General features: G+C 46.0%; 3 protein-coding genes across 4 annotated transcripts; all 3 read right to left on the reverse strand.

The window, feature by feature from the left end:
- Window positions 1-10,775: 10,775 nt before the first annotated feature.
- On the reverse strand, window positions 10,776-11,267 carry LOC142581854 (RING finger protein 151-like). The gene has a single exon (XM_075691299.1). It carries the CDS (start codon window positions 11,233-11,235, stop codon window positions 10,795-10,797), a length of 441 nt encoding a protein of 146 aa, XP_075547414.1. The 5' UTR covers window positions 11,236-11,267; the 3' UTR covers window positions 10,776-10,794.
- Window positions 11,268-24,021: 12,754 nt separating this feature from the next.
- On the reverse strand, window positions 24,022-27,732 carry LOC142581855 (uncharacterized). Its single transcript, XM_075691300.1, has 2 exons — window positions 27,177-27,732; window positions 24,022-24,540 (listed from the first exon to the last, which is right to left on the reverse strand). The coding sequence occupies exon 2, from the start codon at window positions 24,532-24,534 to the stop codon at window positions 24,214-24,216; it is 321 nt and encodes a 106-aa protein (XP_075547415.1). The 5' UTR covers window positions 24,535-24,540; window positions 27,177-27,732; the 3' UTR covers window positions 24,022-24,213.
- Window positions 27,733-30,935: 3,203 nt separating this feature from the next.
- On the reverse strand, window positions 30,936-57,899 carry LOC142582557 (cytochrome P450 3A11-like). 2 transcript variants are annotated; one of them, XM_075692409.1, is made up of 14 exons: window positions 57,051-57,897; window positions 52,849-52,945; window positions 51,289-51,341; window positions 50,042-50,138; window positions 49,448-49,564; window positions 47,638-47,726; window positions 44,923-45,068; window positions 43,344-43,459; window positions 39,549-39,693; window positions 37,167-37,327; window positions 36,468-36,559; window positions 34,366-34,509; window positions 33,644-33,806; window positions 30,940-32,252 (listed from the first exon to the last, which is right to left on the reverse strand). In XM_075692409.1, exons 1-14 carry the CDS (start codon window positions 57,116-57,118, stop codon window positions 32,175-32,177), a joined length of 1,566 nt encoding a protein of 521 aa, XP_075548524.1. In that variant the 5' UTR covers window positions 57,119-57,897; the 3' UTR covers window positions 30,940-32,174. The 2 variants fall into 2 exon arrangements, with proteins under 2 accessions (XP_075548525.1, XP_075548524.1); XM_075692410.1 differs by lacking the exon at window positions 50,042-50,138 and having other exon boundaries at window positions 30,936-32,252; window positions 57,051-57,899.
- Window positions 57,900-64,987: the final 7,088 nt, after the last annotated feature.

Genomic DNA, 64,987 nt, shown 5'->3' on the forward strand with positions numbered 1-64,987 from the left:
GGGCTGATATCTTCCTGTGCGCTGTTTTCACCGCTTAGTTCGAGTTGAAGCGAGAGACAGCACGAACGTCAACTCACTCGCTTCTACTGCCACGCTCCCTCACTACAGCGTTCTGAAAGCGAGTTTAAACGGTCATGCTTCATGAGCATGGTGTTCATGGGATGTGTGTCCATGCTTCTTAATTTACTCAGCGAACGTTTACAAGTTTATACGGCTGATAAAACTATTATCTTTACTTTGTATAGCAGTCTAGTATTTTGCTATCCCAATCGATGCTTTCGGGTGAAAGGGACTTTTTCTGCATTCCTCCCTATTCGTAATGCCTGCAAGGCCGGGCCACTGGGCCCAGTATGGGTCCCCGCCAGCAGTGGCATAGCCAAAAATTTTGTTCGGTGGGGCTCACGTTTCAGCTCGACCTCCTCCGTATAAAATTTGTCGAGGGATCAAATATGTGAATAATAACTGCATTCTCATTGCCAAAGATGCTACAAATGAATTCTTGAACGCTAGGCACTGTCAAGACAAGTAAGATATGTATTTTTTTCATGAAAGAACATAATCGTATGTCCCAAAAATTGTGCCCGAAATAACCGATATCAATGCTTCCATGTTTTTGTCTATTTAATAAATGAAGAAAATATCACAGGAACTTTGGAACCATATCAGTTAGAAACCAGCAAGGCAGTGCATGCCGCTGATATAAAAATGTAAAAGCCATGAAATGAACAAGTTGAGGAGAAGTATTTTAATGAAACTGTCATTGAAGACCCTTGTTTACATTTGTGTAGATATGCAACGACCAGGGAAAAATCTCCATGACGCTGTTGTTTGTTACAATGTATTGCGCAGGAGCAGCTCACACCGGTCATGTAGTGAGTATATGCACCAAAATTATAGTCGCAACAGAGAGCACATATAAAAAGAAGGAATACTGCAAAGTATACGAGGACGAGTGAAATTATAGTGAGCCAATGCGAATATATGTCAAACGGGGTATTTTAATTAAAAGTAGTGCCCATGAGCGTTAAGACATTTGTCCCACCGTCTAACGAGTCGCGTGATTCCCGCCTCATCAGACTCTTTGGCTTACTGCTTCAAAAAGTATGTAACTGACTCTTTCACGGCATCGTCCGAAACGAATCTGGTTCCCTTGAGCTGTTCTTTTTTCAAATGCGCCAAAATGTGGAACTCGCTGGGCGACAGGTCTGGCCTGTATGGCGGATGTTGCAGCGTTTCTCACTTAAACTTTGCGAGTTCTGTATAGACCACGTCAGCGACGTGCGGACTGGCATTGTCCTGAAGCAAGATGAGCCCGTTCGTCAATTTTCTACATCGTTCGTTCTTGATTGCGACACGTAGCCAATCCGGCGCTTCACAATATCGAAAACGATTGATAGTTTCTCCATGTTTAGTAAATTCAATCATTGATGGCCCCTGACGATCGAAAAAAAAAAAGTCAACAGCACTTTTCCGGCAGAAATGACGGCCTTTGCTTTCTTTGGGGGCGGTGAATTCAGATGTTTCCACTGTAAGCTTTGCCGTCGTGTTTCAGGATCGTAGTAGTGGCATCATAATCCGTCCCCGGTCCCAATTGCAGACAACAGTCGCCACCATCGTTGTGATGCTGGATTAGATTAGTCAAGGCGGCGCCGAACCACTCCGTCTTCTGGCGGTAGTTCAAAACCTTGGGCATCCATTATTGCGCTCACAAGAGCCGATAACCGAGATGTTCATGAATTATGGTGTGACCCGAACCGTGACTGATGGTCACACGGCCTTCCACTTCGTCGATACTTTTCCTCCGTTCTTGTCTAATCAGCTCATCAGACTTTGCAATTGTGTCGGAGGTGATTGCATGGTGGCTTCAGCCCGTTGTTGGATCTTCTTTGCAAATTTCACGTCGTTCTTTGAACCGTTTGCTCCAGCGCTTTACAGTGGTCAATGAAATGCAATGTTCAACGTACACGGCAGCCATAGGGCGACTAATTTCTTTTTGACAAACAGCTTCAGCTGTCAACAACCTCACGACACCCTGCTGTTCAATTTTTGGGTGTCCACTATGTCACGCAACCATGTTCAACTGAGTTGAACATGGTTGCGTGACATAATGGACACCCAAATATGAGAGCTTTAAAGAACCTTTATAACAACCTTTGTAGGAGGTGGTGGTAAACAATATTGAAAGGGGGAAGGGGAAAGGGGGAGGTGGCCGAGGGATCGGGCTCAAGTAAGGCCCTGGGCCTGCTTGGCCTTCTCCGCCCAGTCCACCAGTTCAAGCTGTCGGTCGACGTCCCCGGACCTGAGCCAGGCTGTCCAGTCAGTCTCGCTGTTGACGGGGGGATGAGAAAACGGGAGCGAGGTGCATTCCCATATTATGTGTGTGAGTGTCGCTGTTTGTAAACAGAGCCTACATAGGTCGCTTTCCTTGCCCCCTGTGATTTTGTTAATGTACTTTGGGTGTGGATATGTGTTTGTCTGGAGTCGCCTAAACGCGACCGCTTGCGTCTTATCGGGTTGTTTGGCCGGTGGTGGGAGCGCGCGACGCCTCAAGCGATGCCTATGGGCTATTTCATGACGAGTCTCACAGGGTTCCTCGTGTATCTCCTCCTCTATCACGCCGTCCGCATACGAGTACGAGGCTCGGCACGCGAAATCTCGAGCCAAACTGTGAGCCGACGCGTTGCCGGGCACAGCAGCGAGAGCGGGCGTCCACACGAGGGTTTTCCAGCCGCTCCGCGTGAGAACACTGTACGCCTGTTAGGAAGTTCTACCGCGGAAGAAATTGCCGATGGCCTGCTTGCTATCGCTGTAAATGAGATGCCTGTGTGCTACGCGCATGCCTCGCATATAACGAACCGAACCATTATTGCGTGGGGTGGGTTGGCTGACTTCCATTCGACTCGCCCTTTTACATTTGAAATGCGAAGATACAATGGAATATACAAATAAAGTACGAAAATACAGCTTGATAAAGGGCAAAAACGTGTCATTGGAAACAAAGGTCGCTGGACTTTGTTTGATTCCGATACACAAAACGTTGCAACAAGATATTTAAATATACGTGTAGGTCTCCAATAAATCTAGGTATCTAAGAAAAAGTCACTGTATACAATGCGTCAAACAAGGCAAATGAACATGTTGTGCAACCACAGATTCACACATTCACACAGCCCCAGAACAGATCACAGCCCCCCCCCCCTCCCTCCACTCCCCATGATGTATCGCGCGCACCAGAATGCGGTGCGCTTCCTCTGCGCTTCCTCTGCGCTTTTCTCCCTTGCGCACACAAGACGGAGCCACCACCGTCAGCTCCCCCATGTCACCGCCCCCCTCCCCACTATGCTTTCACTCGCAGCATGCGGCACGCAGTCACGATGTTATCACCCTTCGACTTTATACGGAACATTAGGCCGACGGCGATGGCAGGAATGCGCCTGGAGTGTCCATAATTGCTATTGCAATATTATACTAGGAGCATCCGGCCACTGAAGCGTCCTGTGGCACAATACTTTCCGCAAAAGAAGAAAAAGTAACAAAGTCGAACTTTTACCATGCGATAATTGGCTGCGCCGCAACAATGTCTTTCTTTTTTTCTTTTATGAGGTTGGGGGCACGGAAATGAAAAAAAAAACGCAAAGGAAAGCATGTTGGGCACAACCGAATGCCTACTTTGGGCACCTAATGTGGCTGCCAAAGGAATATCGAAGAAAACGTGAAACGCTTGGTCTACAAAGAACCATACGCATACTGCTCCGTATCCTACAGTGGCAAGACAAAATTTTCCGGAGAGGCAGCGCTCAAGCGAGCCCTTTGCGATCCGTCGAGTCGCCGCAGTGATGTAGGCGAGTGAGCATGCATTGTTTCTTTTTCTCGTCTTCTAGCCAGAAAGGGTCCAAAACTATGCCAGACGAAAATCCACTCGGCCAGAGAAAAACGAACGCGCATCGAAGTGCGCCGCGCAGTAGTCGGGGCAACACGAGAAAAACGCATGCGCTCTGGCTGGCTCCAGAAGTCCGGGTAGCGAGAACAAAAGAAAATGAAGAGGTTCAATGTGTCTTCGCGAATAAAAGTCAAAGTAGAAAAGTAAACGAGAACGTAGTTACCTTTGCTGGCTTTAGTGTATTAATGTGGATGCTATGGTACAGGTGAAAAAAAATCTTGATGTTATTTTCTGTGACATGACGGCAAAATAACCACAAACGCTTTGTCTCATCGGACCTCACTGCGTGCTTTGTCAACTTCGCTAATAGTGTGTTGATTTGGCTTCTCTCGTTGTATGGCCCGATGTACGACTTGAAAAAAAGTCAATGCACCTTTGGCGTCAAATGTATAGAACAACATTAAACCCACAAAATTCCGGAATTCAAATTCTAAAGCACGACTTCGCACATAGTCAGTGCACCTTTTGCATAAAAGTTTATGAGAACGTTGTACCCATAAAGTTTCGGAATTGGAAGCCATGCGCTCCGTGGATTCCGCGGCCTCCGCGAGATGCTGCGACGAGTCCGCTCCCCATCAAAACGCCCTTGAAACTGTGCTCGGATGGGGCTCCTTGCATTATGTGACTCCCGGTGCATGGGCGTTTCCGCGAAATCCCGCTCGATTTTGCAATGTTCGCGCTGAAGTGTATTTTCCAGCATGAAAAGGGCATATTCTAGACAAAATACAGAATGATTTCCGGCGCCGAGGTTTCTTTTTTTTTTTTTTTTGGTCAGCGGTGCACGGAAAAATTTCGAGGGGCGGGGCTGAAGCCCCATAAGCGCACCCCCCCGCCCCCTTGGCTGTGCCCCTGCCCGCCAGTGATGGCGCCACCGTAAAAAATTGCGTTTCACGCTGACCGCTAGGAGCGCTATTTTCTTTAAAGACCTACCCTTCTCCCGATTGTTGGCTCGGATTTGGAATAAAAAGAAACTAGAATTAGCGCTTTATAACTATGGGAATTGCTATATACAGCGGCGATTGCGCGCAGAAACAATCCTAGCCCGTAATCGAGACAGTTGTGGTTGTGTTCTCACCGTATGCTGCTTCACGCACCTTTTTTTCATCGCTGTGTGAATCAGACATGCCTTCAGTGCGTCTTGAGAAGGCATGTGAAGCAAGACTAGCAGCCACGCTAGCGTATGCTACACTGAATACCGAGAACATCTCGAGATAAGATAAGATGTTGCTCGCTTGAAGCTTGAGATTCACTTCCTGCAGGCTCCGGTATACAATTTATATTCTTTCAGTAGCTACGCCGCTGTTGCATACAAAATAAATTGTGCTAAACGTTAATAAGCAATTTCGATAGGCCAATGCCTCTTAGAATGTTTTTTAACGACGGTAATTATGTCCTTTTTCATTGTGTAAGAAAAAGTAAAAAACTGTTCCCGATACATCCAGCGCAAGGCAAGTTTGCGGGTGATCTAGCCTCAACACAGCGATCGACATGCAAAAAGCTCTCACGTCAGATAGAACATACGAATGCGCTATAGGTGAGTGGTATATTGCAGTTGTCTAATTAATCTGGGGTTGCTGAACGTGCTGATGATGTTTCCGGCGCTTGTTGCGTGTCACTAACGACATTTGCAGATCGCAAACAATTTGCAATTACAACTCTGCAGATACGAACTGTGGGAATTGTTGCTATGAGAAACCTATTGCTGGCATGCTTGCTGTCGAACATCATATGAGGCTCTGCACAGCGTTGCTAATGAACAAAAATGTTTGTGAAGCGAGTAATGTTTGTGTCACACGATCATGTACACTTCAGCAAGGCCACATTAAGAGTGTAACCTCGTGAGACTATGCCAAGGGCATAATAGTTTTCTAATTCGGCTTTTATTACCTGCTTGTTTGTTACGAACATGAAAATCCATTTTCCTTAACTTCCGTGGTTAGATGCCAAAAGGAGCATCTCCATGTACGAGAACAAGTTAGCTGTCTCATAGCTGTTAAGGTAAAAACGGCTTTTCTTCGCCTAAACTTCTGCCACATTCGGCTGGCCATTTTCGAGCACTCGAGAGTGCCCTGGAAGCGTGCATTTTATTCGGGTGATTAAAATCGAGTGCTCAGAACAACATTCGGCTGGTTCTTTCAGCGCACCGCGCTCCCGCTCTGAGCACTTATAGGCGCTCTCCCACCTTCGACCGAGATCTAGCGGAGTTCCGGAGTGGGGCCTCTGCATCTTGCGTTGGTGGCGTGTGTGGCGTAGGCCGCGGCAGTGTGTCGGCGCCTGCGCACCTTGCTTGTTTAAAACAGAAGCCGCGCTGACGAGGTTTACTCTTTCGGCCTCGGAGTGCTCTGGCGAGCGGCTGCACGTCCGGCTCGGTCACGTGTCATCTCCCTCCGATCAAAAGCGCACTCCGCATCGTTGTATAATCCGAGCCAGAACGCGCTATCGACCAGCCGAATGCACAGTTGAAGAGGAAACTGCAGCGTCGTGTGGTAGGTTGCCACGTTGGTGCTGCGTCCTGAATTTCCATGTCGTTTGTTCTGACGGCACAACAGTTTAGATTAAATTAGTGCCAGTTTTCTCGAAGCCTGACTTAAATTTTCTTAAACTATTTCTATACACTTTCACGTGCATATAACTGCATGTCCTGGATGAATATTGCATTTGATTACTCACTAGCTAAGAATAATAACAAAATGATTGAAAGCAGTGCCCCATGAAAGTGTAGGAGGGGTCACATGAGGTTATGAAAACGTCGGCGATGGCTTGACCACTGCTTTATTGAACTCCGACGAAGAGACGTTACAAAGCGCTCCGTCACAATTTTGATACTCATATGATAGACGGTACGGCATGGAAAAAAACGTGCGTGCCTTCGCATTTTGCAAGCAGTTTCTTGCTATGCGGAGTGATGCACGCGCATGACAGTAGTAGATTTTGTCATTTAATCGCTCGTTCCACTGGTGCCCGGGCGGCGCGCTCTCGCTTTTCAAAGTGACTCGCACGCCGATCATTTCAAAGTACTAGTTGCCGTTGGCATGAGAGAAGTAGGCGACTCTCTGTGGCCTAATGGGCAGAGCATGGAATTTGTGTGCTGGGAACCGCGTCTCTATCCCACGATCATTCACTTTCCTTTTTAATTGAAAAAGGCCCGAAACGGAACACGAATCTACCTGCACATTTATCTACCGACCTACCGCAAGGTGCCTGGTACCAGGCAAGGAACGCTTCTCATTAAAGCCGTCTTTCGCATCATGAGCTATGGTAAGAAAAAAAAACTGTGTTGATCGAACGCACATGCTGGAATGAGAATTGATGAGAAGCAAACTTTACTGTATTGAAATTATAATTAACGCTGCACAACTACGTGAGTGCGATGAGTACTACTTTGTCTACTTTTATCCTATACGACTCATGATTTCATGCAATGTTTAATGTTTATGCACCACTCGTATCAGAATTGCAAACTCGTTGAATGTTTGTCTGTTGAGGGCACCGTTCACAAGCTCTGGCGAAACGCAAACGCCAAGTCCGGCTTAAGCACGCCGTCAGGCATCAACACAGCAATGTCACTAGTACTAAGGCACGAATAATGGTGAGAGAAGCATGCTAATTTAGATAAGTGCGGCACATATGTAAATCACTGTATACCCTTATACTAACTCTGGAGGACTGGCTATGAATGGGCGCATACTCAATTTTATTATTGTAATCAAGTAGAGCAGTTATCCAAGTAGACCTAGGCTGCACAGCCTCGTAACAATAGTCAAGGCTTGCCATATTCTGTGCATTCACTAATGTCACCCCACAGTAATGCAGGGCAATTATATGCTTACCGGTTTCTTACGCCTCTTTTATTGACCAATTTTGATCCCTCTGTGTTTTGACAGGGGCTATTGTTTGAGCCTCCCTGAGATCTACGCAGCACGCTTCAATTGCTGCGTATTTCATGATATTGTGCGTCTTTGCGAGGTACAGCATAATTTTGCAACCCGGTATATTTTTTGTTATTTGTTTGCAAGGTACTACCCCATTCTATTTTTCAAAAAATTTTTATACAATCCGTTATCTTTATTGCACCATCTTCCGTCGTTTTGTATGCTCAATTTTAGAATACCCCAATGTCGGCAATTTCTTACGATTTCCAGAAGTTAATTACCCTGCCTCTATGATAGCTTCGCCTGCTTATATGCGTTGTCACCCGTATTCCTGCAGTGCCTCTTAAGCAATCGAGGACATTTCACTATAGCGAAGCTGTTTATGGCTATGGTTCCGCGCATTTTCTCATGTCCGTCCAAGGAGGTTCTTGTGTCCGTAAACAAATATCTGTGAGCAGAAACTATCATCATCAGCAATGACTCGTGTCACTGCTCGCACGTTCGTCTTCTTCCACGGCTGGCATAATACTCCAAATAATGCAGAATACACTTAATGGCCTCCACACAAGAGCATTGCATAGTCTATGTATTCACAAAACCGCCATTAACGTTGAAAATTTTATTCCCCCAGACGTGGTGTTTATTGCGGCAGGTGCATGCGGACATCGGCGGCGGCGAAGTAGGGGTCAACATTTCAGAGACGATTGGCGCACGCCGCCGTATAACTGTGGACGGTTTCGCGGGTGGCTTGTGAGGGGCAGCATAAGATTAACTCATCATCATTGCTAGTTCTGATTCCGATTTCATACCGAACGAAAGTCAAGGCGGCGGCAGACCATTGCGGAGACAGGTGTTCGGTGTCAGAAGCGACATCGTAAAACGAATGAATCCTGTTCCGTCGACGCCATTGCTTGCTGACAGCGTTGAAATTTTCAAGTACATGGCTCGCAGCACGATCCGGCGGTGTCGTGTAGACGAGGCTGTTGGCCGTGGAGACGCGACGAAATGCACACCTGCTTACCACGTCTTCAGGCAAATCGCGAAACTGACGGAAGCGGCACGTACGCGCGCGTAATATTGGGATATTTTTGGAACAACGTTTCCCGTACCAATACAGGATTACGCAATTTGTATTCGCTTGCGTCCCCCTAAATGATGTGCCCGTGCGCAGGAGCCGTCGCCAGCCTGGCAGTAAGGTCTTCGACCTGGTGCTGCAGGCGTTGCACGTTCAGCTGGGTGTGGTCCCTCTGGCGCTCCAGCGAGACGATGTAGTTTCGCATTTCCTGTACGCAGCTGTGGTCGCGCAGTCGGTCGGCGCTCAGGCTTAAGCCGCAGTCGCGGGTGCAGCGAACCATGCGCTTGGAGCAGCGCTCGCGCCGGTGCACCATCAGCTCCGAAGGACGTATCTGGGAGCCGCAGTCTGGGCATGGCGCTCTGCGGAACTGGCACGACCCCAGGTGGCTGTTCAGGGTCTCCATGGTCACCTGGTAAGACCGCGCAGGCTGCGTTTGTTGCTTGAAACGTGACTCCACCTAACCACTGAAGTCGCGAACTCTAGCGGAGTGTGGGTAAATGCCTCAAGCTTGCCTAATTCTGTGTCGTAGTGGCGCAGACCCTAGAGCAATAGATTCAACATGTCGGAATTATCAATTAGTATAAGCAATAAGCAGGCATGTGCGATATGTAGCGAGTCCATCTAATTACAATGTAGTGAAACCTCGATTTGATATAACGTCTGTCCTTCTGCATTTTTTTGCGATGGGAACTGAATCATTGACTCAAAACACATGCGCCAGGTTATTGCTGCAGGCATTATAGGAAAGGAAAAATGATATCTTATCCCAATGCTGATAGAACGCTCCAGGTTGACGTTCTTGCCGTATAACACAGTAATTAAATAAACTGAAGTAGCACAACTTGTGTGTGTACACGAACGCACCGAAGTAAAATGACGCAGCTTTATGTAATCGAATGTCCTTCATATTTCTTTGTCGCTATTTCGCGGAAGTGGCAACAGCGACTTGCACACACAAACGAAGTGCCTAACTTCGCGGCCATGGACCTTGCTTTATGATTTTGATTAGTATAGGTATGGCTATCGCTTCTCTTCTTTTAATGAGGTCGCATCATACAACTTGAAACACGTAGTCCGGTTAAATAGGAAGGTACGTGTTCGACAGTTAACTGAGTGACAATATGGGGAGAGAGCCAGAACGCGGAGTGGTGCGAGTATAAAGACTTGCATGACAGGAGGAGAGGCGGCGGTTGCGCCAGTGTGTGGCGGGCAGCCTGTCTAGAGTAATGCGGACAGCCGCAGTTCGACCCACCTTCCGCATACCGCGCCATGAAGCATGTTAACACAGTGCAGCACGCCACCATTTGCGGGAGTTTCATCCGTCACCGTGCGATATATTACCCGAGCACTGTTTTGCTCTGCTTTCTTCACAGTTTTGCTCGAGTCATTAGAGGTGCTGCCGTCTAATCCTGTTCCCCATCGTTATAATGGCTTCACCGCATCTTTAACGCCGATCCAAATCGGCAGCGCAGGCTTGCCGTAATCCCGAGACCACTTGTGGCCGGACAGGCTATAGTGTATGCGGGTTACAAAACGTCGTTGGAGGCAGAAATCCCTGGGATACGGTACGCTCGCCAAGGTGATGAGAAGACAAGAAATCGGCGACGCAAAGCGATGTTAGAGAAAGAAAAGGTCTTGAACCATTGATGTAAAACGACCGATGCGGTAGCTACACAGCAGTATAGGTAGACAGTATATAGCTGTGAATCGTAACTCACAGGTGGCAGTGAGGTATAAGTCGCGCAATTCACGTAAGGATGCACATTTCAGTGGGATGCATGCACATCGCATGAATTATCAGGGTCGCACCTTCACAGTGGAAGCGCCTTTATAGGCCTTTGTTCGTGAAGAACGAAACATTTGACAGGGTCGCACCTTTACAATGGAAGCGTCTTTAGAGGCCTTTGTTAGTTCCTGAAGAACGAAACATCTGATAGGGGACGCACCTTTGCTGTGCAGCCTGCGTCTCGGTTCGGGCAGCGCACGGTGAGCCGCGCGATCATGTTGCTCACGAGCGGCAGCACAGGCACCAGCTGAAACGCGGCGACCCCTCGGCGACACACGGGACAACTTGCGCCACCGAAGCCGTTGCTGTTCGCCAGCCAGCCGTTGATGCAGTCCGAGCAGAACACGTGGCGGCAGGGGCACTCGACGGGGTTCCGGTACACGCCCAGGCACACGGTGCAAACCAGTTCCTGGGGTGGCCTGGGCTCGAAGTTCTCAACCGAGTACAGGGCCGGGTCTGTCGGCCACTCCGCGCGCCACGTGGTGGCGCTCCGGCTAGCGCTCGCCGCGGCCGTCGGGTGAGGGGGAAAGGCGCCGAACATTTCCCACACAAAGGAGCCCATTCCGCCGGTGCTGCGAACGAAGACACATGCGCAGAAAGTCCATCAGCTAATTTCAGAATCGAATCAGCTAGATAAGACTTATGCTTACATAAAGAGTGAACAGTTGCTGTTAGTTTATGATGTTTATGGAGGTGGCCGGTTTGGTGAGCGTGGCCACCTTTATGAGAGAAGAGTCGGTGGAGCAGCGGCCCTGGCAAACAAGCTGCCCTCAACGCCGGCTGTTCGCTAAACTGGCGGCCATGGCTCTGGTGGTGACTCGGACGTCGTCATGTGCTCGAGCGCTTTTATACTGGAAATGTTGGCTTTAATACAGTTCAGTTGGAGGCTAACCCCCGTAACAAACAGTGTACTTACATCCCTTAGACGAATCGGGGAAGTGACGGCGAGCCTGCAGTCGCAGCGTCTTGGAGAACGACAGCATTGTCAGTGAGTGAACTTGATTTGTAACATAGCCTCCAAGATATACTGCTCGTCGCCCGTTATCGGATGCCATGTTTGTAGTGATGGTGCCATATGTAGTGCCTACAGTCGCGAAGGGCCGTCTGTAGGCCTATAGAGTAAAAGCCAATGCAGTGTCAGACGGTGCAGCGCAAGGTCACAACGACAGGAGCTACCGGAGCTCATGGGGACCAAGTAACGTCATCGTCTTTATTATTTCAGAAAGCTCAGTCTCCGCTGTCCCGAGTTTGCCGCTTGCATGGTTTCATAGAATTGCTACCAAATTCGGTTGCACTGTATGGTATGAAGAACTCCACTTAGGTCCTGAGGGATCAGTCTGGGACTGATGCGAGCCGCTCTCACGTCGGTACAGAGAGGCCGAGCCCCTCTGCCGTTACACGGGCCCTCTGACCAGCCCTGAGTTGGTCTGTGACTCTAGGCAGTTATGTAGCTTGAAGACGCATATATTTAAGCCCCATAAGTTATATTTACCACAGGGCATACAACGAAGACGAACGGGATACACGACACGACACAACCATACGTTTCGTGTCTCCTCTTCGTTTTTGTTGTTTGCGCTGTAGCAATTATGAAACCGTACCAACTAGCCCAATTCACAGTTCTCCCGTGAGTCAACAGCGAACAAAAAAGACATCAATGCACTTATTATTTTCAAATTATATTATGGGGTATTACGTGCCCAAACCACTCTCTGATTATGAGGCACGCCGTAGTGGAGGACTCTGGAAATTTTGACCCCCTGGGGTTCTTTAACGTGTACCTAAATATAAGCACACGGGTGTTTTCGCCCCCATCGAAATACAGCCGCCGTTGCTGGGATTCCATCCCGCGACCTCGTGCGCAGCAGCCCAATACCATAGCCACTGAGCAACCATGGCGGCTTTGTTATTTTCTGTTCAAGGCTCATCGTTTATACAAGGTTTAAAAGCGAAGCTTTTCTTTGCGAACCTCGCCTAGTCTTCGTGACCGTGAGTGCTGCGTGGCTGTTCTCTAGCTGAATAGGCCAACCCATCACAGTGGAGGACGCGCGCGTCACCGCCGCTGGTTTTCTTGCCCCGCCCAAGGATCGCGCTCGCCTCCGCAAATCTGGCGATAATAGCGATAATAGAGTGCTGCTAAGATGGTCAAGCAACTAAGGTTAAATACAAGGAGTGTGAAGCGTTGGTGGAAACAGGGAAGGAAACACGGCTCGAATCTTTAGAGGTGGCCCAAGGCGCGTATTTTATGTGCAAATGCTGCCTTTTAAGTGCATGCCTGGACAGGGCTGACGAAGCGAACACCAGCCTTGCGTTACGTATGGATGCTCTAGAAAAGGAGCTACAGGTAGAGAGGGCAGAAAAGTGCAAACCCTAAGAGCAGCTTAGTGAATTGTTGGACGAAAAAATGGTTGACACCGCCATGCGAAATCACATTGGCGGACTTTCCAGCGCCAGCCACGTGGATGTGGCCTGCAGTGGCATAGACAGCGATAAGAAAGTCAGGCAGGTTCAGACAGGAATAGCTACGCACACGTGGCAACTAGGAAGTCAAGAGGCGATGGAGAGGAGGGGAACAAGCTAACCACAAGGAATCAGGTCACAGTCAATGATAAGAGGCCGCATAATCTGGAAGTTAGGAGGGAGGAATGGAATACCCTAGTGTTTATCGGTGGTGACTCAAATATGAGTAGGTGCAAAAGAACTATAATGGAGCGTGTAAAGGGTGATAAGCGGGTAGCAGTCGGGGCATTCCCAGGCAGGACAATGCACGCAGTACTGAGAGACACAAAAAGCGAACTTTCTAAGAACGTTGCAGAGCGCAATTTGGTAGTGGTAGCGGCGGGGCTAAATGTTGCGCTGAATGGTGAAGCCGCAAAAGTAAAGGAGGGAGTTGACAATTTGAGGGCGATATGCACAAGTCCAGATCGTGGTATGCACAGTGCCGGAGGTGCAAGGACGAAACTGAGAAATTACCAAGGACGTTGTGGCTGTTAATCGGGAGATAAGAAAGCTAAGCCAGGAGAAAGGCTTTGAAGTGGCAGACATAAACAGAGAAGTGCATAGATCAGGCTTTGGCGGAGGCTTTACATGAGATGGCATCCACTTTAAGCAAGGCCAGGAGCCGAGATCGGTTGGCGTCTGGCAGGCCGGGCAGTAGCTTTTTTAGGAGGTCCACTGCGGCTCAGGGTGTCGGGGTAGGTAGAAACAATGCAGAAAGTGGAACGATAGAGGCTGACGGCAATAAAATGGCCACTAGGAGGTCCAGGAAGAAAACTACAAAAAAGAAATTTAACACCAGGATCAGGGACATAAACATGCAGGAGGGTAGAAAGAGAGCGAAGTGGTTAGAAATACAACAGCAGTTAAAGGACGAAGAAGTAGGTGTATACGCGCTATGCGAAACACATCTCATAGGTCTAGAAGACCCACCGTTTATTGAGGGCTACGCCTGGGAAGGGAGCAACAGAACAACAACGGAGAGGAAGGGAGGAGTAGGTGTGCTCATACATCAAGGAACAAATTGGCAAATAATAAAGTCAACTTGCAAAAAGCATGTCTTGGTATCAGGTTCAATTGCCGCTAAAAATACATGGCTAGGAGTAGTTTATTTAGGGACAGGGGACAAATGCAGGCAAGAGAACAAGGACCTAGTGAAGTGTCTCAATGACGATATAAATCAGTTTGGAGAACGTGCCGATATTATTCTGCTTGGTGACATGAATGGCCACAACGAGGTTCTGGATGGATACACAGATTGTAACGGGAAGATGATGCTGGACTTCTGTGAGCGACACAACCTAGTTATAGTAAATAGAGAAACTAAGTGTGAGGGACAAATCACGTGGAAATCCCGTAACAGGCAAACGACCATTGACTACTGCTTAATGTCGCAGGGGATGTATAGCAAGCTCGCAATAATGAAAATAGACGAAGAGGGAAAGTACAGCCTCGGAAGTGATCATAAGCGTATTAGTCTACATCTGGGAGCCCTGCCCAAAAGAGAAATGCTGGGCAGTCAAAAAGAGCACGCAAAATTAAATGACGAACAAATAGCGCAAATAGCGGCCGGCATTGAGGAAGCAATAAAGAAATATCCCACGGAAAAGTGCCATTATAATCAGTTAGAACTACTAATTATTACAAAAATAAAAGAAGTAAAAGGAGTAAACCACTGGAGAGGACAGAGGAAGCCATTGGTGGAACAAGGAAATTATGGAGGCCATCGAACATCGGCGGTTGGCATCAGGGGAACACAGAGAAGCACAGAAGCCTCAGTTATCTGAAGAGGAAATATGCCAAAAGTTGTAATCTTATCGACATAAGAAACAACAAGTGCAGGTCCTCGTCGAGGCTAAAATAAAGGGAGTCCTCTGATACCTGGCTGGCTGAGGTTCGCGATGCAAGGGTTCAGTTATAGCTGAGTCATTTAGGAAAGACGATAGGGTAATCGCCCCCAATGAGGGAGCAACAAATGATAGCACAATAGAAAACAGCTTAGAACTCACCAATCTCAACGGGAAAAAGGCGGAAGCAAATGTTCCAAAATCCACATCCGCAGGGATAGACGGAATTCCAATCAAGTTAATTAACTTGGCCAGGAAGCAAGGAAACGCTAATAAAAGCATTGGAGGCAGTCATAACAAATAAGCAAATTCCGCACAGCTGGAAAAAGAGTAAAATGAATTTGATTTATAAAGGGAAAGGAAATAAGACGAACATAAAATCATTCCGACCAATTACGATAACATCAGTAATATATAGGCTGGCGATGCAGGCGGTGAGATTAAGAATACAGTCATGGGTAGAAATTAATAGAATACTCGGAGAACACCAGAACCGGTTCAGAAGTGGTAGGCGCTTAGATGATAGCCTGTTCGGCTTACTCAGTGCATAGAAATAGCTAATGCCGAAGATAGACCTGTATTTAGCCTCCCTGGACATAAGCGGTGCATACGACAACGTGAACAGGGAACTCCTGTGGAACATATGATGAAGGTATCGGTCATGAGGTAAATGATTTCGTACAGGAAATATATCGAGAAAATAATGTTGAAATAACATGGGAAGGAATTAAGTGTACGACAATTGTCGAGGTACACAAAGGATTAAGGCAACGTAGTCCTCTATCACGGCCACTGTTCATGCTTTATAAGTATGGAAAGAAGGCTACGAGGAAGCAATCTAGGGTATATACTGTCGTACAGATTAGGCGGAGAGGTTGAGCAACAAGTACCGGGTTTAATGTATACGGACGATATTGTACTGCTAGCAGATAGCCAGGAAGATTTGCAAACTGTGGTTAATTATTGTAGAGACGAAGGTGACAGTCTAGGTTTAAGTTCTAGCGCAGCTAAGTCTGGTGGGATGTTTTTTAACTATACAACTGATCAGGAGCTTACGGTACACGGCCATGAAATACCGCGAGTGGCCGAATACAAGTACCTCGGGGTATGGATAAACAAAGGGCAGATGTACGCGGAAAAGCACGAACAGTCTCTCATAGCAAGAGGGCGAAGAGAGGCGGGGTAATGAAACGTAGGGCATTGTGGGGATACGACAGATATCAAGTACTGAGAGGTATTTGAAAGAGAATAATGGTGCCGGGGCTTACTTTCGGGAATGCGGTCCTGTGCCTAAGGGCAGAAGTTCAGTCGAGACTAGAAGCAAATCAGAGAGCTGTTGGAAGATTAGCACTAGGTGCCCACAGGAAAACCACAAACAAGGCAGTACAGGAGGATATGGGCTGGGCATCGTTCGAAGCACGGAAAGCTCAGAGTAAAATCCTGTACGAAAAATGCCTGAGGAAATTGGACGATAACAGGTGGGCAGCTAAGGTATTAAAATACCTATACAGAAAGAGCATTGACTAACAATGGCAGAAAAGAACTAGGAAGCTAACCAGTAAGCATGCCAGACACGAGGACAGAGAAAGACAGAGCATTAAGCGACAGGTTAAAAACGCGGAAGGTAAAAATTGGATAAGTTCAATGCAAAAGAAGCACGGTGTTGAACTATACCGATACTGGAAACAGCAGATCAGGAAGGAAGCGTTTTATGATAACTCAAGAGGCAGTGCCCTACTCTTTGAAGCTAGATCAGGATGTCTTAGAACGCGCAGCTATAGAAAGAATTTCAACGAAGAAGAAGACACATGTACTGTGTGTGGTAAATCTGCACAAACAATAGAACACCTCATACTAAAATGTGATGGTAGCCATCCCGATGTCGATGCGGACACAGTCACGCTTCCTGATGCCCTAGAGTTTAGAGATAACAATAGTCATGTAAATAAATATGCGGTGGAAATCAGCAATAAGCAACTGGAAGATTAGAGGCTCAAAAGCAGAGAGGTCACATAAGGTTAAAAGTGTAGGAAGACGTAGTTAAAGAAAATGGCGAATTTTAATAACTGCGCATGGTGGCAACTGCCATCACCCCGTTTCAAAGGGGACGCTCCGACCTTCCATCCATCTATTCATCCTGGCCGTGGATCCAGGTGGATTTTCGAATCACGTAATAGCACTCAGAGCTCCAAATAAAAGTTTGTTGACGCCTATGAAGACGGTAGCATCTTCCGAGGAGATGATGTACCCTATTAGCTGAGGGACTAGCGGCACCTGTCGGCAAGCGGGAAAAGTACTGCAAGCGACCGGTGAGCGAGGCGGAAGAAGGCACGTCACGTGAGGACGAGGGTTCGGAGCAGGAAGACGCGCTCTCCGATAGCTGATTGTGCAATCTGCAACCATCGCTAACAAATCCAGTTGTTTTAGAACGCAGCTCTTTGGCGTCCGTTCCTGGGTTTCGCGTCATCGTCGGCGTTGTCGTCGGCCTCGTAACCAGCTCCGCCCCCCTTTCATCCCCCCAGCGCTAGCAGCGACCGACTGATACCGCTGGATGCCGCTGACGCCGCTAGAGAGTCAAGATAACGTGACTGCATAGAACACCGTCGCCGCCATGCAGAAAGAGGAGGAAAGGGTCCCCCCCCCCTTGTTCTTGTGTGGCGGATAGGGTGCTCTTCAGTTGCCGACGCGCCGGTTATTTCACGTAGGCCCCGGCACGTCGACGAATACGTGACCACCTTCCCACGGCTAGACCTGGTTCTTAGCGCTGCGGAAGCGAGGGTATCATATTGTTTGTGTCGGCATCGGCGGCGTTGTCCCTGAAACCAACTCCGCAGCTGGGGTTGACTCACTATCGGCGTCAGCGGCATCAGTCAGTCGCTGCTATCTCTTCCCTCCTCCCTTTATCGTGTTGTCCGCTTGCTGCGCGCGCTTCTGCCCCCATCGTTTGCCGCTGGGTGTACACGCCGCCCCCCTCCCCCCTCTTCCTGCGAGTCTCCGGTTGTCAAAGCGCCGGCTCGAACTTAATTCCTTTCTTCGCTCCTCCTCCAATGCAACCCCTGTACGGTGGCAATCAGAGAGCCAGATCGGTGGCGGCGGATCTGTATATGTGCACCGCCCGAGCCGAAATTGCCGCTGCCGTTCGCCCTGTGCGGTGGCAATCAGAGAGCCAGATCGGTGGCGGCGGATCTGTATATGTGCACCGCCCGAGCCGAAATTGCCGCTGCCGTTCGCCACTGCGAAATTATCTGCCAGTTCTTTCTGAGCCATGAGCGAGACGACCGATGGAAGTCCTCCGTCTGCTGCTGCTGCTGCTGCTGCTAAACGAGCTGCCAGAGCAGAGGCCCAGCGCCGTCGCCGTCAGAATCCAGAGGTGCGTGCCGCCGAAGCAGAAGCTTACCTAGTGGAGTCTTTGTTAAAGAAATACGTGTGAAAAATAAAAAAAAAATTCTGTGATAGCGCATACATGTTTTGCTCGATTTCTTTGCCTCAATCTATCGAAAAGGTGAAACAGCTTATTTGCTGCGCTCAAATTTCGCATTAGTAAGTAGCGTAATCGTCGGTAATTTTTTTCTATTGCTTTCAGGAGTGTGAGCCATTCATTGTCTTAGGTGACGGGCAAATTTCTCGTTGCGTAGGCATAGCAATGCTTACGGATGTAAAACTTGGAGGACGGTTAAGTAAAAACCGAAAATTTTCAAAAAACGAAACTATCAAGTTCGCAACTCTGTAACCTAGCAACAAAAATTTATAATACAATTCCGTGAATTGCATATAATAGTGCATCTAAAGCGGACAAACTTGACATGTCACACATGAATGTCAAAAAATTTAGTAATATGGAACTATAGCTTTTGCAGCACCCTTGTAAACAACGTAACAAATTCACGTTAGATATAAAATGACACATCGAATTTGTGCGCTTTCAGGGATCTAATGGATGCTGTTTACAGAATGGCGATATCTGTTCTTGATGCAGAGCTGTGAATTCGTAAACTTCGTGCTTCTATTTTTTTTTCGAACTTTCGGATTTTTGAAATTTTTTAAACAAAATTCAGGACCTAAATAGAAGTTCAGTGATCAACAGTCACTAGAATTTAACTTGCTCTCTCAAATACAACAAATTTCATTAAAATCGGTCCAGGGGTTATCTCAGAAAAAACGTTTTTGCGTTTTTACATGTATTTGAATAGGCCGCGTCGGAGTTGGGCCCGAGCTAAAGCTTCCTCTTAACGTTATCGTGTTAAAAATTTAATTATGTGCTCGTACGCACCAAAACGAAGATATGATTATGAGGCATGTCGTAGTGGGGGACAGCGGATTAATTTTGACCACGTGGGGTTCTTTAGCGTGCACCCAATGTACGCTACAAGGAGGTCGCTGCATGTCACCCCCATCGACGGGCGGCCGCCGCGGCCGGGATTCGATCCCGCACCCTCGAGTGAAGATGTGATTTACAAACATAAGCGCCGTTATCTGCCGTCCACTTTTTTTCTCTTCATCTCATCCTCTTAGCTTTCTTGTGACCATGTAATTGGCTACTTGAAATGAATAAAAGAACTGTATGTGGCAGAGATGAAGTAAACTTGTTTCGCAGAAAGAAAACTACGTGGAATGTACGGCTTTCGTTAAATGTTTTGATGTTAGGCGCCATTGATTCACCCCAGCACGTCGTAGGAGATACGCGTTCATGTTGAAGAGCCCCAGTGCTCTTGCGTATAGCCCGGTAATCTAAGCATTGTCCGTTTGAGCTATCCAGAGGGTGCCTATCAGTCAAAAACATTTACTTATGAGCAAGTGACGTTGACCGCTGCCGCTAACTGCGCCTCCTGCTGCCTGATATGCGGAGCAGACAGGTGACGGGAGGAAGGTTGAGTCGCGCATGGCAATAGGGCACACGTTCACTTTGCATCGTGTCGAATAAGTAAGCTCGCTTGGTGTGAATTGGTGTCGGGTTCAGAGGGAGCACTGAAATTCAGTTTCCAAGTGACAGGCATAAGCACACCGAAGACCAGCTCACACGGCTACGCACGCTAAAAGCAATTTGTTTCGCAGTGGCCATCGCTAGACGGCGCAGATGCCCTTTCGAGAGCGTCATTCCCGCGATTCAGAAAACTGCGTTGTTGGCTGTACGGTTGTGTAGGCAATACTCTGATGTGCAGTTGTCACTTTGCTGGTGTCATAGTGGATAGTGTCGGCTTATACCTATTTGTCAGTTGGCTATACATGTGTGCAAAATGTAGCCACGGCCCCATTCAAGTTCTTCATACCATATTATACCAACCACAAATTGTCAGTTGCAAATTCGCGCGATTGTATGCACTTGTCAAAAGAAAGAAAATATTCGCACATGGTCTACTTTAATGTGTTACTCTCGACAGAGGGTAACACATTACTGATACATCTGATACATCTGAGTTGCATATTGCCAGTTACTCCCAACTATTGTACTGTGGTTGAGGCAATGAAAAGTGACAGACAGTGAAAAGACAAAGCAGCATACATAAATTTTGAGACGTTTCGATCCACGTCCTACTGGCCACATGGGTAATATGCGCGTCAGCGTGACGCGCGTTTCTAGGAGAAAACAGTGCGTGATCCAATGAGCATTCAATGTATTGTGCGAAAGAGAAAGCAAAAATGAATAGCTGGTGTAGCTGGTGTGCAGACGCCGTACCTGAGACGTGCCAACATTTGACGGGGCCTGACGTATATGGAAAAATCAGCAATTGAACACGCTACTGCTACTACTACTACTGATACTACTACTAAAATAGATAAATAAACAACTAAGTAATATTAATAATAGTATTAGTAATAACAATAATGTAAAATATCCAGATTCAACTGATATGTGGGAATCTGTCAAGTGAAGCTTTAGTGAAACGGATGGAATAAATGCTCTGCAATGAACGGCGATGCGTAAACTTTTGTTTACGTTCATCCTATGCAAAGTGAAATCTCATCACAAAATTCACAGCTTTATTCTCGTGCATTTTATATGTTTACACACTAGACTCCTCAAAAGCCAATTTAATTAGGTCGATACTGATGCATCCTATAGACTAACACGGGGTAGTCAGCGCTAGGAAGGTAGTCATCATCCGAACCCCGTGGTTACACCTGCTCGCCTCAAGGCGCAACGGCATGCACGCGATGTTCGAGCGATGGCGACAAGCGACGGCGAGGAACGACAGGTCTTTCCGTTGCGGAGGGCGATCCGTCGCTGTCGCTTGTCACGTCGCCGGTTTTTGGAGAGCCGGAAAATTTCGCTTCTCGCCTGATATTTCACGCGGCGACTTCCACGAGGGACAGCGTGATTGAGCAACAACATGCAAGCAGCCAGGTCGCCCACTTCAATGTGAACTTGCTCTTGCAACTTACTCTCTGCCGTAGGAGCAAAAAAATAAATAAAGAAGTAAAATTAACCATTGCTTCATCTCACCTCACGCTGAAGATAAAGTATTGGCGTTGTCTTGTCATTATTATTGCGATCGGTTGTTTGTTTTGATGCTGCTGGGCCTAAGGTGCCATCGAGAGTCCACCGGGTGGCGCGACAGCATTTCACGCTGGCAGCACGAAACGATTAAACCTAGATCTAATATATCGCGGTTAAAACACTGACCTCCTGGCACATTTGACTTTTTTGTAACAAGGGCCTGATATTTATTCGGACAAGAACGTAAATTCGTCGCTACGTTTTTCCACGATGTCACGTTCATGCGGTTGCTCCACGCCGTGACGCGACTGCTGAGCTGCAGAACCTGCCATTCGCGTCGCGTCTCCGTCGCTTGAATATCGCGTGCATGTGGTTGTAGCTTCACTGCCTCGTTTCAGTCGCCTAACTGTCTTGTTTCGCCAGTACGGCCGCTATGCCACAGCGCTATGCTTATGAATACGTCACGACTTAGATGAGGTTAAATAGCTTACCTCTGCTCCGATTCGGGGTGAATGTTATCCTGTGTCCGCGAGTGCCCCCGCTCAGCTGGTCGTGCCACCGGTGCTCGAGCGCTCCACGAGCTGATTAACTGATGATGATGATGATGATGGTGGTGGTGGTGGTGGTGGTGGTGGTGGTGGTGGTGGTGGTGATGATGATGATGATGATGGTTGTGGTGGTGGTGGTGGTGGTGGTGGTGGTGGTGGTGGTGATTCCAAGCACTGACACGTACCCACAACGGGGAAACGGCCAAGAAACGGGACGTGGTTGGACCTCGTGCAACCGGTTGTGCGGAGCATATACAAGGTGTCCCAGCTAACTTTAGCCAGACTTTAAAAAATATGCCAGTCCCACGCAGCTGGACAGAACGAAAATAATGTTGTTTGCCGTCGCTTGGAGATAAACTATTCTTTCCATTCCGCCTAATTAGGTAATTAGCCTTAATTAATTAACTTCTCGAATATTATAATTGGATGTAAAGTGTCAATGAGGAAACTGCTGAGCGACATGAAAACTCCCGATACAGCTTTATGTTCCTCAATACGTGCTACATAAGTGTTTTCTCGAGTGTGAAAGAAGCCCGCGATTGCACGCACACTGGTTCGAGCGGCCAGTCGCGCGGCAACTTGGCGTGCATTTGCAGGCTTCTTTCACGCTCGGAAAAACTTTTGTATAGTGCCTACTGAAATTGAAATTAATTTCCGGAATGACGTCAGTTTGGAGACATGCGCCTTCAAATTCTCCGTAAAATTGCACTGTTGTTCCACGTACTTTTTTTTACAAAGCACTTTTTTACGCATTGAAGCAGAAAAGTAACGGAACGTCCACGTATTTCGTCCCACCTATTGGGAAACACCTCGAAACTCGTGTCGTCCTGGAGATACATTTCCAGTGGATGCATCTTGCAAACTCACCAACTATAATTCATACATTGAAATGTGTGCCGTAAAATAATAAATTAGGAAGTTAATTAGTAATTTTTCTTAATTAGTTACTGATGTAACACTACGGTGTTACATCAATCTTCTCTTTTCTGTAACATAATTTTTCCATATGTCTATTATTTTCATTTTCTTCTATTTTTATAACGTGACGTATCATTCCATGTTAGTACACATTTTTACATCATGAAACATCACCATCTATAGCTAGACCTTGTGCAAGGTGTCTGCTAAAGCACACATAACGCATAATCGCTTGGATAGCGCATGATATTCAAGAGCTTCTATATCCTTCATAATAAATTACCTTTGTAACTACAATTGCCGTTCTCCTTGCTTTTTGCAATTTGATCGTTGCCATATGTATCTCGCACAGTATACTTCTACTATTTTCTGACGTCATCATCATCATTGTCTCGTAATGACAGTCCTGGCCAGCGGCATTCTATGTAATTGCCAATGCGTCATAAATGGAAGCTGCAGCCTAACAGCGTTCGCTGACTTGAATGTGGACCTTATGAAAATTGGACCGGCCCAACCGACCCCTAAAAAAATTCATATATTTATACTTTTGAAGTGCATGTTCTTTTATAGATAGCTCTGTCACGAAGTTCTTGTTCCTTCTTCTAGTGACCCACTTTCATTCCACATAGTTTCCATGCAGTAAACGCTTAAGCCTCTCCGTTATTTACTCAGCACGCTCCAGTTGCTCTGCATTTGGGGCATGCCTCTAATTTACTTGTAATTTTTACCTATCCCTTACATAGTAACATCTTCTGATACTATGCTGTACTGTTGCGTCATATTCTTTCACTACGATATCGTAGTGAGTAGCAGGAGGATCCTCGCTCTAGCCTTGCGTTCTGGCACCTCTTCCACGTGCTCATAAATTCATGTTACATCACCGTATTTGTATATATTCTAGAAATAATCCATCATTGGATACTTCTGTAATTGTCCAATTTTATTTTGATAAAAGTTGTAGATTGCTTGCTCAATTTAAATTATTGAGAGGTTGGTATTTTCCTGCTAGTACCGTAAGTATCCCTGTGTTTATTTCCCTATATATATGTACGTACGTACGTGTGTGTGCGTGCGTGTGTGTGTGTGCGTGCGTGTGTGTGCGTGCACGTGCGTGCATGCGTCTAAAAGAGCAAATGTCGTCCTCGTCTGAGGGCGCGATGAATGTAACACGTGCTTGGGACATCTTCGAGTAAAAGAGGAGGCTGACGGAAGCTGCTTATGCACATAACTTTATCGATTGCAGGCCAACTGTATTGTGTCCCGGTACACGTTGTACACGGGGGCGCAGTGCGCGTCTACATCCCGGCAGGGAGTCGTTTCGCCTGCCGTTGCACGGGATGCACGTACTGCTGCAAGTATTCAAGCCGGTGGCGCAGCTCGTCCCGCATGCGCTCCAGATATTCGATGAAGCTGCGCAATTCCTGCACGCAGTCGTGGTCACGCAGGCGGTCGGCGCTCGGGCTTAAGCCGCAGTGGCGGCTGCAGCGAACCTGCCGCTTGGAGCAGAGCTCGCGCCGGTGCGCTGACAGCTTCGAGGCTCTGATCGGAGAACCGCAGTCCGGGCACGGCTCCCTACTGGACTGGCACGGCTCCAGACTGTCATTCTGTGACTCCATGGTCACCTGGGAAGACCGAGCCGGCGCCAATTGTTGATTGCGGCATTCCGGCTAACCCTTCCAGCCGCGAATTATGGTGGGCTGTCGGTAAACTCCTGGGCGTTACTTGATTAAATGCCGCAGTGGTATACACCCAAATGGAAAAGAATAAAGCTGGTAGAATTTAGAACTGCAACATATAAATTAATATATTGATATTAAATTTAAATACTAAATATGTGCAATTTGTAGTGAACCTTCATGATTGCAGCGGATGTTCAAACTTGATCTATAGTGAACTTAATTATGTCACATTTCTTCACGAAAGCAACTTTACCCGAAGCACATTCATGGGCCAGATAATTATAGGCTGCAGGCAGCATAGGAGGAGTGAAAAATTCACAGCCGATTAGATACACCGTAATGCAAAATTTGAGTGCAGCTGTATACGTGTTTTAACATCGGGATATATTGGCTGGCGCGGATAATTTCTCGTGTGGCACGTTGCAAACGGAGCGAAGTGTTGCAAAACAAGTAACACTCAAGCACAACGATAGCGGCGAGCAGAGTCGGCGATCGTTGAAAATCTGATCTACGCGTCAAGCTCGTCGGCTTTTATACATGACTGATCGAGTGTTCCAGCGTAATTTCGTGGCTTCCAGAAAGTATTACACAATTCGCGTCGTGCATCAATCAGATTACCAATGATACGGTGCCATCCCTCGTAGTCTCTTACAGCACATTGCTTTCCTATTCACCCTTTCACCATACTCTTCTCATCCATTTTCCGCCTCATGTTTTCACTGTAGCGTTCTCCTCCCCTTTCCTTCTCGCGCTCTCTTCTTACATCTCCCGCTGCGCTCCGCGTTAGCTTTCATCTTTCGCTGCGCTCGTTCGCTCGGTTACGCCGAGAGACGACGCCGAGGCACGCCGACACTCAACTCGGGAACGGGCGCCTAAGAGGTGCGCTCTATAAGGCTTCTTAGCCAATGTCGATAGGCTGCGAAGGTCCAAATTTGTCGAATAAGGTACCTAAAGTTCAGCATTGTGAGCACGCCGCCTATCTAAGTAAACTGATACCCCGTTGAATACTGAGAATGCCCTTTGTACTTCCTTTTCTTTTTTTTGCCATTACTAGCAGTAGCGACAATTGAAAGTTTTCAGTAGCATAGCTTCCCCTGACTCTCTTGTGGTGCGACAGTCTAAAGCATCTTCTGCCGCAGGACGTGTCTTTCGACTACATAGGCACCTAATGTCGCCGTTTCCTCAAGTTATCCTGGTGCAGAATAAGTTTCGAACAAAAATTGTACTGAATCATTTCCTTGAGCGGCGATTTCCTAAAAATGTTTTCTTGAGTATGCGGATCGACGATGGTTATTTATTATCTCAGGAATGACCTCTTGTTCTTATTGTAGAGTTGCTCGTACAGGTGATTCGCTTACCAAACCTTTTTCTTCGTATTCTCGATATCATTCTTGTAGAGAGTCGTTATTTCTTTTACTTCTCATTTGGTGTTGTTGATATCCTTAAAAAAAATTATTTGAAACGACAGAAATTTCTGTTCTGTCATGGACTTCTGTGTTAGGAAAGTTCAGCACACGAGGTGAGCCAAATATCTTGTTGTAATCATGGTGTTCAGCTGTACGTTCATAAACACACCAAAAACCACACCATGAGAAAGCCAACGTGTTCCCCCTTACGGGTTGAGTGGGCTGCACGGCGTTCCAGCTACTCTGAAACAGGACAACTTATTTCTTTGCTACATGCCATTTAGGTGTAAAAACGTATTCCTTCCCTTACAGATATTTTAAGACAATCTATATAAAGTTCACAGACATGTGCCTGCAAAGTAGATAAGCATTCTATGTTCTATTCCTGGGATTAATCTATAGACACTCTATGGACTAATGGCGTTGCAGTTTTTGTAGACTGATATACAAAATGTGCCTGTCAGTTTCATAATGTCTAGCGACAAGTGTGCGGCATGAACGTTGCCTGGCGGTACAATGGCTAATTGCCGGCAGTTATCAATATTAAACGCGAAGAGCGCGCTTAGAAATCGATAGCATGTACACGTACCCTTCCATTCTTTTTAAAATTACATCGCACGAGCGTCAACCGCATGGCGTGTCAGCGGCCTTGTAGTGCTGGCGTGCATTCTTCAAGAAAATAGCGCAGCACATGGCATTCGAACTGGAAATCGCCCTGCGCGTGGACGCATACTGTCACCGATTCCGCCATTCCTCGCCGCTACAAAGCTGCTGACATGCCGTGCGTTCAACGCTTGCGCGATATTATCAAAAGCATTGCAAGAATCTAGACTATCTATATGAATGAGAGTGGGAAGGTAAAGAAATCGATGAAAAAAGAAATGAAGGTGGGTGGAACGAAAGAAACAGCAAATCGGAAAGGATACCTCACACATGCATATAAAACATATTTACGCACAGGCCAGCGCAACATATGCTGGCACGGTAAAGACAGCGCTTGGGAAGGTAAATGTTCCATCCAGACACTAGTGTTCAAGATGCCCGCCCTAACCCGCTTACATGAATTGTATTAATTGCGGTTACCTAACTCCTTTCTTTCGCCACTACGGCTGTTATAGCCAAGGCACCATGCTCACGGACGTGATGTCCTTCAAATAAGGTCGACTGGCTTACCTTTTAGCGAGAATTCGGGGCGAACGTTCGCCGGCGTCTATGAGTGTTCCCACCCAGCTGGTCGTGTCGCCGATGCTCGCGTGCTCCACTAGTTTGTTGTGCTTCGTCCAGCCGGTCGTTCGGTGGAAGATGAAGAGCTGTCGCGTGCCCACGAATTCTTGTTCATAATAATTATGACGGGCGCAAACAATGTAGGCCAGGAATCGAATGGCATTATAAAAAAGAGAAGATTGGCGGCGCATCTACTCTTTGGAGATGATTAGGAACGTAAAGGCGATTAGCAGTATTTCTTAATTTAGATATGTGATTGATGATGATATGTTTTGTATGTTTTTATTATTACTATGATGATTATTGTGCTCTCATCATCATATCCCCATACCACCTGTGCATCACGAAGCCTTACGGAATTATTTATCAGCAGACACTCGGAGTAGCAATCTCACTGCCAACGATGAAGTCTAATGATACCATGGCGTAGTATATATCGTTGTAAAGCCTGCACCCCAGTTAAAACGCCATAACAACCCATAGTATTCACAGTATACTGGCTGCAACTTCGTTGCAATGACTACCCATCAAGCCACCGCACTCATGGCGGGAGATTTCTGTTGTGGACGGAGTGCTGTCTCTTTATTATAGCCTGATCGGAGGTTTATCGATCAAAAGTACCTGGCTCCGTGCAAGCAGTCCAACGAGTCATCAATACGTGGCAAGAGGTAGACATTTTGTTAAGGTGTCTGTAACCACACGAAAGCGCCACCTGCCATCCTTCTTCTTGACAAGGACAACAGGGAACGCCCACGGACTGCAAGATGGATCGATAACGCCTTTACCCAACATTTTATAGACTTCTAGTTCTATCACTCTTCGTTGAGCATGTGAAACACGGTATGGCCGGCGGCGTATCGGATTGGCGTCTCCGAGGTAAATACGATGGGCGACCACCGATGGCTGAGCTGAAGGGCGGCCGTCGCGGTCTAGAATGTCGCGGTAAGTTTCCAAGAGATGGCGGAGGTCAGCAGCTTGTGTCGGAAGAAGATCAGGTGCAACCACCTTGCTAAGTTTGTCTGTGAGAGTCGGTGAATCGGAGGTTACTCCAAAGGGTGACCGAATTTCAATGTCAAGAGCCAATATCTCGCAATTGTTCACAGGAGAGATGTCGCCGAAGGACATGCCTACGGGAAGAAATTGAGTCGAGCAATTAAAGTTAAGGAGAAGGAGAGACGTCTGATTGCCAGTAACAGTGAGCACGGTATGGGGAACGGCCACACTTCTTTCAAGTAGTATGTCCACGGTGGGACGTAGTACATAGACACCATCAGGAACAGATGGGAACGCCAATGGAGTGACGTACGTCGTAGCTTGAGGCGACGGGCGGATGTCTCCGGGAGTGCGCAACTGTGGTTCTATGACTGATGGACTATAGTAGCCACGGGGTAGTTCAAGCTGAATGGCACTGGACGTGCAATCAAAGAGGACTGCATCGGATGATAAAAAGTGTAAGCCGGGTATGAAGTCGTAAGGCCATAGTTCCAAAACGGCAAACAAAACAGTTGTTAGGCGCTCCCCGGTGCCAATGCGAGAGGTGCACATACCAAACACGATAGGTGCTCCTCCGTTGGACACACGGAGGGTCCGTAATGCAGCGGGTGTGAGAACTTTGTTCAGCCGTCGGTGGAATTGCGCACCCATCACGGATACGTGCACGCTAATGTCAATGAGTGCAGAGCCACTGACGCGACCCACTAAAACCAAGTTTTGTTTGGTCGGCAAAGGGATCAGAGGGTTTCGCGGTCCAGTCGTCAGTGCAGCGTCACCTCCGGGAGCTGCATCGCTTAATTTTCCAGAGACGGGAGCCGGGGCTGCATAGGCGACGGTGGGCGACGAACTTGCATAGATAGGGACGATGGTCGACCACCTGGGGACGAGATGAACTGGTGACGTCTGAATGACGACGAGGGACTGTTCCAAGGAGCACGAGCGTCATTGTTTGGCTGTTGCGGTGCCAATGGAGGCTGGTAACGACGCTCGCTCTCTTCGGGGCGATATTACCTGGTGAATGGCGGTCGCAGAGAGAAGGAGACAGTACGGTTGTTAGAATGGCGAGCAACATGACAAATACGCCGGCAGGCAAAACAGATTGGCCGATTGTCGGCGGTTGGCCGCTCGGCTGGATTTCGGTAGCGTGCAGGATACCGCGGACCAGTCGATGGACCTGGAACATTAGACAGCTGTGCAGCGGCAACGGCACATGAAAAATGAACTCCAAGATTGTCGAGTTCTTCGCGTACTATTGCCTGCACAAATGGTGCTGTAGGCAAGTTGTTCGGCTCACTGGGGCGGAAAAAGAAGGCTGCAGGTGCCATGGCTTCAAGTTCTCGCCGCGCTATCCGCAACTGGTCATGTGATGATGATGGTTGCTGAACTTCTAGCGTGTCATCATAAGAGTATGTTGTAGCTGTGTTCAGCAGACATGCGAACTGCGTTCCAATGCGGCGGCTCTTGGCCTGCTCAAAGTGTGACACTCTTTTATGATGTCCTGTACTGCTACACAACTTTTGCACATGAGCAGGTTGGAAGCATCGTCAGCGATCCCTTTCCATACATGCCCAACATTATCTGACTCAGCCATATCACTGTCGGCCTTACGGCACAGAGCCAGCACGTACTGGATGTAAGAGACGTATACGATTCTGTTGATGTCCGGGGGCGGTCGCTAGCTCTTTCTTAGCGGTGCTCTTCCGCCAGGCAGGACGGCTGAGCAAGTCCCGCGGCTTTTGTTTGCACGTGTCCCAATCTTGAAGCTCTTCCTCGTGGTTGTCATGCCACACTTTCGCCGTGCCTTGTAGGTAGAAGACCAAGCTAGCCAGCATAATCGTCGGATCCCATTTTTTGTGGGCACCTACACGCTCAAACGTGGCGATCCAGTCTTCTACATCGAGGTGGTCAGTGGCGGAGAACGTTCCTGGGTCCCGCGGCTGAGCCAGCACAACCGTCGGGGTTGTAGGCATTGGACGTGGGCCACGCCATGTCGTGTCCTCTTTCATCCGTCATGTCGTCTAGTCCCAGGTGACGACCACTGCGGAACTCCGTTGTTGTTTCTCGTGCGTACCCAGTACCTCCACCAATTTGTTATGTTGCAGAAGTCACATATGAAGATGTATTTAGCAAGAAAGACAAAGATGCATAAACAAGGTCGCTGTCGAGAGCAATTGCACCTGCACACGTGAAATCGTCTTTTTCTTACTGGCGCCACTCTTGGTTGCGCCGTAACAATATCTAAGGTCAAGAATGGCCCCTTGTGTCACCTTGGCACATCCATCCTGGAGAATTGTCAAATAATAGGAGCACACCAATATCACATACACATTGCCGACGTTGCTACGATGTTGTATGTGCTGACATGCCAAGTGACATATACACAGTGGCGCATGTTGTCTCCTCGACAAAACAGCAGCCAGTGCAAACATCGTGACGCTAGTATACGCAACTAGAGCCACTACATATGTTATACTGTTTATTGGTCGGGATCGTCCAAAAATTCGAAGTGGGCGAAGTAACTAACAAAATCTAGCACTTTAAAAGCGTGCATGATGCATTGCGGGACACATTGTGATAACTTTTTTTTTCTTTGCCAATTGACGAGCTGTAGCCGGTGCCAACTAAAGTATCTGTCCTATTACACCATTTCAATATGAATGGGGGCAAGAAACCATTACAGTTTCAGATAGCAACTTAAGTTAGCTCTGAAAAGCTTCTTGGCTGACAGTGTCTGGTTTGGAAGGTGCGTCTTGCGAAAGAGTGAGTTCGTAATTATTCAGCCACAAATTATCGTAATCATGTATTTAATGTTAAAGGCTAGTATTACTTCTCATCTTTGCCGGACACCTTCTACAACGCCACAGCATCTTATACTTGACAACGCTTCTGAGCCGAGAAGGTGCCCAATTTGTTGTAAGGTGGTAATATAGGTTCAGGTCATAGCCACGAACACTTTTCTACGCTTTAGAACTTTGACTGGGTTTCCAAGCTCATCTTCCAAGTGTAATGTCTTCCAAACAAACATCACACACTTTTTTACTGCCTGATCAACGATCCAGTTACAGGATATACATTCTTTTGGAGTGATTCCTATGCAACTGCCGTCTGGTGCGCAGTCTTTTTGCGAATTTTTCTTCTGCAGCACTGATCTGGTGAGGGCGCCCAAGAAGCCAATATTTACCCATTCATAACGCATTGTGCCTTGCACCAAACCTTACGGCTACGCAGCCAAATGACCCTAACTGTTCAACCGGCTTTCTCTCACGTGTATTCTTCAGCATTAAGTAGCGTGAGAACACCCACCCGCGTACACACACACACACACACGCACACAAAGATAGTAAACTTAAAATAAAACACGGGTGGAGAACATCTCTGCAGCACAGCATTGAAACAATGAGATAATGTTGTTCTTTGTATCATTTCAGCGTCCTTATTAAATCTGAGAGTGATGTATAAGAGACCCACTTATCTAGTATTACACATTTGCTCTCTTAGCACGTAACGTCTCAAGGTGAAAAGCGTGAAGATCTCTTAGGCAATTCAATAACGCTTTTCGAAATTTGCAAAATAAATACTAAGTTTTATTTGCAAACTCTCCATTCCAATGCAGTCTGTGTTGGTGCAGTAATTGGCAACTGCATCTTATGAAAACTACGTCAACTGCGCTACATGTATCTGAGGAAAGAAAACAAATTATTAAATTTAGTGCTTCTTTGTTCTTCGGACAGTACTTGATTCTGTTAACCTAATAATAACTTACGTTGCTACTATACATTAGGAACTGCGATTCGGGAGGGAACTTGCGCCTGCATTGATAACGCTGTCTTTCTAGAGAATAGCTTGGTGTTGCTTTGTTTTTTCGGTCAGGCGGAAATTTTCGTCAGGTGGTAAGGTGAAAACCAACTTTCGAGGTTATTACGAGTTTAATAACTTAAGAGAACATCCCGCTTGTTAGCCTCGTTTCCTGATTCCCAGTGTGATGTCTTTGGCAGTGAGGAGGCTGTATCCGTTATGGAATTCCAGAGGCACCTGTAAATAAAGATAATTTTAGTTACTTACCATAGTATCGCGAACCCTAAAAGACATGTGGTCATGGATCAAAGGTAGTCAAAATTCTCGACTTTATTCCTAGGATCTGTAAGCATACTGCGAGGTATTCTGAGCGTAATAAAATGTAAGGCGCAGTGATTTCTCGGTGAGCAAAACTTGGTACGTTTTTTGTACTTAATGTTTCCATGTCTATGGCTGATCATGAAGTACATTGGGATCGATTTTAGTTAACAAATGGAACCATAACATCCAGCTTCATAGGATCACACTTCCGCAGTCTCAAGCGCGTGCGCAAATGTGCTGCACTTCTCCGCAAAGTTAATGAAAGGATCCGCAGATAATATCAGCAAAATCTGAAATACTTTCGCAACCAGTTTTGAGCACTCAAGTCTATCTGCGCCTTTAGCTCAACAACCTGTAGTTAAACACTCCTCCACTACGCAAATAAACCAAGCTTCTACACTTCTCTCCTTGTCTCCAGCACCTATCTGACACGTTCATCCACTAAAACATATTTTTGTGACGTAGTTATTTTATTTCATCATGTTTCTCAAGCTGATCTTGTTTATGTTTTTATGTTTAAACCGTAAACTGAGCTACAGTGTTCTGTTGTGATATTCATATATTAATTAATCTTCAAATAGATCTTGTCACTAAGAAAGTGCTGGCTACCTCTTAATTCCTAGATATGCACGAAATGATGCAAGAACTTGAAGCAAAGAATAACGAAAAAATTATAGTGACAATTAAAGTTTACTTTCACAACATAAAATCACACACAGAAACAGAAACGTTTCTTAGACATTTTCCAAAACATAAATCTTGCTTTGGAAGTATAAATGATGTTACGAATGAGTTTCGCGATATTTCTACGCAAGAGCCAAGGGAAGACGATAAAGAAATGAGAACACGGAAAAACGGTTATGCGCAAATGCAGAAAAAATATATTCTATTCACAAATACAATTTCAATGATAAAAGTCAGGACCGTTTATATATTCGACATTCTTGAAGAAACTGTACAAATGCGAATTCTGCACTTCTTAAAATTTTTGTTTGGCACGTCTTCAATATACACATTTACACTGATACATCCGAGCATGCCGCCAAAGATTGCAATATGATCTCACCATAACCTTATTTAACACAGTGACACAATATGACACCAAGCCGTGCTTTCAGAGGCGCTAGCACGGTAATTTGTGGTGTTAAAACCTAATAGGTGAATTTATAATGAGCGTCTCACAAACGCTCTTGACAACCCCCCCCCTTCCCCTCCCTTAGTACCTTGCTAGCTTCTTTCACATGATCCAAGTATTCGGTAACCGTTAAAGACAAACGCACGGTGTTGACGGAAGCATTTCAACTCACTTTCGTTTTTTTCGTGCGCACCACCTTGACGTTACGAATAGTGTAGAGCAAAGAAAGCTTCACTTCTTGCAGAGCGAAGCGCATGCCGATGCAGTTGCGCGGCCCAGCACCGAACGGCAGGTACGTGTACGGCTGGATGGAATTCACGTTCTCGTCGCTGAACCTGCAAGAAGTAGGTCAACTGTGTAACTCTGACCTCCTTCTTCTCAAAATAGACTAAGCTTAGATAACTGTACTAGAATGAGGCAGCGAAGTATGGATTCAAGGCGAGATACACATAACTCCGGGGAAAAAAACGAGACGTGAGAAGAAGGCAAGGAGCTCAACGATTATGGCCTGCTCCGTCTCGCTCTGAGCGTCGTCTTGTTCAACTTTCTCGCACAGCGCTTCTTAACGATGACGAACTTTAAGAGATGCCGATAACATTTGCGTCTTCTAAAGCTTTTTGAAAGAAAGTGCTCGGGCCGAGCACTTACCGACATGTCCTCTAAGGTAAGATCCGCCTGCAGTCAACACCGCCCCCGGTGTCCTCCTCCTTTACACTCGATACACACGGCCTTTATGAGGGGCCTGTGTCTTCTTCTGTGTCTTCTTGTGACCTTGTGTGGTGTTTTTTTTTTCGTGCTATAACTCGCTTTACCATAACGAACCAACAAGCCCACATTTCAATCCTCTAAGTACGGAGTATTCCATATTTTCGTATTCAGGTTTTATTGGCTTACCTCTCGGGGTTGAACGTGAATGGATCGGGAAAGTACTGCGGGTCGTGATGCATGGAGTAGACGGGGATTGCAATTAAATCCCCTTTCTTCACTTTGATTCCAGTGTCTCCCAGGACGTAGTCCTCGACTGGCGATCGCTCAATTCTGTCACAATGAGAGGTGAAGTAGCATATCAGTCGTTTGTATAACTGTCATTGAGGTTTGAAGCTCACTTCCTAAAGTTATCATTTTCTTGCGATGGGCTTTGGGAGTATATTCGCACTGACTCCTTCTTTCCTTTTTTATAAATCTGTCTGTGTTTCTTCCTCCGCACGGCGAACCTCCTCACATTCCCTTCTTCGTCTCTCTCTCGCTCTGCTTTTCATTGAAAGCAGGGACTTACTGCCTAATTTCACATTGTGGCCTGCACCGTTGTTACTATGTGCCAGTTTACAAAGTTCATAAAATTAAGGGTAAATAATATTTCAGATTGGTGTGAATTTACCCAGGCGAACACAGTAGCGATATCTGCACATATTTCCAGATTACGGTTATTTCTGTATTATTTTTGAGACATTTACGCTCAGTTGTTAAATATGAACTAATCTGAAGGGTTTAGTGATAATTCAATGCTTGAGAATGGAATGGAAAGACATTTGTTTGAATTTGTATCACTCAAGTATCGTGAAAATTTCGGTATTTGACCAAATTTAGCGGGTACTAGCATTCAGTGGATCGGGCGCACACGTGAAAAGGCACGGTGAATATGGTGCGCACCTACTAGCTGCGTCAAGTTCGAGATGCTAAGTTCATTCAGTCAGAAATATTTCGCTAGTAAGCAATAATTTCCTGTGTGAACTGTCAGGATCTGCTGAAGCAGTGCTTGCTTCACCAGGCAACATCCACGCAAATATATCGCGAAGTAAACGAATGAATAACCACTTAGCCTGGCACTTATATGTGAAATTAGATTGTTTCCTGTATTAGCCGATGCACGATATTTATATTCCTGGTGTGTGAACGGTGACGTGTACTTACGAGTTCTTTGATGCAGCTTGAAAAGACTATGAACTTAACATACTGCATACGAGTAATGAACACATAAAGCAAACAGACAATGAAGCCAAGCAAATCATCGTGGAAATCAACTGTGGTCGAAATTTGAATTGAGGAAATAATGAAGTGAAGGGTAAATGAAAGTTGACGAAAATATCACTTGTCGCCGCTGGGATCCGAGCCCACAACGTCCGCATTACGCGTGCGTTGCACTGCCAGCTGTGCTACGGCCACGGCTATAAATTCGTCCACTAACTTGGGTATTTGTGTTTTACAAGATCTAGCTATGGGAGCGTTAGCCAGCGCCACTCAGAGCCATGGTGGGCAGATGTGGAACATCTTTTTTTTTTTCCTGATGGCGTCAAGTAACACGTGATACCAGGAGAGCAGGCATTTGTCCAATAAACCCTTGTACCTAATGACATAATGGCTCGCAAAGGCGACAAGTTATCTTTTCTTCCTTCTTCACTTCTCTTAATTTCATTATTTTATACATTCTGATTTCAACCACAGGTAATTTCTTCGATGCTTTCCTTGGCTTCATTGTCTGTTGGCTTTATGTGGTCATTAATAACATGATCGAGCTCCTTGGTTCTTCTTGTTCTTTTGTACGCACAAGCAAGTATTTTCGCACGTCCATAATACATCTTTGAAATTGCACGGAAAAAGAGGCATACACCGTACGGCGATTGTACATTTATGGAGAAACTGGATTGGCCAACGGAAGTACAGAAAGGGGTCCTGAAGGGAAGCCGCTGTAGTACAACTCTCCTATTACGCGTTTTAAGAACTGATGCGAGGGCACACGTATACAAAACAATGAGAAGTAGTGAACACGGAAAAGCAAGAATGCAGCAATCCAAATTCCTCAGTTTTTCTGAAGACAATGAAAAGAAATGCAATACTACACTAAACAAGAGTATATTGAACGTGCATAAAATAACCATTTGCACAAAGGGGAGACAAACAGAGTAAAGATACTTTCTTCGTATTCGAGGGGAAATACGTAACTTTTCGTGCCGGTTATATTCTGCGATATCGGCAACACATACAACAAATGACACTACCGTGTAGCTGGAGGGTACATTCGAAGAGCCTCGGAGACAACACCGTGTAGGTATTTCAGTTTAGTAATCACATCCAAGCCGGGACGTTCTCCCTGTTGGGCACACGCAAAACGACAAAATGTTAGACAATATTCTGAGAAAGTGATCACCACTTTTGCCTCTGATATACAAACTAATTTTTTTTTTCGCAAGCGTTTCCATGTGACAAAGTCCCGCTGTCTCTTTCGCAGTGTTTTCCTTATTACTATTTTCTTTATTTTAGGATCATGAACACTTTTGTGGCACTGCTTTTAAAGTGCTACACGAAGCCCGTGATGAAAGGGGGATGGTGAATTACATCGCGTTTATGTGCCACATGTTCCAGGTTTACGTTTGTTACCGTTACTGTAGCTACCGTGTTTCCTCTCAGTTACCTAAAACGAATATTATCATACGTGTTGATGGAGCAGTGCTGCCCTCAGGGTCGAGGCGGCGAGTAGCATCATTGTAGTTCTACTAAGAAGGGAACGTCAGCAAAATAGGGTCTTCAAAAGGTTCTTAAGAAGAAGGACTCTTCTTTCTGCAGTGCATATAGCCGCTATGGAAACGACAGACAGTAACAGATTGTTGAATGTTACTGCTTCGAACACTTTTATCTAAGAAAGCGCGTATAGTTTATAACATACCAGGCTACGTTATTCAAGCATAGACTTAGCGTACGTGCGTATTGAAGCATTCGTCCACTTCTTCCCTCAGCTTTTCCTGCACATCGGGGTTGATTGCCAGCTGGTAAAGCGTGTACGAGATCACACTCGAGGTCGTGTCCTGGCCGGCGAAGAAGAAGAGCACGCATTGGGCCATTGCTTCATCCTCAGTCAGCGCTGCAAAATGCACATCGGTGGTTAAAAAGATCGTCACAGCACTAGCTTCACGCTCTCTGCTCTCATTTATGTAAATACGGTTTAACCTTACCCTTACAGCAACCTTGAAACACAGCTTCTAATCCTCTTCCAATATTATTCTTTAGTAACAGTTATGAAGATCACCTTCGCTAAGCTGCACTTAAATATGTAGCTATAAGAGAAAGTTCCCATAGTTAGATTTTAAAGCGCCGCTTTCTTTGCGAACTGCACTTGTAGCTAACTGAACGTATTAGACCGCGCACACTCTCTTCTCTATAGGTTTAATGCCGTTTTATGACGTCTTTGTGTGGTACATATGAACAAGTATGGGCTTTTTCTTATTTTATTGCTTGCCATTAGCCTGGGTACAGAAATATTTCCTGGATGGTGAGCTGCTCGTTGTGGCGCTTGTTACCTAGCGTCCAAAGATTTGAAGCCACCTCTTGCAGCTTTTCGATCTGACGCCCCTTTCCCTATATTGCTATTGAAAACAGGCAAACATTCATTATCGTCCTTAGTAACCTTACCCGCTACTTAATTTATAAATGCGATCTACAGATGACAGCGATGACGGCGACGGTCTGACTAAGTACGTTACTGCTCGGTCATCTCGTTTAGCGCATGCCGGGGCCCCCACCGAACTAAGCGAGATTCATCCTAGATAAGCGACATATACCTCCGAGATCTCCAGTATGAAGGAAGGCACCACGTAGGATGGTTTACAGGTGATGTCGAAGCTAGCAGCTTCGGTTTGTGTGTTGCCTACTTTTCATGTTCGAGTCCTGGTTGGCGCATAATTTTTCTGTTGCGGTGCGCCTAGCCAATTTTTCCCTGCTCTGAAGCACTAACCAGTTGCAGGAACGGCTCTTGAATGTCAAAAAGACCAGCTGTCCTCGCATGCGATTGAGCTATGGTACCACTGAAGTTCCCAGTGTTATGGCAAGCGCTCATGACAGTCATACTTTTTGTAGACTAATAGCATAAGACCGTTCAACAAGACTGTAAGACTGTGAAGAATAGAATCGTATGGTAGCGAACGCAAAAATAAGAGAGCTTTGCGAAGAGACAATGCAGTAGCATTTAAAGTTGTTACTACGCGTTCACGCGTAATCATAGATTATATGGATAATACAAGGTACGGTGATGACAAATCGTGAGCGAGAAAAATAATGTTAAAGTGTCGATATCGTTGCTTTTTTATGCTTTCAGTGTGAAACAGTCTTTTTTTTCTCTGCAGGTACCTTATTTCGCTGTGACACGCAAGTCTGTCGCGCTGCATTGGGCTCAAAGAGGTAGTTCCGAGGAACCTACAGCATTAGCAACGGTTATAATAAAAGACCAATCGCGGGTTCAGGATCACGTGCATGGCATCAAACTTATTCACATTAAAGCTTTCAAATTCGCAAGAGTTGCTTTGAAGATTTCGTGTAATTGTTACGCTGTCAACTTACGCTGCATAATGAATTTTTGTAGGCGCTACAGTAAAAATGCATTTAGTGATCCTCTGGCTTTGAAACATAGCGCTGAGCTAATCTGAAATCAAGTGGGAAATAAGACACAAAATCGTGACGGCCACCATCAGGAACACTGCCCTAATATCACTTTGAACAACCAAGAACAATCTAGAATATGTTCTGCCATGGCAATACCTGCAAATTTCCAGAAAAGGTAACCAAAGATTCTCACATTTAGCTTGCTTGGCATTTCCGGCGAGCAAAGCATCAAGTTCTTTTTCCTTTGTTGATACGTTGATCGCGCATTGCATACGTTAGGAAGAATCTCTTGTCAACAATCATCTTGGCGCAAGATATTTCTTCTTTTCAACGTGTAAAAGCACAACGCTGTGGGTACAGGTAGAGGCACAAGAACACGTCTGCTCGTGGAATATTCTCGATGCCCAAGCATGGGCTAATGTAAGCGAGGTATGGTTACGGTAGCAGAATGACAGAATGCTCATTTAAACAGATTCACGCCTGATCCCTGCTGTTTTCGATGAAGCAGCCACATTTGTCCGCACCTTGAAGAGCGGCACACTGTACAGAAAGCACTAACAATGATATATTTCAGCGGCACTGAGGTCTTCAACATCACTTGATGTATATTCAGCTTTTTGTCTGTACGTGTCACTCGACCACACCTAGCCACCTTTTCCATTTACTAGATCTGAAAAAAAATAACATTTAGCAAAAGATAGTCATACTTTTGTTTGATGAAAACGACGTGTCGGGCTTCAGGTCTGAACCAAGGTTGAAGAGTTGATTATCGCGTTCCGAAGGCTTTTCTACTGCGGATGCAAGGTTGCCTTCCTTGGCGTCCATCATCAGTTGAAGAAAGTCCTCGTGCCGCTAAGAGAGAGAAAGAGATAGAGAGACAGAGCGATCTTTTATGTAAAAAACCAATAGGATTGGCCGGAAGAGCTCGCCGGCCTGCTATTATATTTAGCGGATAAGGAGAAAGGAAAGGCAATTGAGACAGTGCGCCATGAAGGCTATAGTGAACTACCTATGCGTGCGACTCGTAAATATGTTCATCGCATAACACGTCACGATACGCATGCGCCTGTCATACAGTTCTAAAGCCAGGAGTTGAGGCCGCTCCGCGTTAAAGAAGTTCAAGGGGGCTCTTGTTGGCCATGCACCTTTGGTGTTTTTCGAAGGCGCCAGAATCTTCAGCTCCGAAAGCCGGCTGTCGTCCAAACCAGACACTCTGGCATTAAGCGCCCAACATTCTTTACTGCGATGAGGGCCGTCACAGAGAATGTGCGAGATCGTCTCTGGCTTTGGCTGTGGCAGCCGGAGTCACTTTCACGGCCCATCTTATCAAGTTAACGCCCGATAAACGCCACCATGAGTCTGCAGTAAAGTTGTATGAACTTGATTTGCTTAGGTTGGAATACTGAAACTAAGAGACAAAGCCGGTAATATCATTACTAATATGGATGAGATAGTTCAAGTGGCTGAGGAGTTCTATAGAGATTTATACAGTACCAGTGGCACCCACGACGATAATGGAAGAGAGAATAGTCTAGAGGAATTCGAAATCCCACAGGTAACGCCGGAAGAAGTAAAGAAAGCCTTGGGAGCTATGCAAAGGGGGAAGGGAGCTGGGGAGGATCAGGTAACGGCAGATTTGTTGAAGGATGGTGGGCAGATTATTCTAGAGAAACTGACCACCCTGTATACGCAATGCCTCATGACTTCGAGCGTACCGGAATCTTGGAAAAACGCTAACATAATTCTAATCCACAAGAAAGGGGACGCCAAAGACTTGAAAAATTGTAGACCGATCAGCTTACTGTCCATTGCCTACAGAGTATTTACTAAGGTTATTGCAAATAGAATGAGGAACACCTTAGACTTCCGTCAACCAAAGGACCAGGCAGGATTCCATAAAGGCTACTCAACAATAGACCATATTCACACTATCAATCAGGTGATAGAAAAATGTGCGGAATATAACCAACCTTTATATATAGCTTTCATTGATTACGAGAAAGCGTTTGATTCAGTCGAAACCTCAGCAGTCATGGAGGCGTTGCGGAATCAGGGTGTAGACGAGCCGTATGTAAAAATACTGAAAGATATCTATAGCGGCTCCACAGCCACCGTAGTCCTCCATAAAGTAAGCAACAAAATCCCAATAAAGAAAGGCGTCAAGCAGGGACATACGATCTCTCCAATGCTATTCACAGCGTGTTTACAGGAGGTATTGAGAGACCTGGATTGCGAAGAATTGGGGATAAGAGTTAATGGAGAATACCTTAGTAACTTGCGATTCGCTGATGATATTGCCTGGCTTAGTAACTCAGGGGACCAGCTGCAATTCATGCTCACTGACCTGGAGAGGAAAAGCCGAAGGGTGGGTCTAAAAATTAATTTGAAGAAATCTAAAGTAAGGTTTAACAGTCTCGGAAGGGAACAGCAGTTTACGATAGGTAGTGAGGCACTAGAAGTGGTAAGGGTATACATCTACTTAGGACAGGTAGTGACTGCAGATCCGGATCATGACACTGAAATAATCAGAAGAATTAGAATGGGCTGGGGCGCGTTTGGCAGGCATTCTCAGATTATGAACAGCAGGTTGCCATTAGAGAGTTTTAGTATAGCGTAAAACGCTTGCGTTAGCGTTAGCGTGCGACGCAACGCTAACGCAAAGAAAGGCTGCACTGTGCGGCACAAAGTAGTGTTTTAGAATAGCGGAACGAAGAAAAGCGCTAACGTTAACGCAAGCAAATACAGCGCCATCTAGATGTAAAAACACAAAGTACTGGAAAGCCAAATCCACACGAAATGTCGAGCTTATCCAATGCCGAATCCGCAAGTGTGTCCCTAAGTCAAGCTTATCGAAAGCTACAGTCGCTGCGTTAATTACGCACGTAGGTGTTTGGTTGGAGTGTTGTTTTGTCGAGAGTCGCGAAACACACCGATTATTCTTGGCATGCCGCGATCGAGTGTTCTGTGGGACCCATATTACGTGTCCTTTTTAAGTTGGTATGACATAGACGCCCTCATGCTTCGGGAACGAGAGCGACCGCGCAGGTTCTACGTGTCCTCAAGATCCACTCAACATCGAAGCTATTCCGGAGGGGACGTTTCGCCGGCAATTTCGCTTCCAGAAAGCGGATTTCCCACTTCTTTCCACTTTTTTGCAACGGGCGCCCATCTTGACGTCCGCCCGAATGGGTTCAAGGCGAAAACCTCCGTCAGGAGGTTCATATCGTCGTCGTGGATAAAACGCACACGCATTGTGATCACAGCACCGACCGCACTACTGTGTTTTGCCACGGAAAACGTGACATGCATCGGCTTGACATGCGGCTTTACGCCAAGCGAACGAGCGAAACACACTTGGGCGCCATCTCGAGGCGGATACAGCAAACACATTTAGCAAACCCATAGAGTTGTTCTACTAACTCTATGAGCAAACCCTCTCGTTAAGCCTACTGCGCCGCTAATCGAGAACGTATATCGTAAACAACGCCCATTTGTCACCTGTGCGCCACTGTCGAAGCATCATCACACAAATCTAAAGCAAACACGAGCATTAGTGGGGAACGAATGAGCCTAGCAGTGCAGGCAGACGACTCGATAGATCCGAAGCGGGCTGCTCTCACTTCGACTGGCGCCGCCATCTTGCTGTACGTAAGGCTCCCCTTGCGTGCGTTAGCGTTCACCGATAAATCTCGAAAATAGCGTACGTACGTAACAGCTCCAGCAGCGTTTACGTATAGCGCATGCGCAGTGTGGTGCACGCAACGCTAACGCTAACGCTAACTTTTTGCGTTTGCTGCTTTACGCTATACTAAAACTCTCTATTATCCCTTAAGAGAAAAGTTTATAACAGCTGTGTCTTACCAGTACTCACGTACGGGGCAGAAACCTGGAGGCTTACGAAAAGTGTTCTACTTAACTCGAGGATGACGCAACGAGCTATGGAAAGAAGAATGATAGGTGTAACGTTAAGGGATAAGAAAAGAGCTGATTGGGTGAGGGAACAAACGCGAGTTAATGATATCTTAGTCGAAATCAAGAAAAAGAAATGGGCATGGGCAGGACACGTAATGAGGAGGGAAGATAACCGATGGTCATTAAGAGTTACGGAATGGATTCCAAGGGAAGGGAAGCGTAGCAGAGGGCGGGAGAAAGTTAGGTGGGCGGATGAGATTAAGAAGTTTGCAGGGACAACATGGCCACAATTAGTACATGACCGGGGTAGTTGGAGAAGTATGGGAGAGGCCTTTGCCCTGCAGTGGGCGTAACCAGGCTGATGATGATGATGATGACTGAAACTCAGTCATCATCATCAAAAGTAATGTTGGCGATAGTTATAAATGGCCCAGTGCATACTGAAGGTTCTCCTTGTTGCACAGGAGAGCAGTGCCGTAATGCCATGTCTGGGTAATACGGTGGTGACGGTATCGGCGTCGGTAGGCGCAAGCTTTGCTTCTTTATTAATCGTCAATTAACGTTTACAAAACGGCCGCAACATTACTTACAGATTGTTTCTCCTGCCGGTCCTTGATGATGTTGAGGCATATCTGCTTGAAGTAGAGAAATATGTCCATATTAAATGGTCGCAGCCCAAGTAATCTTGAGATGGCTGGGAATAGAACTGAAATGGAGAAATTATTTATTGCAGACTTCGCTATTTCAGCGCCTCATTTATCTGTCCAAGGAAGAAACTAAAGTCAATAGCGGCCTTTAACGCAAAGTGTCAGAGCTATCTGCACCATCTGTATGAAAACAAGCACCATGTTTTTTCTTAGAATATATCTTAACTTGGCCCAAGCCCGCGCTAAGTGCTACAATGTTTCGTACATTGGGTACATCTTAACGTAACGTACTTAGTCTGTTTATTACTACTCACCACATGCACATGCATGTGGCGAATAGTATGAGAATGAATGTTCATGAGACGTTCGGGAAAACAAGCCAATATTTGCGGAGTAAAGGCTGAGCTTTGTTTTATTTTATTTATTGACATTCGCTAACACCAGTTTATGTTAGGCAAACGGGAAAGCTTATTGAGGCTACAATGCTTAAAAAAAGAAATAACTAAACAGTACGCGCTACAAATGGAATGAACGCATTAGATACGCTGGCTGAGCATCTCGAAGCTGCGTAGCGGTTTATGAGGGACACTGGACTGCGGGTTGATTTTGATCACCTATGGTTCTTTAACATGCACCGAAAGCACTGTACGCGAAAGTTCTTACACTCCATCCCCGTCAAAGCAGCGGCCGCAGCGGGACCTTAAACTCGCCTTTGTGCCATAACCACTAAGTCACACTGGTGGAAAAACGGAAGCAACGACTAAACAATAAGTATAAGGCGAGAAATAACGCTTGTTGTAAATAACACTCATTATCACAATGCGGTGGCGGGTTAGTTGGTGCGAATCCATGAATACTTTGTGTAGCGCAAAACAACAGACACAAGAAAGATGACCCAGGACAAGGCGCTACTCTCCATTGACATCATTTTATTGTGTCACTCCTTTATAGACAGCTGAAACTAGAGGAACATGCGCAGTGAGCACCATGTGGTGGAACCCTTAACATCCGATCTCAAGAGCGCACTCTTGCGACAGAATAAAAAAAAAACATATTGAGCACTGTACAAGGTTAAGGAAGGCAGACTAATGCACTGTGACCCCAATGACTGAATTAAGAATGCTTCCGATAACTCTCGGGCGGTGGTGTCACGGCTCTATTATCGGAAGCATTCTTCATTCAGTCATTGGGGTCACAGTGCATTAGTGTGCCTTCCTTAAACTTGTAGAGTGCGGAATATGGTTTTTTGGATTCTGTCGCATGAGTGCGCTCTTCTGATTGGATGTTGGTGGTTCCCCCACATGGTGCTCACTGCGCACGTTCCTCTACTTTCAGCCGTCTATAAAGGAGTGACGCAATAAAATGATGTCAGTTGAGAGTAGCGCCTTGTCCTGGGTCGTCTTTCTTGTGTCTGTTGTTTTGCGATAAACAAAGTAGTCATGGACTCATTATCACCTGCGTGAAAAGGTCAAGTAATGAGCTAAGTAAAAAAAGAACGATATGGTCACGTTGGACTACTCACAAAACATAATAAGGCGTGGTGTGACACGTCCCGAGAAGATCTGTCGTGATTTGGTGACAAACTCATTGGCCTGGTCCGAGTGAGAGTCCAACTTCGTGCCAAATGCGCATCTTGCAATTACGTCTAGTGCATAGTTGCCGAAGAACCTGTGTGGCAGGAACCATTAAGTAGGTCATACATTGTACGTAATAAAATGATTACATTAAATGTGGAGAAGGCCCTTCGTAGTTGTCGAAAATGGCGAATAGCTGAGGCCAACGCATTGCTTCAGACTTACTATAGCTATTGACTACCTCGCGCGCAGCTGCAATGTTCCTTTCATTTTATGCTTCCCGCAGCCGGCAACACGAGGATATTTCATAAGTTAAACAAACAGTGTCTTTACTAGTTCAGCCTTCCCAGAAATGTCGTTGACGAGATTGTGATCGTTAATTTCGAAAGTAAGCAGTCGATGCTATTCTGTAGTTTCTCATTCCTTCGAGCTATATGAGAAGGACACAACATGCACGTTCGTGCCGATCCAAATAAAAAAATATCGAGTGAGGCGCAGCTTTGAGGTTAGAGCGTAGATATCTATAATAAAGGAATAATGCGGTGGTATTATAAACACTTCTAAATTTAGAACAAATTGTAATCATCTACGTCGGAAGTAACACACACCTATCTGTTCGCGCATCGATGACGTCCTGCATATTTTATAGCAACTATGTACCTTGAACACGAAACTCGACACCATAAGGCTCGACTTGCACTACATGACGGTAAAGGTGCATCGGTGTTGATTATGCACGTGTTCCTTATACGTGAGCTCCAGTGTCGACGAATGCGTGGGCAGGTAAGCCGTCTATTTAAAGGTCAATTACACTTCTCTTTGGGGGCACAGACAGAGGATTTGCTGCAGTAGTAGGCAATGCAGCACCACCTCCGAGGGCTTCATATTATAGTTTTCCGAAAGGGTGCGGCCAAATGCCACAGGGGACGAAAGGCGACGTGGTTGCGGCGAACGGGAAAATGGGCGGCGCGTTTGCGGTGAACGAGAGTGGTGTCCGCTCGGCTATGGTGTGCGACTGTACCACGTGTTCCTAGCAGAGTTGTCGGCGCTGTTAAACTCGGCGGTGGGCGAAACATTGCGGGCATTTCAATTAAAACCGCTCAGGTTGGTCGAGGTGCGAGGTCTTGAGGGCCACGAATTGCGGCATTATCTGGCGACATGACCAATTCGGGGACAGGTGAAATATATCGGCTAGTTGTCCGCGTTTTTCCAATGAGCCCGTACCTGGACGAACAATTCTGGGCTGTCCAGCAGGCTGACTACGTGGCCGTGGGGCTTGGCCTTCCGGTCCCGACGTGGGAGCGGCCCGCTTAGTGGTTAATTATCACTACTTTCAGGACCAAATAAAGTTTTCCATCCATCCATCCAATCAGTCGGGTAGCGATAACGCGCATATAAGCGTCGGGGTGGAGCGAAAATAGTAGAAAGGCGTTCGTTGGCTCTGGGGTGGTCGACAGCACAGACAGAATGTAGGCCAGTGTTTTCAAGTTCCTGTCGAACGATGGCTTGCATGAGGGCAAGTGAAAAAGGGCTAGCATGAAGGCTGCGCGAACATAAAGCTGCGGGCGCCATCGCGTCCAGTTCATGTCGAACGATTTGCACCACGTGCTCTGATGGTGACGCATGCAGCTGTGCGGGCTGATCTTCACACGTCGACGTTCCGGCAGCATTGGGAAGTCTGGCGAATGGTTGCTAGACGCGTCGGCTTTGGGCCTGTTCGAATTGTCGGCACTCTTTGATGATAGCATCAACTCTAGAGCAGCTTTTGCACATGAGCAGATTAAAGGCGTCGTGAGCAATGTCCCTGAGCACATGCCCTACCATCTCAGCTTCTGTCATGTCGTGATCGGCTTTACGCCAAAGCGCAAGCACGTCCTGGACATACGACACATAAGACTATGCGGGGGATTGGGCACGAGAGGCCAGTTCCTGCTTTGCGGCAATTTCACGGCATGCTGCTTTGCCAAAGAACTCTGTGAACTTCTATTTGCATTGGTCCCAGCTAGTCAGCTCCCTTTCATGGTTTTGAAACCACACCTTTGCCGTGCCTCATAGGTAGAACAACAGGCTAGCTAGCATAAGCGTAGGCTCCCATCTCTTGATTCCACTCACACGTTCGTACATAGCCACCCACTCTTCAACGTCGGCGTCATCAGTCAGAAGAAAGTTCAAGTATCCTTGGGTTGCACGAATACAACCGAAGGGGATAGCGGCGTAGCGGGCGATGGTGACGTTGTAGGCGGCAGCGACGTCGATTCCAAGTTCTCACCGTCATTCATGTTGAGGACAGTGATGTGACGTCTACTGCAAAGCTCTGTTTCCAGCCGTGGTACCCCGCACCTGCCACCAATATGCTACGGGTATGTTGAGAGTATAAGATTGTATTCACAATGTATATACAAGCAGAGTAAATGGCGTTAGGATGGCTGACTAGTAACACCACGCAGCAGCAAGCGTCTCGCGATCTTCTTCCTCCTTCCTCCTCTGTCTTCTTTATGCTCCCGTAACAGTATTATGAACAATTCTATTTCGTTGGCTTCCCTATTATTTCCTCCCGAAAGTAAAATCCGTGGCCGATATCCCGGATCTCCTTGAGAATACGAGCGTTGGAGCTACTTCTTTAATGATATTAATTATTTCGGAAACTAGGCACGGGCACTCACTGTTTCATGTCGATGTCCTCCTCCTTTGCCGCCGCCTCTTTCAGGTGTTCTGCTGTCAGCACTGCGCAGTCCTCAATCAAGGAGTTCATCTGCGTTTATTTGTTGATGCCAATTATACATCATGTCTCTGACTATGGCAACTTAAACGGAATATTTGCTCAAGCAGTAATAGCCCTTGGGCTAGTTTTTGTTGCTTAACGGTGGAGGGAAAATAGCCCTAAATAATTAGGCTGCTTACTTGAGCCGCTATTTGTAACGCAGGCTTCTGAATGTGAATGCTTAGCAGCCGTGTTTGATGTGCAAGCGTCATCGTGTGATATTGCTGCATACTTTACTTGTGTTCGTACTATTTTTCAGTGCGTGTGTGTTCTCAGTGCTAATTACGCTTAGCAATATTTTCTTGCTAGAGGCCACTAAAGTAGCACACCTGGATGTTCCCACGAATAAAACCCTTTAACTATCATTGCGACTTTCGGACGATTTTCTGTGCCTTAAAACCTCTTACGAGCTACAAAAACAGATAAAACATAACTATCTTACTGAACAAAAGGCAGTAATATGTGCAAACAATTTATACAGCAATGTGAGTGCACTGGTACGTTAAAGCATGGCTTCATGATGGAATATTGCAGTTCCACGCAACGTCTCTCATGGTTGTGCACTTCTTGAGAATTCATCTCGACTGCGCTGTGTTGCACCCTCTTCCAACTGCTTTTTTTTTTGCTATTATGCTCGAACAATAAAACAAGTTTGTCTTCGAAATCATCCCTAAGAAACAGACATGGTCAGTCAAATCTGTACTGCGGTGTAAGACCGACACGTCCATCCCAAAGCAAGGGTTCTGACGGCTTAACATTCGTTATCATGCCGTTCATTAAGCTGTTTCCTACGCACCTGCCTATTCTTGTATTTATCATCATGGGTATTTTAAGGCGAGCTACTATCTTTCAATACCATTGTCACTGTAACAGATGGTTTCTGTTTCAATGCCTCCTGTTTTTCTTCTTCGAAAAGAGAAAAAAAAAGCGTTTTCCCACACTTTTATGGATCATTACTGTCTTCTTACACAGGCCTTTTAATATCCTCATTTTTTTTACTTTTTAACGTGCTAGATAGAAGTTATAATACCCAAGTACTCGTAAACAATGTAGCCTCTCTCAACTAATAAAACAGTTTTTTTTCTACTGCTGAACATATTCTTGATATCGAGCCTTCTGCAGAATGATCAATACAGATCCATAATGTCGCAGTAAAAATACTGCGTGCGACTCCGTTCTTATATGTTATTAGGCGTTGAATAATTACTTCCCCGATCGGCTATGTTCGCTCGTATTAACGAAAAGAAAAGTGAGCATATTCCTTCAGGGAGCAATAAAACTCTATGCAATGAACATTAATATGAAGCAAGCCGCTACTCGCGTTTAAAGAACCTCTCAATCATTCATTGTCTTTAGAGATCACGTTTACAATTTCTTATTTTGTTGTTCACGTGATAACCAGTGACGGAACAAAGAAAAGCGTAAGCTTGAAGCCAATGTTTCGACAAAGAGACGTGTCTTTGAAACATTTTCTCAGTCTGATATTTTCTTGGTTCGCCCGTTGACTCAGCACTTCGCCTCCATCTTTTCGTGAACTCCTTGTTTCGTTTTTAATTTCCTACCGGCTATGCATCTTCAGCGTTCCGTTAAGCATGCCGGAGCATTAAAAATATATTTCTTGTCCTCGACCGTCTCTGTTCTATAATATGGCACTGTCACTACGTACTGGCTATATACTGCTAAAGAATAACAAAGGCGACAACGATCATCACCTTTCTTAGCCTTCCAGTGGAAAATGCAGGACTCGAGGCCGGTCGAATCTTACGCCATCTATCCACGGGAGTGATGTTCATCATGTTGTCCAATATGGGGTCGGAGAACTTGAACGTCTGTAACAGGAGAAATTGAGTAGCTAGGAAAGACTCGTTCCCCTGTTCACTGTTCCCTTTAGAAAGAGATTGCATGTCACTTCCGGCAATTTCAGCAAAAGTAAATAGACAAAGTAACCATTGCATCCTGAAATGACGGTACCGTATTGGGAATAAGGGTGCAATATATAGCATGAGGGAACAATGCTAAGCTCTTCTTTTGAGCCCGGGTCGTTAAACTTTGCCGGAATTAAGAAGTTGTGTCCATACAGCCATCCGTTTGTTCGTTCGTTCTTTCTTTCTTTCTTTCGTTCGTTCGTTCGTTGGTTTGTTCGTTTGTCGCAGAATATCTAGTTTTGCAACGTGGTTGTTTCTACGAAATAAAAGAGAACTATGTTCTAATATCAATCATCTTATACACATCGCAGCTTCTTTTCTGGTCATATTTCCATCACACCACTTAGGAGGAAGGGGGTGTAGACCTGCTACACGACGTACCCTTCGATTGGGCAATGCGGGAAAATCCTTGACCATGACTTGCTTCACCAGTTCGGGTTCGGCGACAAAGAGGACGCTCTTGCCGGTCTCAAAGGTGCTGCATAAAATTAACCAGTCGTCCCTTGCATGTGATCGCACGAGAAGAATGAGGAAAGTTACATTCGGTGGCATGTATTTAACTGATTGCGAATGCACCACGCTGTCCAAATGTCTAGGCTCTCAATAAAAAAATAACATATTGTGGAGCTTTGCCATGTTAGTCCATGGTTAGGTTCTAGTGCAGTTTCGGTTTCTTCAGTTACCTGACTAAGCGTAACCGACAGCCACTTATGCGTTATAGTACGAATACTTCACGAAATTTAGATGGCGGGAGGCCGCTTTTAGTGGCACTGTCAGCACACACAATTAAGGGCCCAGCGTCTCTCACGCTCAATCGGAGCACGAAATCAGGGCATTAATGCGTTTCGCATTAACCCTACAAAGCCCTACGTATCATTTGTGATACGCTAATATTGATGCTTATAAACTTGAATTTAGGCGCTGGAAACCGAATTTAGAGCCCATAGTACTAGCTTTTTTGATGTGCTGATGGGAGTTTTCAGTTGTGGCTACCTCAGCAAATTAATTACTAATTGATTAATTAGCGTAATAATTTTTCGTCAACTGTCATTTATTTCACTGTTTTCTTAGCAGGAATACCCTCCATAGCCAGAAATGAATGTGAAGAAGTTTGAACTTGCTTTGATGGAAAATGGTTTGATAACTTTCCACATGAAGGAAAAGTAGGCAACTGGCTCACCTTTCTTTCCCAACACCGAGAGCACATTTGTATATATATAAAAAAAGGCGGTGATATTTTGTTTGTGCTAGAACCTGATTTGTATAGTAAATAATTAATTAGAAATGTGCTAAACGGTCCACAACTGAAACCTCACTTCAGCTCATCGAAAACGCTGCTTTTGAGGGTGGTTTAAGCTTCATTGCTTAAAAAAGAATTTGCCGGTATCGAACTTCCAGGTATCGAGCGGCCAATAACATATCTACCATACTAAGCAAAAAAAAAAACACTTGTTTAATCGTCTGCTTCATAATAAGATAACTACATTTAGATTTCTGTGGCGTCTAGCATTCAAGAGCCCTGGTTCGCGTTCGATGCAATGAACCACACTGACCTCCTAAAATTTTGTGTGCCCTACATGTTTTTGGTTAGACAGAGACAATTACGTAACTGGGACCGATGCACTCACCCGAATAATTTTCCATACTTGTTGTACCGGTTGGTATCGAGGAAATGCATAGGCTGTAAAGTAAGAGGGCATTGAAGCCAAATTCAACAAAACAGAACGCGTGCGTTCATGTAATGAATGAATGAAAATACAGTACGACAAACTTAAGTGAAGACTGGATCTCTGGCGCACAATATCGCCTGGATATTTGATTATTTAAGGCATGGTAATTACTGCCTTCAAAAGCGAACCTCACCCCTGCGCATAACTGTAGCATGGCTACTCATAACGCAGGTATATGACTCGGTAGCTTATTAGGAAAATGATTATGCAAAGCTTTGTATCATTTTTGCGGCATTAATTCGTACACCGCAATAAATATGAGTCCTTCAGCCATTATACTCTTTCGTTATGGATGATGTCATTACTTTCCAGACACCCTTTGTGTTAAGCGTATTTTTTCGTTCTCTTGCTTCTTTATTTTTTCCATCATCTCGTTTCCGTTTCGTCGTCTGACGACCAGTTATGGCTTCAAAGCCAGACGACAAATGGCGCTAACATTTCCTAGATCACCAGAGTGAAATAATAAAACAACGATCACATCAATCAGGACGACTCGAGGAAGGCAACGATGAAATCATATTGTTATGTAAAACTATACAGCATAGCAGTGGCGACGTGTTACGCGAAACCATCTTCATAACTCGAAGTTGCCTCGGTTGTCAAGCGCTAAGCCTTTGGTAAGAAGACAGCAGTACTTGCACCGCCAATGTGCCCAACTATATTCTGCCTGAGGATAGGAACCAGCGTATTTCTACAGGCGCCATTGAATAATAGAATTGTCTGGGTTCTGTGAGGTGCAGCGCTTTGTGGGGTTATGGGGCGTGAAGGTCAGAAGCTATCCATTCATGAGCGCAACTTCGGGGTAAGGGTATTAGAGAAAAAAAGTCTCTTTCGACACACGTTTCAGGAACACACCTCATGACGCTGCTCAAGCATAGAAGAAGACATCATTCTGCTGTAATTTGCGCACTTATTTGTTTACAAACAAACCGCAATCAGTTGAAATATCAAGCAGGCAGCTACATACTGGTTTTAACATTGTAAAGTGTTGGTTCAAAGAACAAACACGTATTATACAAAACAAGAAAATGGCCCATAATAACAACGTTTTGTTGAAAGAGCATAATAATTGATGGTCAATAAATATTTTTCTTTTTTCTTCCTTTTCTGCTTTCTTTAACTTCTCCTTTTCTTTCTTTTTTTTCTTTTTCGTGATCAATCAATCGATCAATCAATCAAATCTTTATTTCCAACGACAGTTGGGGGTCCCTTAGGCGAAAAGCGGTAGTAACACCACTTGAAAATACCTAAAGGCCTCAAGTCATAATGCTTCGTGAGTTGTACTGTATGTGATCTGAAAGGTTAATGAGCTTCCCCGTATGCGACCTCTTGAAACGAAGAATGACCGGGCAGATATGAGCATTTCGAAGTTCAACCTCTGAAGTTTACTTATTTTACGGCGTCGGTACATGGCGGAGTTGTAACAATAACTACTAATAATTGTAAATAATAGCTTACTTGGAACATGAGCTTCAACGTGGGGCCAAATATGAGGGCAAATGGCTCTGACTTGACATTTTGGTTCTTCCAGTAGTTGCGATTCCGATATGCATACCTGCGAAGATTGCACAAATAACCGTTGCTCTGGCATTTGGTTTTTGCGTAAAAGGCGCAACCTCAAAAATGAAGTCTTTACACTGAGACTGTCTTTTTGTTTTAATATTATTCACGTGCCACAGAATTTCTGGCGAACCGCAGAACGAATATAGGATGTCGCAGTACGCTGATATGTGCAAGAAGTACGCACAACCCACTGGCATCCCATGCGTACTCATTCCACACATGCACAGGCATTGTACAAACAGCCTCACGCATACATCGTTAATTGTGACGTCATCGACAAGCGCCATTTATTTTTTTCTCTCGTCTCAGCCCCCATAAAAACTCCTGCTTCAGGGCTTTAGAAGCACAAAAATGAAATTGAAATTTCTAGCGAAAAGTACATTGCAAAACAAATTAATGTTTGTAGAACCAATTGATAGTGAGCATCGAGTTTATTAACTGTCATTAGGCGTTTTAATAACATGCTGTAAAGATACTGGTGACAGTTGGTAAACGATTTTTAAAATCAAAGAACCATATAGTCCATCCTTATGAGCTGCTCTTACCGACATGTTATGGTATCATCTTTGTAGAACCTATAGACTGTCAGGCGAATGTTTATAACTAATATTTATAATACATCAGCTTGCCGATAACTCACTGCGAACTGCCAGCCACCATAATCGAAATAATTTGAAAATATTACTAGCGTTACCTTTAATTAAACCTTTTTCTACGACAGGTATATACTAAGTTGAAAGGTGTATCGCGACATCTTTCTGCAGCTTGCACAGAACGTGCATCAATGAACTGGGCAGTAACAAATAGTGCAGAAAGCGCTCTCTTCATCACGGCCGGTATTCATATAAAGCTCTTAAACTAGAATTGTTCCTAAGAACCAATTCCAGCCCATCCTGGTGCAGGACATTTTATTAGCAAAGGCAACCTGCAAATGACAGCACTTACGAACGATAACATTTGTGGACTCGGCCCCAGATGTTTGTTATAACAATTTTGAGGCTTAGACAGTGGCCACATTGGCACATTAGTGAAACGCCACTGGGAGTTTGAAGCCGCGTCTTTACGAACAACTGTCATGAAACTACACACCGACAGCGCATGCCATTCATGTAAAACCTTTCCAGAATTAAGCATCAAAAGTGCGAAACAATAACAGAAACCTCGAAATCATGTAATTATTTTGGTGCTTCTGTGGACAACCTCCAGGATCGGCCCACGCAAGTGGCCGCGTTTCTACCAGAAAGCTCGGCTGCGTACATACCGTTCGCCGCCAGCGTTTCCCGGTACACGTTAAGGTTACATAAACTGCACTTTCTGGGAAACGTGAGAAGCAGTCAGGGGTCTTTGAATCCTATCGTATTCCACCCTTAAAAGCGAAGCTTAAGCGTCCGCCGATATTTTTTTTCTAGTTTTGAAAGTGGTCGGCTTCAATAGCAATGTCTTGCGTTAAGTCATATTACGCTTGCGATATCTCTGGCCCTCTTTGCTTTTTTTTGTTTCACTTGTTCTTTCTGTTCTCATTTCTTGCACTACATATACATGCGGTGGTTGCTCAGTGGCTATGGTCTTCGGCTGCTGAGCACGAGGTCGCGGGATCGAATCCCGGCCACGGCAGCCGCATTTCGATGGAGGCGAAATGCGAAAACACCGATGTGCTTAGCTTTAGGTGCACGTTAAAGAACCTCAGGTGGTCGAAATTTCCGGAGTACTCCACTACGGCGTGCCTCATAATCAGAAAGTAGTTTTGGCATGTAAAACCCTATAATTTACAGGGTGTCCAGGCTTACTTTTCACAGTATTCTTTGTATTCTGCTTAACTGCATAATTAGTCAAGACTAACTAAACATTGCAACTTCGGGAGCAACGAAGTTAGGCAAAAAAAAAAGACGGATTACGAAGTTGTAGAACGCTTTGCGAAACGTCTGGTTAAACAGTTCCCAACGTTCTATCGATTACGCATTAGTGATTTTTTTCCTCTTACTACAGGTGCCCACAAAATAAATGATAAAAGTACCACGTGAAATGCCCGCTTGCGCGCCGTGATTTCCGCGTTGCCAAACGCTCCGCGTGCAAACGAACAATGGATTTAACCTTGAGTGCTTCCGCGTCGCCTGCTTCTCGCTATCATGAACCGCCGCGGGGGAATCACATCGGTGGCGTAAATCGCACCGCCAACGCTTACGCCACTGCCCTGTCGCCTTTAGAGCGGCAGCACGCCCTGCTAGATGCTATGTTCGTTGCGCTGCAATCGCGACGCGTGAGTGGGCATGTCACGTGGTATTTATTTCTTCTTTTTTTTTGGATTTCGCGGGCGTCTGCAACAAGCGGAAAAGCACTAATACCTGATAGATAGAAAGTCAGAAACTGTTTAATCGGACACCTTGCAAAGCGCTCCACAACTTGATAATTGGAATTTTTTGCCTAACTTCGTTGCTTCAGAAGTTCGTTAATGAAGTTAACCTTGTCCACTTTTGTAATTAGGCAGAATACAAAAAAAAAAGTAGTTTGACTTACTACATACGGTAGTCAGCGACATGCGTTTCGTCGCGTCGTCTTAAGATTGTATCGGCGTATCTTGAACTCTGGGACACCCTGCACAGCGACCTTATATTCTTCTGCTTTGCCATTGCCTTCCTTTTTTGTCAATATTGCTTCGCAAGACTCTCCAGAATGTACAACCTATCGGCAGAAAAGTGAGGCGTAAAGTTATATGGCACGATCCGGCCTCGGCGGCCCGAACCGATGGATCACTCTGCTTCCCCCGCTGCCGCTTAGATGCCCGGGAGATACAACGCCGCCCGCTTCATTATAATCTCAGGTTATGTCCTGATGCCTCTGCTTGCCACTTACAAAGGAGGAGTTGTGAAAAAAAAAGATTTTTGGCTTTCGTTTTACAGCGAATAAATAGCAGAGCAGCTACAACGAAACAAACAAAATTCGGCAGCATGCTAAACTCCTGTAACACGTGAAGGCGAAAGCCTGCTGCCCACTTGGCAATGCGCCGACTCGCATCGTCGCGTTGCTGATTTCTCATTTCACCTGCTTCGGCTCGCTTTCGACGTTCAGCTGCGGCTTTGCACGCACGCACAGCGGGGTCAGACTCACGCCAACGACGTTTCTCTTCGACTTTACGTTGCATCCTCTCAGTAGAGGATTGGAACGTATGCTGTTCCCTATGTTGTATGTGTGATTTCAATGAATGTACGTCCTGTTCAGTTATTATTTGTTTATTATATTTATAATTACTGCCATTTTCCTTAAGCAAGACCTCGCAGGAGTGAATACATGTCTTGAAAACAAAGAAAGATTAGCAAACATAACTGGGCAATGACACTTGAAGGTTATACAAAAGTTCAATGGTGTGGCTTTACTTTGCTGAGCTCTTGTAGCCTCAGCTTTACGGGGGTATGAGTCATTGCATGTTTTGCTTGCTTCCGGGGCATGAGCCATTGCTTACAGGTGTATGAGCCATTGTGAAAGTCACACGGTTTTTTTGTACCACCCAACTAGACGCCATGTTTCTCTACATTTTATGCGGGATTCAATGAATGTATTCACTGTTCACTTCGCTTTGATGCGTACTTGTTGCCTCAGCATTACGAAAGGGATAAGCCAGTGCACTCTTTGCTTGCTTAGGGGATATGAGTCATTGCTGATGATGATACTTTTTGTAACATTGGACAAGACGACGCGCTTTCTTCAAGGCCATCGGGGGTATGAGGAACTTAAGGCTTTCGCCTTAAAAATCCAATTTCTCGTCACGACGAAAAAAGCGCCCGGCGAGTTCTGGAACACCACTGGGAACCTTGCCATTTAAGAACGCCTTCTGTGAGCGACGCAAGGGATAGAGAGTTATGTTTAACTGAGAGGACCATTTCCAATTTTTTTAACATGCATTCCTATACGGATATACATGTACGCATGCACCTCGAACATACAATCATTGAATGCGCTGGTTACGTTTGTGCATTTTCTCATGGTTTCCTTTCATCGATCCTTAATTTAATTAGCCACCCGCCACTTGGCACGCAGCTTCATCTGGCTGCCGAGAGGATGCGTAGCACGTCACGAATCGCAAAGTGAAAGAATATACTCACAGATATAAGAGCACACAGACCGTCGCCGCGAAGATAATCCAATCCGGTAATCCCAGCAAGGTCGCCATGGTCAATCCCCAATTCGTGATGCCTTACTAAGTGCACGATCATACACAGGGGTGTTCCCAGCGCCCCCTGCACGCCGAACGATCCGCTCGCTGTCCGGTGAAGGCGCGTCGTTGCCGCTCGTCGACGGCCGAGCTCCGAGTGCGCGAGGAGTTGGTTCAGCAGCGCTCGCAGCTACGTAGATTTGCAGTGAAGGCAACGCCGGCCGGAGAATGCGTGTGGGTTGTCTTGGGTACGAAACTATCTCTGTCTCTCTCTCTCTGTCTCTCTCTCTCTCTCTGGCAAGAGGAACCAGAAGGGAGGGAGAATCCCGGGTGAACGAGTGGAACCCGCACAATGCGGAAGTCGAGTTGTCAAGGTCACCTCCTAACTACCGTTTAATCGGCACCTGCTTAACGTTTACGTGCCGCTGGATAAAACGCGCGCTGCATGGAAATATCGAAATATCGATATTGCACGTCGAAATACCCTTGATTCATACCTTCTTCTTTCCATATTATCTCATTCTCTTTTTCAATCATATGACAGCCTTTAATTCCGACGGGCATCGAAGCAGGCTGACAACACAATCAAATATGATCGCACCTGTGAACAGAGGACAGAGACAGTGGATTTATAATGCCTTTCTAATAAAAAAACGTAGGGATGCTTTTGGGCGGTCGAAGCTATAGTACTATACTGTGTGATACTACGTTAGAATCTCCTTGGACAGGACAGACATTTGTTATAAGGCAGGTCTTCATTCTTCAAGAGCATCCTCGGGCCGGCATGTCGACCACGATTCTGCGACCATCAGCAGCACGTGCTGCACGCATGGCATAAGTGTACGGGTCGAGAACCCGGTCAGGTGAGTCCCAGCCGGTTCTCAGAGGTCTGTCACGGAAAGCCACACCAACATCTCCCCGGGAACGAGTGCGAAAAGTGTCCCCGTTCCACGCGCATCGCGGCTCAAGTGCCTGGGACGCTGGGGGTGGAGGTCGGTATGAGCGCGAGGCGAGTATTTCCGCATGTATGCGATTTGCCTCCGAGGCCAGCTCATCCAAATCCTTGAACTTGCCGCCTCTTATACGCTGCGAAGGCGGGATGACCTTGTCGCGTGACTCTCTCCACCTTATCGAAGTTCGGAGCAGAAGGGTGAGTGGTACGATAAAGTTCGTCCATCGCCCTTACATACTCGAGCAAGGATTCGTCCGGATGCGGAGTGCGTAGCTCCAACTCGCGCCGCAGACGACGCTGGTAATCTGCGGGAAGGAATTCCTGGCGTAAGGTCGCTCGGAACTCGGCCAGCGTGCTAGCCCGGTAGCCAGTAAGCCGGAACCAGCGGGCAGCATTATCAGCCAGCGACACTATTACGACACGTTCCAGCATCTCGCCATCGGACAGCCCCGTTGCGCGCTGGTAAGTCAGCACACGATCGAGGTATTCGTTGACGCTAACTGGATCATGATACCCGCTGTAGGTGGGTAAGTCCACCCTCACTCTCGGTCTAGCAGCTGCGGCAGATGTCAGCAGAGTGTTCTGCACGGCACCTGTCAACCTCTCAATCAAGCGCATCGCATCGTGCAACAGCGCCTGCTGAGGCTCGCCCTGGCCAGTAAAGTCTGGCACAGGAACGGGACGCGTTGAGCAAGTGTGCCACTGTGGCTCCATGCTTTCCGCAAACTCTAATAATATTTGGGGTTTTACGTGCCAAAACCACTTTCTGATTATGAGGCACGCCGTAGTGGAGGACTCCGGAAATTTTGACCACCTGGGGTTCTTTAACGTGCACCTAAATCTAAGCACACGGGTGTTTTCGCATTTCGCCCCCATCGAAATGCGGCCGCCGTGGCCGGGATTCGATCCCGCGACCTCGTGCTGAGCAGCCCAACACCATAGCCACTGAGCAACCACGGCGGTTGCCGCAAACTCTATCGAATGGCTCGGTATAATGTGTTTCATTCCTTCATGGGTACATCCTGCAGGAGAGAGCGCCTCATGTGCAGCGCTGCCCTCTTCGAAGCTGATCGAATTCTTATGGCTAACGTTCGCCGCAGGCTATGATTGAGCGGTAGCAGTTACCGCCGCTTCGAATTGTTGCCTGTTGGTAGCCACCTGTGACAGCGTCTACAACAGCTGTAAGTCAGCCCGTATGCTGCCATGGTTCGTTCGTGTGGTGGCAGTCACTCACACAAAATGACTGAACCTGTCACACCTCTGGCCCCATGTTGGGCTCCAAATATGGGGGTATTACTCAAGTTCCCGCGTGCGCACCTGACCCTTCTCTGGATCGCACAGCACCGGCTTAGCGGCAGTCCCTCGCTAGCACTTTCGCAGCAGCCCTAAGAGTCGGAGCTGTGACCCCTAACCAGCGGTTCGCAGTGAGTTGCGACCACGGCGGGTCCAGGCCAGGGGGACATTGTGAGATTTGGACTTAAGGTGTTTATTCACCTTATAATACAATGCCAACAAGCAGCAACAGCAACCACAAACACAAATACAAAACCACAGCGGCGGAGCGTTCCGCACGTCTGAGGCGATAGAAATCGCACAATGTTGGAACCACAAAAGAGGCTGATAAGAGGTCAGCTCACCCAGAGTGGGTCCGCGCTCGGGCCCTGGGGCAGTCAGTCGCTCAGGAAGGCCGAGAGCAGCAGCGGGACGGCGTTCGGCGGTCTCGGCGGCTGAATTGAGATGCGGCCAGTCGCAAGCTCCTCAGCCGAAAGACAAAGGTGCATCGGAAGAATGGCGCTTCTCCCCGAGCGGTGGAGAGCGACTCTCCTCGGTTTTGCTGTCCAGACAAAATGGCTACTGAGCAGATTGCTTCGAAACTCGCTGAGAAGGTCGCCTTGGCACAAAAGACGTAGCCACGCTAACTTATGCGCTGCATGTAACATATGTTGTGTTTTTCATAGGTTCGAGCTCGCAAAGCGTACACATAGGGATAACATAAACTTTTTTTTTTTTTGCCAACGCAAGAGAGCTTCAACTCGCACAGACGTCTTGCAAGTGCGTTCCATTCTTTCTATAGAAACTGTCATCTTATATAGCATTCAAAGGAAGCTGTCTTCAATTCTGGCCAGTATTCGAGTACACGCTTGTAGGATCAATTCCGACGTCGTCGTCATAAAACCTCGGCATGCGCAATGTCACGCCACGAGAGACTCAACACCAATCACCTTTCGCAGCTTTCCAGTGGAGAATGCTGGACTCGCAACAGGTCGAATCTTCCTCCACTGTTCAATAGGAGTGACTCCCATCATGTTGTCCAGCAAAGGGTTGCAAAACTTGATAGCCTGGAATAGAAAAACTGACCTTCTTGCCGCCTACACTTAAAATCGGTCTCGCGACACCGTCTCTACAAAACTGAGTACACACAGAAGTGAATTCGATGCATTTTGATAAATGCCTGTGTTCCCGCATAATTTTACCTTATGAAAATGGAAATGTATACAGAGCGCAGTTCTTCCCAATTTCCCGTTCTTCCTCAACCCAAGGTTTCCCTCAGCTCGGGCAGCACCGATAGCAATGTCCTCCCTATTTCCCCATTCTTACGTTGTCTTCTTTCTGCGTTGCACTCATGGTGAGCCTTCAATCTCGGCATCTGGCAAAAGTGGCGCAATGCTACACAGGAGCGGCGACGGGGCGGATGGGCCTCGACAACGACGGCACTTTCCTGTTTGCTAGATAGAGGATTGAAGGATTTCGGAATAACCGGTGACCATGAACAATTGATCAATGGCTGGCGTCTATGGGCTGTTGCGCTCTGGTCTGTGGCGTCTCAGGCAAGGCATATTAGGGGGCCTTGAAAACTTCAGGTGAGATTGAGCGATTGATTACCCGAGGTTGTGGGCTCCCCGCTGCATGCATCCGAATAGTACTTGGCTCGCATGCTCATAGCAGCATTGTACACAGGTCGCTAACGTTTTCTTACCCCGTTCGAAAAGTGTTGCATTGCCAAAGGCTAAACTGATAATCATAAAGCGATGCTTAGCTTAACATCGCATCAGGAGGGCGTGCAAGCGCTACTGCGTTTCTTGAGATTGACCGACCTGTGTGAGCGCCTGTAATTGGAAGGCCTTTTCAGTTACCGTTTTTTTTTCTTTCTTTGCTTTACCTTTTTGCTTTTCTTTTTGCTTGTGCCTATTTTTTCTCCTCTCGCTCTTAGTGGTCTTTACCACCCCTGTATCACCCACCACAGTGCAGGGTAGCAAACCGCATACTCGCCTTTGGTTAACCTCCCTGCCTTTCTCTCTCTCTCTTAGCTTGTGTCGTTCTTACGATGGCGTAGTGACAGCTTCTTACCTATCTTTGTAATAATTAAGTTTGCCTCGGTTATACGTTAATTGTCTTGTCAGTTGTTTCTTTTACCTGTAACGGCACCTTTATGCTTCTTTTCTCGTCGTTTTCTGTCGTTGCTCGAGAACTATGAACTTAAGAGGAAGCTTTTAGCTCCATGCCTCCTATCTAAATACATGGAAAGGAGAAATCGTTCTTGTCGGCCGCCACTGCAATGAATTAGATGAGGCTAGTTGCACTTAAAAGAGAAAGTGAAACTGTAGTGGTTGCTGGAAGTGGAATTTTGCTTTATGCAATCAATCTTTATATGAAAATTGATAAATATTAAATTTAGGAAAACGAAACCACCTAGTTTAGAACTCTGAAGCTCAAGAATTAAGAAGGGTATCACACTTCTGAAGCCTGCCTTGATTAATAAATCAAACGTGGACAAAATCGAAATATTATACACCCCCCGGCAATATATATTTATTGTTTGTGAATACGGCTTTTGCAAAGCTCTTGCAAGCATGGTTAAAACTCTGCGTAAGCTGTACATTATTAAAGCAAGTTTGTCCATTTTAGAACTGCGATATCTGCTCTTGTTGCAGAGCGATGGATTTGTAAACTTCGTGTTTCTGTTTTTTTTCCAGAGTTATCAATTTTCGGAAATTATTGTAAAGAATTCAGGCCCTAAATCAATGTTTCACATTCTTCAGTCACTATATGTTGTCTTTCCCTCTCAAGTACACCAAATATTATGAACATAACCCTAGGGGTACTGTAAGAAAACCATTTCAGCGTTTTACATGTATTTGAATAGACGGCATTCGAGGTGGGGCGGAGCTAAAGCTGCCTCGTAATTTTTTTGCTCAGGCGGTGTTATTCAGACTGCTCAGCGAGAAACTTGCTTACCATCTTTCCGAAGAAATACTTACCCTTCTGTTTCGGAGTGATGGGAAATCCTTTACTAAAACCTGCTTGACCAATTCGGGCTCGGCGACAAACAGAATGAGCTTGTTCGACTCGAAGGTCCTGCACGTAAAGTTGTTAATCAAAAATAAACAACGCGACGAATATTCGTGAGTGCCACGAAATTCCTTTCGAAGCGCTCACTTTTTTACCACCGACGAGACGTGTACTGTACGAACTGAAATCTCAGCGCGTTTCCATCGGTAACTGTGTGCCTCCGTTACAAACCAATCTTATGGGGCATTTTAATCCTTGAAGTGCAGCGTGCTCCTGAAAAAAAAAACTTACATCTCTTAAATCTTGCTGCCATTTTTATCAGATTATATTCTTGACGGAGTTTCCATCAAAACATAGAAGATGCTCTGGCGCTAGTGTCTATAGGAGCTGCAGCCATGGCACTTGAGTCAGCATGCGACTGATGGTTGAAGTGTCGCGTTTATAAATGAAATCATCCGGAATCATTACGCATGTGCATGCATACATAATTACTTGCAGTGTTTAGAAAACTCTATTTCATTGATTGATTGATTGATTGATTGATTGATTGATTGATTGATTGATTGATTGATTGATTGATCGAGAAATAACAACGTAAAAATAACACCCCGCGAACGTCTGCAACCAATAGCACGAAGCTTAGGCGAACTTATATATTTGCTACCCATCGAACGATTGCAGCGCTAAAGTTCCCTCTGTAATGTTAGCAGGAAACTCTACGATTTCTGAAAATTTTCAATTGTACACACCGATTTCTCACGGCCGCTTAGGCCGGCACAAGTTCGTGTGGTTTCGTGGAACGGGAGCGCAACATTATAGACTGTTTCAACATAGCGTAAAATTACTGCGTTAGCGGGTGACGTAACGCTATCGTATGCTGCAGAACACGGTGTGAATAAGTTTTTTTTTAGTGCAGTAGCACCGCGTGGAAGGCTAATGCGACTGCAAACAGCTGCGACGCCACGAAGATTTAAAGGTTCGCTACGAGCACGCAAATCAAATACACACGAAATATCAACTTCATCACATGCTGTATCCGTATTATCTGCACAGTACCGACGTCGGTAGCGTGGACCAGCTCATATACATTAGGTTGTGGCACCATATATGCGAGAAACTGGTAATCAGCTGCCTCTAAGATTTGGCAGTGCGCGTGCCTAGTTCCCCTTGACCGACGTGCTTGCGGGTTGCCGGTAAACGTCGAGGAGTGCGCCTTACGCGTGGTTTATAACGTGTGGCGCAAAATCTGGGATGCCACACGCAGCTCCTGTTAAGCTTAAATCACCTAAAAATCAAAAACTAATCTTCGAAACATCGCCAAATTGTCCCTATTTTGCTCGAAGCATCATGACGCAAATCTAAAGCAAATCCATGCATCATTGGAATCTGCCATTGGAATCTGAACCTGGCAACGTTTAACGTTAGAACGCTATCTAGTGAGGCGAGTCTAGCAGTATTATTGGAGGAATTAGAGGGTAGTAAATGGGATATAATAGGGCTCAGTGAGGTTAGGAGGACAAAAGAAGCATATACAGTGCTAAAAAGCGGGCATGTACTGTGTTACCGGGGCTTAGCGGAGAGGCGAGAACTAGGAGTCGGATTCCTGATTAATAAGGAAATAGCTGGTAACATACAGGAATTCTATAGCATTAACGAGAGGGTGGCAGGTCTTGTTGTGAAACTTAATAAGAGGTACAAATTGAAGGTGGTACAAGTCTATGCCCCTACATGCAGTCATGATGACCAGGAAGTCGAAAGCTTTTATGAAGACGTGGAATCGGCGATGGGTAAAGTCAAAACAAAATACACTATACTGATGGGCGACTTCAATGCCAGGGTAGGCAAGAAGCAGGCTGGAGACAAGTCAGTGGGGGAATATGGCATAGGCTCTAGGAATAGCAGAGGAGAATTATTAGTAGAGTTTGCAGAACAGAATAATATGCGGATAATGAACACCTTTTTCCGCAAGCGGGTTAGTCGAAAGTGGACGTGGAGGAGCCCGAATGGTGAGACTAGAAATGAAATCGACTTCATACTCTGCGCGAACCCTGGCATCATACAAGATGTAGACGTACTCGGCAAGGTACGCTGCAGTGACCATAGGATGGTAAGAACTCGAATTAGCCTAGACTTGAGGAAGGAACGGAAGAAACTGGTACACAAAAAGCCAATCAATGAATTAGCGGTAAGAGGGAAACTAGAGGAATTCCGGATCAAGCTACAGAACAGGTATTCGGCTTTACCTCAGGAAGAGGACCTTAGTGTTGAAGCAATGAACGACTATCTCATGGGAACCATTAAGGAGTGCGCAATAGAAGTCGGTGGTAACTCCGTTAGACAGGAAACCAGTAAGCTATCGCAGGAGACGAAAGATCTGATCAAGAAACGCCAATGTATGAAAGCCTCTAACCCTACAGCTAGAATAGAACTGGCAGAACTTTCTAAGTTAATCAACAAACGTAAGACAGCGGACATCAGGAACTATAATATGGATAGAATTGAACAGGCTCTCAGGAACGGAGGAAGCCTAAAGACAGTGAAGAAGAAACTAGGAATAGGCAAGAATCAGATGTGTGCGTTAAGAGACAAAGCCGGCAATATCGTTACTAATATGGATGAGATAGTTCAAGTGGCTGAGGAGTTCT

Source organism: Dermacentor variabilis, chromosome 5 (assembly GCF_050947875.1).
Source record: "Dermacentor variabilis isolate Ectoservices chromosome 5, ASM5094787v1, whole genome shotgun sequence".
NCBI lineage: Eukaryota > Metazoa > Arthropoda > Arachnida > Ixodida > Ixodidae > Dermacentor > Dermacentor variabilis.

Bases quoted from the DNA above. Each gene is read 5' to 3' on its own strand.
- LOC142581854 (XM_075691299.1), bottom strand. From the start codon at position 11,235: ATGGGCTCCTTTGTGTGGGAAATGTTCGGCGCCTTTCCCCCTCACCCG.
- LOC142582557 (XM_075692409.1), bottom strand. From the start codon at position 57,118: ATGGCGACCTTGCTGGGATTACCGGATTGGATTATCTTCGCGGCGACG. The intron at 34,510-36,467 runs GTAGTGTCATTT...TCATTGTGACAG, and splicing joins ATGTACCCTCCAGCTACACG to AATTGAGCGATCGCCAGTCG. The intron at 33,807-34,365 runs GTAAGCCAATAA...TACTTCTTGCAG, and splicing joins TTCACGTTCAACCCCGAGAG to GTTCAGCGACGAGAACGTGA.
- LOC142581855 (XM_075691300.1), bottom strand. From the start codon at position 24,534: ATGGAGTCACAGAATGACAGTCTGGAGCCGTGCCAGTCCAGTAGGGAG.